General features: G+C 46.2%; 1 protein-coding gene across 2 annotated transcripts; it reads right to left on the bottom strand.

The window, feature by feature from the left end:
• Positions 1-15034: 15034 nt before the first annotated feature.
• VPS26C (VPS26 endosomal protein sorting factor C) lies at positions 15035-66212 on the bottom strand. Of its 2 annotated transcripts, none has more exons than XM_040483930.1 (8): positions 66008-66212; positions 40670-40813; positions 39337-39486; positions 31927-32007; positions 28470-28544; positions 23515-23665; positions 23122-23274; positions 15035-17079 (listed from the first exon to the last, which is right to left on the bottom strand). In XM_040483930.1, exons 1-8 carry the CDS (start codon positions 66062-66064, stop codon positions 16991-16993), a joined length of 900 nt encoding a protein of 299 aa, XP_040339864.1. In that variant the 5' UTR covers positions 66065-66212; the 3' UTR covers positions 15035-16990. The 2 variants fall into 2 exon arrangements, with proteins under 2 accessions (XP_040339864.1, XP_040339865.1); XM_040483931.1 differs by lacking the exon at positions 15035-17079 and adding an exon at positions 19867-20592 and having other exon boundaries at positions 66008-66207.
• Positions 66213-71872: the final 5660 nt, after the last annotated feature.

Here is a 71872-nt window from a genome sequence, read left to right as displayed (position 1 = left end):
GCAAGGGAGGGGCAGAGAGAGAGGGAGACACAGAATCTGAAGCAGGCTCCAGGCTCTGGGCTGTCAGCATAGAGCCTGACACGGGTCTCAAACCCACAAACTGTGAGATCATGACCTGAGGCGAGGTCAGACACTCAACCAACTGAGCCACCCAGGCGCTCCTTATTATTTTTTTTTCATTAGTATTGACAGCTTATGAATTTTACTCCTCTTTTTGAGAAACCAACTTTTGGCTTTAACTTTTTCTATTGTTTATTGCTCTCCTTTTTCTAGCTTCTTAGATTATTGGTTTTAAATATACTGTCTTTTCTATTATATATATATAAAATTATAAATTTCCTTCTAAAGAGTGCTTTAGCTGCATCTTACAAATTGTGATGTGTTGTGTTTCCCTTTGCATTCAGTTCAGAATATCTTCTAAATTCCCTGATGATGCTTCATTTGATCCATTGGTTATTTAGTAGTGTGTTTAATTTCCAATATCTGAAGTTTTTCTAAATATCTCACTTTGATAGAATCTAATTATATTGAATTATTGTGATCTAATATAATTTAGTTCTGAGAATATGTTTTATGTCATTTGATCTTTTAAAATGTATTGAGATTTGTTTTATTGGCACAGTTGATAAATTACCTTGGTGAATGCTCTGGTTTCTCTTCAAATCGCATAAATCTTTCGCCTTTTACTAAATTACCTTGGTGAACATACTATCCTTAAACATACTAGATGTGTTACCAGAGGGGGATTTGAAATATTGTCCAAATGGAATTTAGTAGCAAACTTGGGGTGACCAAGGAGTTCAGGGCTGCTGAAGTGTTTAGTATGAGGCCAGAGCTGTGTGAGGAAGGTGGGGGCACAGAGAGGCCCGGAGAGAGTAGCTGAGAGCTTCATCCTGTAGGGAGAACAGTCCACATTCCCTGTCCAAGGTAGATATTTTAGAGATACGTGAGGATGTGTTTGGCTGTCTCAATGACTGGGAGGTAGCTGGGGAGGGCCAAGGATGTGGGACTTTTCAAAGACCCACCAGACTCAGTCTACATATTAGTGCTGCTGTCCCATAATGCAAGTCACATATCCTTTCTCTTCCTTCCTCCCTCCCTGCCTCCTTTCCTTCCTTCCTTCCATTCCTTCTTTGCTTTTTTGTTCTTTACTTTCTTTACTGTTCTTTTCTCTTTCTTTCTTTCTTTCTTCTTTTATTTCTTTCACTTTAGAGAGAGTGCATGAGCAGGGGAGGAGCAGAGAGAGACAGGAAGAGAGAGAATCCCAAGCTGCTTCACAGAGCCCTGTGCGGGACTCGATCTCACAATGGTGAGATCATGATCTGGGCTAAAATCAAGAGTCAGTTGCTTAACTGAGCCACCCAGGTGCCCCTAAGCCACATATCACATTTTAAATGTTCTAATAGCTACATTTAAAAAGTAAAAAGAAGCAAGTAAAATTAATTTTGGTACTACATCTTATATTTTTTTATTTAAAAATTTTACATTATTTATCCAAAATATTATTTTAACATATAATCAATATAAACATTAATATGGAGATATATTACATTCTTTTTGAAATTATTCTTAGTCTTCAATATCCAAAGTAATCACATTTCAAATTTTTTTAGTGTTTTATTTATTTTTGAGAAAGAGAGAGCAAGTGAGGGAGAGACCGAGAGAGAGGGAGACAGAAGGTCTGAGGTGGGCTATGCACTGAGAGCAGCAAGCCCAATGTGGGGCTCAAATTCATAAACTGCAACATCATGACCTGAGCCGGAGTTGGATGCTCAACCCACTGAGCTGCACAGTGCCCCAGGGTAATTACATTTCAAATGCTCAGTAGCCACACATAGCTAGAGGCTTGTGGCTACTGAACTGGACAGCACAGATTGAGACCCTAACTTTATGCATGAATACCAAGTATCCTTTGAATTTTAATGTACTTGAATTTTCTAGGAATGCAATTACTGTGCAAATAGAGGTTTGAGGGTTTGACTGTACTTTTTTTTTTTTCCAGAATTTTACCAAAAGTTGTTTACTGTTTTGGAAAGTGATATCCTCCATCAACACTCCCATTTTGCGTTTGAGTCCCCAACACAGCACATACCCAAATCAGCTACATTTGTAGCTGTCATATTCATGGGGATTCTGCGCCTACAGGCATTAGGTACTTCAGTATCCTGTCTTGATATCTTCTAGTTTCTCTGTGCCAAAGCGATTAATTGAAGTATGTATTATTTTACGATACATTTATTTCTTTGTATTATAGTTGAGCATTATAGTGATTTTTAAAAATTGTGTATAGGCAGCTTATATATGTATCTATTTATCGGGTTACCATAGGAGCTATTTAAACATATTTGACCAATATTAAACTATTGCTAATTATGAAAATATTGGTTGTGAATAAAAAATACTAATTATAAGGGCACCTGGGTGGCTCAGTCGGTTAAGCATCTGACTTTTGGTTTCTGCTCAGGTCATGATCTCATGGTTCGTGGGTTGTGGGTTCAAGCCCCGCATGGGGCTCTGTGCTGACAGTGTGGAGCCTGCTTGGGATTCTTTCTCTGCTTCTCCCCTGCTTGCTCTCTCTTTCAAAATAAATAAGTACACTTAAAAAATACTAATTATAAAAAGGAATATTGGGACCCTGTAGCAGAGAAGGGTCCCTGATTTAGGTTTTAAATCTCTCCCCCTCTGAAAGCAGAATAGAAACTAAAACTGGTTTCAATTGTAGGGTTAGAGAAAAGGGACGGATTATTTGCTTGATTCACTTTTTTATATGAAAGACACACCAAAACTCTCCGATTACAGAAACCTTGATGATGCCGTTAGATTGTTTTACAAGGTAAAGCTTGTCTCAGAAAATGACCTCCCACCATGTAAGAATGAGTTCTTAAATGCCAGTTTTCCATACTAAATATTTGCTTTAAGATATTAGCTCTTCCTTTTGTCCTCACAGATTGAAACCTGTTTCTTGGTCTTAATTTAATTACATCCATCAAATCTTACCAGTCTCCCCTGTGGACACTTTCCCTCTAGATCTCTTACAATTCGGTGGAGCAGTTAGTGGTTCCTCTGAGGGTCCAGAGAATCATACCACGGGAACCACTTAGTCTCTTGCTATACGTGCTGCCTCGGAAAGGATACTGGAAGCTTTTGCGTTTTTCTCAATGGCAGTAATGATAAAAGAAGAGGACTCATGAGTATAAATGTAGTAACTACTAGGACAAAATGGTAATTTATTTTTAGGATTACAAACACAAATTCAGAAATTCCTAGGCCCGTCCCCTCTGTGATTTCATGGGCTGTGAACACAGGGGCAGCCGCTTGCCCAGTGTGATCAATACCCGGGAAATTCATCGTTGATGAAGTTGCTCGATTAGTCCCTGCCTCCTCAGGCCACTTTTTGAGGCCACTATTTACCCAGCACTTTTAACGGGCCAGGCTCTGTGCCAAGTGTTTGAATCCTTCATGGTAGGAGTTATTGTCCATATTTTACAGATGAAAGATTTTATCTTTCTATTTGCTATGGAGGCAGGCCTGTGGATTTACATGCAATTACTCAGTTCTGGGTTGAGCTAATTTAAGTTCTAACCTCCTCTGCTTTTCAAAACAATGGCCAATTCAATCCTACTAACCACAGGTTGGTGATCTCATCAGTTTTCTCCCCAGGCCCTGCTTTTCATTCTCCTTATTCAGCAAACATTTGTTGCATACCTGCTCTATGCAAGGCCTGGGAAACTTACAGAAGCTGTTGGGTTTCTGAAGTGTGAGGCACAGGGGCAGGGCAGGGCAATCTCCTTCCCCTCACAAAGGGTGAAATTACAGAGCTTTAGAAAATGCCATCCTCAATGAGCTTGGCCATGGCTCTCCAACTGGCTGCATGGAGAGTCACCATTTGTGGGGGGCCTGGGCTTTCTCCTTAGTAGCTGGAGTAAGTAGTCATTGTGGCCTATTTCCAACACGCAGTCAAGGTGGAAGACGCGGGTACCTGGGGGTAACGTATTATCGATGTTGGCCAATTGGACAACTGAATTAATCATATGCCAGTCAGGCCTGGAAAGAGCTTCCTGGGAAGTGCCCTGGTTACCTCCCACCCTGCAGTCAGGGCCCTAATTGGGGAGTAGCCGTGGCTGAGGATATCACCTCCAACACTCCCCAGTAGGTAACCTAGGGCAAATTACACCGATCTCTCCATGCTTCAGTTTCCACTCTATTAAGTTGGAGACAGAAGAGTATTGTCAGTGCACCTAGAATGGTGGCTGGCACATAGTAAGTGCTAGATAAGTGTGAGCTATTACTGTTACAACAAGTCAAACACCAGTCTGCCTCTCCTACCTTCAAAGACTTTCAAGCCAAGCAGAAGAAACAGCTCTCCTTTCTCATCTTCTCTGCTAGCCTGAGAGCTTCACGTGGACACAGGTTCTGCTGCCTGGTGTGGGCCGGACCAGTGGTCACAGATCTGGGGGTGATGGCCAGAGCCTCGACACTGGAGGGCTACGCTGGAGTCCTCCTGGGGGGTCCGGGTTGAAGAGTCTCTTCATCGCGGGTCTCACTCATTTTTCCAGCTCTTTGTTTTTTTAAGTGCTCTCTGAGCCTTTACTCCATTTTCTCGTGTTTCAGGTTTATACACATCCCAAGAAGAACTGTGTATGTTGGCAAAGATTTAATGCCTTGTGTAATGTGAAAATTATCATAGCATACTTTCTTTACCTTAAAAAAATTTTTTTTAACATTTATTTATTTTGGAGAGAGAGAGAGAGCGGTGGAGGGGCAGAGAGAGAGGGAGACAGAGAAAGCAGACTCCAGGATCTGAGCTGTCAGCACAGAGCCCGACGCGGGGCTGGAACTCAAAAACAGTAAGATCATGACCTGAGCCAAAGTCGGACGCTTAACCAACTGAACTACCCAGGCGCCTAGATTAATTTTTTTTAATGTTTATTTTTGACATAGAGAGAGACACAGCATGAGCAGGGAAGGGGCAGAGAGAGAGGGAGACACAGAATCCGAAACAGGCTCCAGGCTCTGAGCCATCAGTACAGAGCCCGGAGTGGGGCTTGAACTCACAGACTATGAGATCATGACCTGAGCCGAAGTCGGACGTTCAACCGACTGAGCCACCCAGGCGCCCCTAGTTTTTTTCTTAATCTGTGTCACATATGTATTAGCATTTGTGTGTATACATACGCACATTTGTATACCAATTTACAGTCCCATGAGCAGTGCATGAGAACACATCACCAATTTTAAATTGTGTTTAAGAATAGAAAAAATACGTGGATGAGGTAAACATTCAAATGGTACACAAAGTAAAAAAACTAAAAATAAATAAGAATCTGTCCTTCTCTCCCTCTACCCCCAATCCTCTGTCCAAAGGAATCCACTTCCAAAAGTTCACTGTGGCTACTTCCGTACCCATTTCATATACGATAATATGTATCCTTTTCAAAATTAGACAAATGGGATGATTCTATACCTATTATCATTATACCTTGCTTTTCTCACTTTATACTACATGATTTTTCCATGCAAATCTACCTTACCCAATTTAACAACTTCCTAGCATTATGTCAATATTGATGTAACAAAATCTATTTAACTGTTTCAATTTTCATCACATTTGGAAAATTTTCAGTCATTATTCAAGCAAATACTTTCCTGCTCCCACTTAAACACTTTTTTCCAGGACTTCAGTGATGATAGACCACCTGACATCAACCCACAGCTCGGGAGGATCCCTCTCCCTTTCCTTCCCCTCTCTTTGTTTCTTCCTTTTCCTTTTCTTTTCTCCCTGATCCAATTGGCCTAATTCAGTGATCCCGGAATCAGGCAGCATCCTTTCTAGTAAACAGGTAAATGCTCCCATTTGATTATTTTTTATGTCTTCAGTTTCCTTTCTGTTTAAAAACTTTTTTTTTTTTTTTTTAGTTTATTTATTTTTGAAGGATAGAGAGACAGAGGGTGGGAGGGGAGGGGCAGAGAGAGAGGGAGACTCAGAATCCGAAGCAGGCTCCAGGCTCCCAGCTGTCAGCACAGAGCCCGACGTGGGGCTCAAACTCACAAGCCATGAGATCATGACCTGAGCAGAAGTCACATGCTTAACCAACTGAGCCACCTAGATGCCCCTTCAATTTCTTTTCTCATCATGTTATGTTTTTCACAAATCCTTAAGCATATTTTTAATAGCTGTTTTAAGTTGCTTATCTGCTAATTTGACCTTCTCTGCTAATTTTGGATCTATGCTTTTGACTGAGTTTTCTCCGGTTTATGGATCACATTCTTCTGCCTCTTGGAGTGTCTAGTAATTTTGATTGGATACTAGATATTGTGTATTATACCAACTGAGGGTCTGGAGTCTGTCTTCTCTTAAAGAGTGTTGAGTTCATTTTGGCTGATGGTTAAACTCTTGAAGATCAACTTGACCCCATTAAGACTTGTGTTTAAGCTTTGGTGGGATGGGTTTAGAGTAGCCCTGCTAATTATGCATGACCCTTCTGGAATATTCCCTCTGGCTGGTTGGAATTCACATGCCTCCCAGCACTGTCAGCTCTGAAAACAGTTTGGCTTACAGACACCTGGCATTTCCTTGACTTTTGGAGATTCACCTTACATATATATTGATGAGGGAACACAGGGCAAGGGGCAACATATAAGCTAGCACATCCCCCTCCCCCAGGTGGGATGTGTGTGACATTCCTCAGGCTCTCCTGGCTGCCCAAGAACAAAGGAAAGGAAAGAAAACAAATGGTTAACTGATAGAGATCACAGTCATACAGGACGTGAGTCTCCATCAGTTTACAAATATCTTAGTAAATTATAAGAAAAAGGCAATCTTATCAATAGATTATCAATCTATTGATATCAATCTTACCAATCTCCAGAAACCTACAGACTCAGTTTCCTGGAGCCCCTAATATCAACCCCCTTCACAGTAATGTGGGGAACAAAGGCAAGAAGGAAATGTCAGGTAAAATTAAAGTTCTTTATAACCTGCAGGCTATCGACAAATACTTGGGGAAATACAGAGTATACATTTCTCCAGGAACCCCTACTGTCCTAATGTTAGTGCCTTACTAGAGGAAGAACAACCTTAGTTTGTCAATAGCAAGGCCTCAGGTAACTTAGGAGTCCTCTTTAGCACATGAAAGTCCTTCTGGAGGCCTCCCTCTTGCCTTTACCTCTCCCAACTCCATAGTATATAAACCAGTCACTCTTCATGACCCCAGTGCAGCCCTTTCTGCCCACAGGTCTTGCCCCGTGCTTTAATAAATTCACCTTCTTGCACCAAAGATGTCTTGAGAATTCTTTCTTGGCCATCGGCTCCAACCCCCACCCCCATTCCAAAACCCCATCATATGTGACTAAGTTTTCAGCCACAGGTTCAAGGGGACTCCTTTCAGATTTCTGGAGCTTTTTCTCTATGTATCTTTCTCCTCTCCAGTGTTCTGAAACTTAAATTCCAGCCATTCCAGTCTACCCAAACTCTGATCTCCGATTCCCCAACTCTGCAATGACATGTCCTCCTCAGTACCCCCTCCATGTGCTACGGCCCACATGCAAAGCCTCGGCATTCTTAGGACTCTTGTGTGTGCTTCCCTCTTTCCAGGGATGTCAGTCCTGCACTGACTAGCCTAATGTTTAAACACAGGTGTTTCCTATATTTTAGCTAGTCTGCTATTTGTTTATGAAAAAAAGGCAAGTCTGGTACCAGCTTCCCCTTCATGAGTAGAAGCTGAATTTCCTAAACACTGTTTTAAAAATGTGCATCTTAAACCCCATGAGAACATACAGGTTGATCTGTAAACGAAGATCTGGGATATATTTAACCTTAGTGTGTAAAACACTTTAATTTCTTCATGTCTGTTACACTTTTGCAAAACGGAGATAATAAATCATGGAAGCTGTATCACAAAAACTAGAGGCTGATGGTGAACAAAGAGCAAGAGAAAAGGGTGATTTCATTTACAGTTTAGGTGAAAATCACGCACACATAATTCACGAATGAACACTATTTACATTTTTTAAATTTAAAATCTGAAAAAAAATGTTTATTATATCAAGCAATTGATTTTAGCCAAGAGGTTAAATAATACATTGCAGGTATTTAACGATTATTTATGATTTTGCAATACTGCTTAGCAAAAAGGCACACCACAGAAAATTTAGTTATGATGGAGCAGAGCCAGGTTTTAGGTTTATTTAGTGTTTCTTGCTAGTTTCAACCTGATTCATTGACAACAAGTTCTTTGTTTATCTCCCTGAGTCATAACTATTTTGTATCCTTAGTTTCTACTGTGAGGAAAGAACAGAAATTTGTAACGTAGAGCCTGAACACGCAGAGGATTATTAGGCCATGTGATTGGCATTACCATTTTTCTTTCAATGAAGATTCATGTATCTGATTTCATACGTTTCTGAATCAAAGAAAGGGCTTACATAATCTTGTTCCCACGTCTCCCTTAATAAAGAGAACTTAGGAACCTTTAACTTTCATAGACACCATGCTTCTTACCCTGTTCACTGGGTATCCCAGAAAAATGGCTAATAAATCGTATTGCCTAATACATGTTTGCATAAATGAAGAAATTAGTGAGGCTGACCCTTTTTTTTTTTTCATGAGTTCATTGGCTACATGTTTTTCCTCTGGTGAATTGTCTATTCATATCTTGACCCATTTTTCTTTTGGGGCGTTCATACTTTTCTTACTGATCTGTAAGACTATTCTTATATGTTAATGATATTCATACCTTGCAAGTCATTATGTCATAGTTTTCCTAATTTGTCTTTCCTCTTTTAACTTCCAGAAAATTTTTATGTATTGAAGGTTTTTACCGTCAATATTCTTCTTGATGACATTTGTCCTTGCTGTCATATTTTAAAGGTTTCACCACATTAAAGTTATATATTATCTATATCTTCTTCTTTTTTATTTTTTTTAAGTTTTATTTCAATTCCAGTTAGTTAACATACAGTGTAATCGTTTCAGGTGTAGAATTCAGTGATTCATCAACTTACTATATCTTCTCTGGTATTGTTATGTCATTATTTACTTTTACATTGTTATACCTTTGAAATTTACTTCCTTTTGAGGTGGTTACTGGAAAAACAAATTTTAATATTTATTTATTTTTGAGAGAGACAGAGCTTGAGTGGGGGAGGGGCAGAGAGAGACGGAGACACAGAATTTGAAGCAGCTCCAGGCTCCGAGCTGTCAGCACAGAGCCCGACGCGGGGCTCGAACTCACAAACCGCATGACCTGAGCCGAAGTCAGACGCTCAACCAACTGAGCCACCCAGGCGCCCCAGCAATACAATTTTTAACACAACTTATAATATTCTCAATTCTTCTGCAACTGTTGAATGACGTTTTTAACTTCGTATTCCTTGTTTGTCTCAATACTAAGTTCTTATTTATACACCTGGGTCCAACTGTGGCTTTTATATTTGGTAAACTGCCCTGTCTCTTTTGGCACAGCTACCATACTGTTTTAATTTTGGGGTTTTTTTTTTTCATACTACCTAATAATCTGGTTCGGTATTACCTTTCATTTTTTCCTTTATTTTTGAAATGTTATTGAATATTCTAAATACAAAGAACAAACTGAGGGTTGATGGGGGATATGGGAAAGGGGCAAGTGTGTGATGGGCATTGAGGGGGGCACTTGTTGGGATGAGCATTGGGTGTTGAATGTAAGCCAATTTGACAATAAATTATATTAAGAAAATTAAAAAAAATAACATACTTATTCTTCCATATGAACTTTAGATCCAAAGAAAATATTACATTAAGATTTATATTAGAATCGGGGCGCCTGGGTGGCGCAGTCGGTTAAGCGTCCGGCTTCAGCCAGGTCACGATCTCGCGGTCTGTGAGTTCGAGCCCCGCGTCAGGCTCTGGGCTGATGGCTCGGAGCCTGGAGCCTGTTTCCGATTCTGTGTCTCCCTCTCTCTCTGCCCCTCCCCCGTTCATCCTCTGTCTCTCTCTGTCCCAAAAATAAATAAAAACGTTGAAAAAAAAATAAAAAAAAAAGATTTATATTAGAATAAAGTTAAATATTAAAAATTTAAAAATTTTTATTTTTATTTATTTTTGAGAGAGAGACAGAGAGAGAGAGAGAGAGCATGAGCCAGGGAGGGGCAGAGAGAGAGAGAGGGAGAGAATCTCAAGCAGGCTCCATGCTATCAGCACAGAGACCAATGCAAGGCTTGAAGCCATGAACGTACGTTTATTACGAAATGTCCAAAAGTCGGACATTTAAGCTTGGGTGGTTTAGTCAGTTGAGCGGCTGACTTCAGCTCAGGTCATGACCTCATGGTTTGCGGGTTCAAGCCCTACATCAGGCTCTGTGCTGACAATTCAGAGCCTGGAGCCTGCTTCAGATTCTGTGTCTCCCTCTCTCTCTGCCCCTCCCCCTAATTGCACTCTGTCTCTCTCTCTCTCTCTCAAAAAAATAAACATTAAAAAAAAAAGTTGGACGCTTAACCAACTGAGCCCCCAGGCATCCCTAAATATTAAAAAATTTCAATTAATTTGATAACTGATATCTTTACAATTGAGCTTTTCTATATGCAATACATACATTTATCTTGATTTTAAGAAGTATTCCTAGGGGCACTTACTCTCATCACTTGTATTCAACATTGTACTGGGGGACCTAGCCAGGGCAATTAGGTAAGAAATAGAAATAAAAGACGACGTTGGAAAGAAAAAAGTAAAACTAACTCTATTTGTAGATGACATGATCTAGTATATAGAAAATCCTAAGGAATCTACCCCCCCAGAAAACCTATTAGTAATTAATTAACCTTTATTAGTAATTAACCTATTAGTGATTAATGTCAGCAAGAATCCTGGATACAAAACAATATATAAAAATCAACTGTATTTTGGGGCACCAGGGCGGCTCAGTCAGTTGAGTGTCTGACTTGATTTCAGCTCAGGTCATGATCCCAGGGTCGTGGGATCGACCCCCAACGTCGGGCTCCTTGCTGAGCATGGAGCCTGCTTAAGATTCTCTCTCTTTCTCCCTCTGTCCCTCTCCCCTGCTCTCTCTCTCTTAAATAAAAAATAAATTAAATTAAAGTCACAGGACTCATACTTTACAATTTCAAGACTTACTACAAAGCTACAGTAACCAAGACAGTATGGTACTGACATAAGAATAGACACATTGATTAATGGAATGGGGAATCCAGGGTCCAGAAACCCATATGTGTATAATCAATTGATTTTTTTACCAGGGTGCCAAGACAATTCAATGGGGAGAAATAGTGTTGTTTTTTTGTTTTTTTTTTTACAAATGGTGCTGGGACAACTGGATATCCACATAGAGAAGAATGAGGTTAGATCTCTACTTCACAACATACAAGAAATTAACTCAAATTGATCAGAGACATAAATCTGATATCTAAAACTATAAAACTCTTTGAAAAAAAGCCACAGGAGTAAATCCTCACGGCCTTTGGATTAGGCAGTAGGTCCCTGGATATGACAACAAAAGCTCAAGCAAGAGAAGAAAAAATGAATGAACTGGACTAATCAAATTTTAAAACTTTCGTGCTTAAATTATGTATCAGGATGGCAAGAAGACAACCCACAGAATGGGGGAAAATACTTGCAAATCATATATCTGAACAGGGGTTTGTAAACAGAATGTAGAAAGAACTCTCACAACTTAGTAATAAAAAGACAAAGAATCCAATTAAATACAAGGCAGAAGATCTGAATAGACATTTCTCCAAAGATGACACACAAACGGCCAGTAAGCACATGCAAAGATGCTCAATATCATTAGTCCTCAGAGAAATCAAAATCAAAATCACGATGAGATACCACTTCACACCTGCTGGGATGGCTGCAATAAAACGATGGGCCATAACAAGCGGTGATGAGGACGTGGAGAAATGGGGACCCTGGGGCCCTACGGGAGGGAATGTAAGATGGTCCAGCTGCTGTGGAAAACAGTCTGGCAGTTCCTTAAGAGATCAAAGAGTCCTATGACCCTCAACTTCTATTCCTACATGGAGAGTTAAGAGGAGTAAAAACACATGTCCACAAAGGGCTTATATGCATATAAGTGTTCAGAGCAGTATTTTTCTTAATTGCCAAAAAAGTGGAAACAGTTCAAATGCCTGTAGCTGAGAATACACACAATATCGTACAGCTATACAACAGAATGTTATGTGGCAATAAAAAGTAACAAGCTATAGGGGCGCCTGGGTGGCTCGGTCGGTTAGGTGTCTGACTCTTGATTTTGGCTCAGGTCATGATCTCACGGTTCGTGGGTTTGAGCCCCGCATCGGGCTTTATGCTGACAGCCTCTGCAGAGCCTGCTTGTGATTCTCTCCCTGTCTCCCTACCACTCCTCCCCCACTCTCTCTCTCTCTCTCTCATTCAAAATAAATAAAAAAATAATGATCTACTGATCCACGTTGCAATGTGGATGAACCTCAAATACACGACACAAAGTCAAAGAAGTCAGTCACAAAAGGCCACATAATGTATGATTCTATTTATATGAAATGTCCAGAAGAGGCAAAGTATGGAGACAGTAAATTACTGGTTTCTCAGGGCTGAAGGCAGGAAGTGACTGACTGCTAATAGGTTCAGGGTTTCCATTTGGGGTGAAGAAATGTTCTAAGTTTAGATGGTGGTGGTGGTTCCACAATTCTGTGAGAACACTAAAAAACAATGAAATTATACACTGTAAATGGGTCAATTTTATGGTTTCTAAATTATATCTCAATAAAGATGTTAATAAAAAGAATACATATCCTTTGGATCTGACATGATCTATATGATTCTCTCCTTTTGTACATGTTGGAATAACATATACAAAATAAAATACAAAATAAAACATTAAAGAATATATACCCTAAGGCATCCATTAAGATGGTTTCCTTTAACTGATTAATGTGATAAATCATGTCAACAGATTCCTTAGTGTTGAACTGCCTTTTCCTATTGTAAACATACACACATATCCCTTCCTGGTCATGATACATTGGCTTCTTTTTTTAAAGTTTATTAATTTTGAGAGAGAGAGAGAGAAGGGGGGTAGGCAGAGAGAGAGAGAGAGAGGGAGAGAGAGAATCCCAAGTAGGCTTTACACTGTCAGTGCCCAGCAGGGCTCAAACTCAAATCTCAAGATCATGACCTGAGCCAAAATCAAGAGTTGTGTTTAGTTTGTCCTATTGAAACTCTACTAAGCAAAAAAAGAGGTTAGAGTGGTAGAGAGCAAAAGCATAAGAGACTCTTAAAAACTGAGAACTGAGGGTTGATGGGGGTGGGAGGGAGGGGAGGGTGGGTGATGGGTATTGAGGAGGGCACCTGTTGGGATGAGCACTGGGTGTTGTATGGAAACCAATATGACAATAAATTCCATATATTGGAAAAAAAAAAAAAGAAACTCTGCTAAGCAAATCAGTCTTTTCAAGTACCAACTCCTGGACTTAGTTATAAACTTTCCAGTGTTTTTGCTTTCATATCAATCAATTCCTGCTTTCATCATCACTTTTTTTTTTTTTTTTGGGGGGGGGCACAGGGGAAAAGGGGGAAAGGGGGGGGGGGAGAGAGAGAGACAGAAAGAGAATTCCCACGAAGGACAGAGAAGGAGAGGGAGGAAGAGGGAGAGAGGGAGAAGCAGGGTTCCCCTGAAGCAGGGTTCAAGATCAACCAGTGCGGGGCTCAAACTCCTAAACCGTGAGATCATGACCTGAGCTGAAGTCCGATGCTTAATTGACTGAGCCACCCAGGTGCCCCTTATTGTCATTCTTATTTTGTTCTTGCTTTTCTAGACTCAGGAGTGCCTAACTCATTAGTTTTTATTCTCTCCATTGTAATAATAAAAACACTTAAGGGGAGCCTGGATGGCTCAATCAGTTAAGCATCCGATTCTTGATTTCAGAGTTTGTGAGATCAAGTCCCATATTGGGCTCTGCGCTGACATCATGGAGGCTGCTTGGAATTCTCTCTCTCCTCTCTCTGCTCCTCCCCTGCGCATGTGAGTGCTCTTTCTCTCAAAATAAACAACCTTAAAGAAAAAAGACTATGAATTATCCTTTGACTGCAGCACTAGTCACTGTGCAAAGCTCTTTGCCATATAGTATATTCATTTTCATTAAATTAAAAAAATTTTTTTAAATATTTTTATTTATTTTTGAGAGAGAGACACACAGAATCCAAAGCAGGCTCCAGGCTCCGAGCTGTCAGCACAGAGCCCGATGCGGGGCTCGAACCCACGAACCACGAGATCATGACCCGAGATGAAGTCAGATGCTTAACTGAGCCACCCAGGCGCCCCCCCAAAATTTTTTAAATGCTTATCTATTTTTGAGACAGAGAGAGAGCACAAACAGGGGAAAGGCAGAGAGGGAAATACAGAATTTGAAGCAGGCTCCAGACTCTGAGCTGTCAGCACAGAGCCCAACTCAGGGCTCAGACCCATGAACCATGAGATTGTGACCTAAGCAGAAGTCAGATGCTTAACCTACTGAGCCACCCAAGCGCCCCTCATTTTCATTAAATTTTAAAAGGTCTGCAAATAAAGTTCTGATTTTCTTTTTGAAGACTGTTATAAAATTTACAAATGGTTATACTGAATTTTTCTTTTGGTATTAATTTCTAATTTTATTGCAATATGGTAGACTGTGTGGCTTGGGCAATTTCTACTTATTAACATTTTATTGAAATTTTCTTTCTTTTTTGGAAGAATGTATACCTGATTTTTGCAAATTTTCCATGCATTAAAAAAATATTTATTTTCTGTAAGATATAAAGGAAGATGGTGGTAAACACTTCAGGGAATCAATACTCATCTCTTGAATTTACCTGTTTTTTGTGTTTTGTGTTTTAATACATTTGGTGTTGAAAACTATTTTAAAACTAAAACGAGGGGTGCCTCGATGGCTCAGTTGGTTAAGTGTCCAACTTCAGCTCAGGTCATGAACTCGCGGTTCATGGGTTCGAGCCCCACATTGGGCTCTGTATTGACAGTTCAGAGCCTGGAGCCCGCTTCGGATTCTGTGTCTCTCCCTCCCCCTCTCTCTCTGTCCCTCCCCCACTGACACTCTGTCTCTTTCTCTCAAAAATAAACATTAAAAAAATTAAAACATAAACATTTAAAAAATTAAAATGAATACTTGATTTTAGTTTTCTGCTCTTTTCCACAACCTTTCGTCAACTAAGTCTGTACGTACCCTTTTCTTGGTGCATCAAGCAGCAATATGTCTGGGCTGCTGGCCCAGCCTCCCTCAGGGGGCCTGATCAGTGGCTGCTGGTCTAAAACAGGAAAGCCGGTCCCATCCCATCACATAAGACCCAGAAGTGATGGTTCTGAAGCCCTAGTCCTTTGTCCCCCAGATGGGTGACCCCTGAGAAAGGAAGTGACAACATCCCATCTCACGGAGCACTTGTTTAACAAACCCTACCTCAGGGAACCCCAGCCTCCTGCCCCTCCTGGACGTTGCCAAGGGAACCAAACAGAGGCATCGCTGGAGTGACAGTTGATGCCAATCACAGGCAATCCAATATTTTGGTTTTTCCGCCCCCTTGGTCTTGGTCAAGGGGATGCTCCCAAAATCTGACAACAGTCTTGCAGACACAGGTGCAAATGATGTCTTGTACTTTTCTAAGTACTTAAAACCTCCAGAGTATGCTTCTTGTATGTTAATGCAAGGTTTCAGAGGGCCTGGCTGGGTTTGGATGTGAAAAACCCCGCAGCACTTGGAATCCTGCCTAACCTGGCGGGGGTCGAGGTGGCCCCATTCTACCAGCGACATTCTCAGGAAAGCAGAATTGTGTGTCACGACTCCTCACTGAGCTATCACTCCGGTTTGCCTTTACTCCCTCCATCACTTCACTGCATTTTGTGTAAGTGTAGATGGGTCAGCTTTGAGTCTGTAAACTAGGTACCCTTAGGTTTCTTAGTAAAGTCACGTTCTTTGACTATTCCAGCCACTCTTGACGGTCTCGAGTATAAATAGGTTTTGGTGGTCAGAGTGAAGACACTGACCCAGGAGACTTACTCTCACCTCCACCTCTTGGACCCACACGCATGCACTTTTTTTCTGCCCGAGTGTCTAGTTTTGCCCACCTTGGCGTTCCAGAATTGTTCATGCCCAAAAGTGGCCTTCTCTTCTCGGAGCATTTTCCCAAGCAGTTGCCCTGCCTTGTGACTTTTCAGCTCTACGCTGGTCCCAACATCCGTTAGCTTGGATGAGCCTGACCATGGACAGAGGTTTCTCCACATAAAACTTTCTTCTGCCTCTTTGACAACCAGTGGCAATTACAAAGAGTGGCTTTGACAGCAGGGGTGCATGAAGAACAGGTGGCCCCCCATGAACAAGATCACGTGCGTCTTTGGCGATGGCTATTCTAATTCTCTCTTGGTGTGGGAAGTCGGGGCCGTGGGGGCGGATGATCGGGCCAGGAAACCTACAGAGCGATGTGGCTCGGGCAGCTCACAGCTTCTCTGGGCCTCAGCTTGCTTAGCTGCGAAGTGGGGATAACAGAACCCCCTCAACAAGGCCACTGTGAGGTCATTACTACAAGACACTACAGTGGGCTGAATTGGTCGAGAACATTCCCTGACATTTTCACTTTCCAGAAAGGAAATCAGGACGAGTGTACGATTTGTCTTGGACTTGTGGGTCTTCTGTCACTCACCTCACTCCTTAACGGCATTCAGCGGCAAACGATTTCCTGTCTCCTGATTTCATCTTCCTTTGATTCACCTCATCAAAACGGAGGCCATCACTGAGAACAAAGGCAGCAGAGCCCTGAGCTCCCCTCGGCCGACACGGTGACGCAGCCAACGTGGGACAGGAAACAGGAGGAAAAGGGCAGAGAAGCATGTCGCTGACGTGGCACAGTGAGGCCCGCACCGAGCGAGGTGAGGGTGGCCTGGGGTTTGGCGCAGGTAAAACTGGACCTCGTTAAACAGAGCTCCCCCGGGGGGCGGGGAGGCGCGGGCAGTGCCTTCCGTCAATTCTGATCCCTCCATCAGCCACGCGGAGAGTAACCATTCCCTCCTCCGAGGATCACCATTCGGCTGAATGATACGTGCACAGCACTGTGGAAGGGGCCAGATCCTAAACGACAACAAACGCTCACGTATCTCCTACTCCCATTAGACCCAGAGCCACCGCTGGTCTCTCTTTTTTTTTTTTTTAATTTTTTAAGTTTATTGATTTATTTTGAGAGAGAGGGGCAGAGTGAGAGGGAGAGAGAGAATCTCAAGTAGGCTCCTCACCGTCAGCACAGAGCCCGACTCGGGACCCGAACCCACAAACTGTGAGATCCTGACCTGAGCCAAAATTGAGCCAGTCGCTCAACCGACTGAGCCACCCAGGTGCCCCCACGGCTGGTATCTCAACATCCAGTGACTCAGAATCGCCAGGGTTGAGCACCCCCCACCCCCACCCCGAGCAGGCAGCTCAAGGCGCACCCTCTGGAGGGAAAGGAGGAGCCTCGCTGGAGGCAGCACCTCCTGACAAGGTTCAAGGACGGGTCGGGGCCGGCTCAAGACCCTCGAGCCCACCCTCGCAAGCCCGCTGCAGCTCTCCCCCCAAAGCAGAGGATACAAGGATGCCGTGCAGCTGTCTTCCCTGAATTCACTCTTGGTGCTAAGCTGGCCCTTCTCTCCAGGGAAACCAGCAACTTAGTCCTTTTAATCGACTGACCAGTAACTGTGAAAACCAGCCCTGGGTCCTTCCACTCGGGTCAGGGAGGTTTTCCTGGGTGGGGCCGGGCATGGCCACCTGATGGGTGGCGATGGCAGCTTCCAGGGGTACTGGGCTTCCTCCCATCCTGGCACTTGGCCGGCCGACCCAAGCAGGGTTCTGGACCCCTGAGAGCCTCGAAGCCATCTCGCAGCTCGGAGGGTCACGAAGATGTTTGTTGCACACGCGTGGGTACCTCCGGCCCTACCAGGCCCAGGCCCCAGTGTGGGGCTCCTGCCCTTCCCGCCACCCGCTCTGGGGTGGGGTTGGGCTGCCAAGCCTCCCGGCAATCTGGGGGTCTGGAGAGGTGTCCCTTCCTTCCTCCTGTGGTCACACAGGGTGGGGAGGTGAGCTGTTCTTACACGTTCGGGGACGGGTGTCCCACTTCTCCACCATCCCTGAGGGCGCTGAGCTCCGGCTAGGCTGGGCTGGGCGGCAGGCTGCTCCTGGGCCCACGGCCTCCTCATCACACAACCACACCGAGCAGCAAAGGAGTTGGAAGTCAGTCCTTACTCAGGTGGCCTTGGGTTCATGGAAGCACATTATTTCGGAAAAAAATTCTGAAAGGGATCGTGGGATCCCAGAGTGTAGCCATCTGCCACAGCCCGCATCTCTGCCTGCACGTGGAGGTAATCTTCTCCCCCAAAGTTTTTTAAATACTTTTTTAAACGTTTATTTACTTTTGAGAGAGAGAGAGAACATGCGCAGGTGCACACAAGTGGGGGAGGGGCAGGGGCGGGGACAGAGGATCTGAAGCAGATGGAGCCACCCCGGCGCCACCCCCCACCCACCCACCCCCCAAGCTTTAAGAGGAGAATTCAGACCCAGACTGGGAATTACGAGATTCCAATGGTGGGGGCAGACAGGGCACCAGGGTGTTCTTCCCCACCAGCTACCAGAGCAGGTAGGCTCAGGACATCGACTAGACGAATTCAGGCACAAACGCTATGGCTTTTTCACACCTGACTTCTGATCTACCTCTTGCCTTTACGCCGGAAGTTACAACATGGCGGAGAACCGGAGCCAGGCCCCTCGCCTGCCGATCTCTGACGGCCCAAGTGCGTTCCGGCCTCGAGGGGCGTTTCCAAATTAATACAGGTAGGCACTCACGGTTCAGACTCTTTCCTTCCCCTCCCCCTCCTCTGCTCTTGCCCTAACGGGCGAATTTGGCAGCCCCGGGCACCTGACAGCGGATACCCCGGCCCCAGCCAGCCAGGACAGTAGCCGGGTGGTTGCGGCTGTCCGAGATATCTACACATCTGTGTTTCCCTTAAAAAGCCACGGGAGGTGTCTGGCCAGGAAGGGGAAGGAGATGGCCAGCCTGAGGCCCTTGCCTGGGCCGCTCGGGATCCAATGAGATGAAAATCAAAGCGGCCAGGCTGCTGGCAGGTCTTGAGTTAATAGCCCCTAAGAAGGGCAGTCGTCATATTTATATCCATAAAACGGTCAACTAAATAAATTCTATAGCAACATACATCCCAAACCTTTTCTCAAAATTCTTAGTTAGCTTTTTTCTTTTTTCACTAAAAATGACTTCTGCCTTTGAAGTTTCCCAGAAAGTATGGCCTCTTTGTCTTCTGATACTCTAAACACATCATCAAAGACAATTATTAATGTCACGTGAGCATAAAGGGCGATTTATAAACCGGAAATGCGTTCTCTGGGAGCCAGCTTCGGAATGACTCCGTGGATAAGCGCTGTCAGTTTCGCTGGCGAAGCCCCAAGATAAGGCGGTGCCTGACTCAGGCGTGTGCGTCCTGGGCCTCACCCGTCGCGGGACGCAGTCGCGGAAGAGAGCGGCGTGGCCGGGGGGGTGGTGGTCAGCCGGCCGCCTTGCTCAGGCCTGACCGGGCGGAGGGACCGCCAGGGAGTCCAGGGAACGTGCGAAGCACACGGCTTATTTCTGAGGCCTGTTCGTTGCGGACCAACAGAAACAATGGCTGGATCAGACGGAAGAAACGCGTCGCAACAGGCTCACGTTCCGCGAGCCGCGTGGCTTTACCGAACGCACCTCCGTCACAGGCTTGGGGGCAGGCCAAGTTCATCACGTCCGGGGCATTTTCCCAGCACCACCCACCGCAGAGGGGTCTTCGCCTACTGCCCCGGGCACAGGTCTCCTGCCATTCGGAACCCACCCAGCAACAACAGGTGCAGACAGACGTTTTTTCCTCCCGTGCCAGGAAGGGACGCTTTATTCCAGTTCCCTCAAAACTTGGAAGTTGTTATGAAAAATGTTACAAAAGGACTACAGAACTGAGTCGGGAAAAAATGCTACACCGTTCTAGGGGATGCCGCCTTGCGGCCCCGCGCGGATGATCCGCAGACCCCGTCCCCGCAGCCCCGCGCGGGCGGAATCCACAAACGTCGTAAGCCGGAAGCTTGCCCGTGACCGTCCGGCGAAGCTGCTTTGCTGCCGGGGAGTCTTCGGTGCGGAGGGTTTCCTCGGCCTCAGGGATCCGACTGTCCGGCCAAGCACAAACGGCTGTTTGTAGTTTTACTGCCTCTACAAGGGGGCAGTTAAGTCAGGAGTCCCAGGAAGTTTTGCTTTCTGCCAAGCGATCTGGCCAAAAACAACGGAGTCCTGTTGAGTCTTAAAGAAGAGGTCTGACGAGAGGCGAGCACTGGAAGCAGAAGCTTCGACGGCGACTGTGGTCGGGGGTCAGCTCCGTTTCTGACACAGATTCATCGAGAAAGGAAGCACAAGCTGCGGGCTTCGGCTCCCATGGGTCGGGGGGCCCCCCCCCCCCGCAGCCGCATTTCCGCCCCGCAGCTCCCGCCGTCCACACTGCCCACTCCTGGGCTACATCCTGCACAGCTTCAGCGGAAAGTTCTCGGTGATGAGGTGATCGGGGTGGAGAAGCACAACGATGTTAACCTCAAATTCTGAGAAAAGAAAGAACGGGCGTCTCACTCACCTGCCCCCGCAGCAGAGGCCACACGCCCACCGCCCGGCTCTGAAGGTGAGGGGCGCACAGGCAGCCCTGGGGGCTTCTGTGCCCGCGACCCGCGACGGTCACCCTCAGCTTCCAGGGGAACCGGGGAGGACTCTCTCTAGGGGAATTTGTCTTCTCTCCTTGGAACAGGAAGAGGTCAGCTTTTCAACCACACTTTCCTCATCCTCTGTCCTTACCAGAGAGAATCTTCTAGAATCCTTTCTGCTCATTCAGAGTCTTGCTTTTTTTTTTTTTTCCTTCCAACAGTTCTTCATGGAAGAACCGACTGGGAACTGGCCAGCTGTGTGGGTCCCTGTCTCCCGCCCCAAATGAGAGACTGCGGTTTCACTGTTGTTCTTTGCGGGAGGGGTTAATTCACCCCAGACACCGGTTCAAAGAACGGTCTCTCGTTGATGACGGCAAAAGCGGTGTGTGAGCGGGGAGCTCCGTGCCAAGAGGCCAGGGCCAAGCACCAAGGCAGCTCGGCTGGGGAAGGGGCTCTGCAGTCACCTCACCCAAGGCCCTCGTGGCTGGAGTCCTGAGGATAGTGTCCCCGAGGGTGTCTGTCTGCCTTCCTGGGGGGGGAGGGGGTGGCCCTGGCAGGAGCTGTGGGCCAGCAGTGCCCCCGTCTCTCTCCTCATGGTGACGATCGCCACGGCACTCGAAAGGCCTGATGGGACTCTGGTGGCCGTCGTCTTCCCCCGCCCCCCTGCCGTCCTCCCTGGAGGGGGCACGGCATGGCTGGACGCTCGGCAGGCTGGGAAGGCCCAGGTCAGGGAGCTGGTGCTGGCTTTCCTTACTGCAGAGAACACGGGGCAGAACAGCCATTACCCCCAGGCTCCGGGGCCCTGAGCTGGTCCCCGCGGGAGGACCCGGGCCCGGGGCACTGGGTCACGTGTGGTCAGCACCAGCAAAGCTGAAGGGGGCGCACGCAGGTACCGCTGGACACTTAGGACGTACGGCTCGCTCCCACCCCCCAGCCAGACGCCCGGAGCCTCACCTCAGCCGGGCCCATGGATGGCAACTCCAGGGCCCACGGGAGCTGCGGGGCCCAGCCATCGGGCCCTCCCTCTGCTGCGTTCGCTCCCGACCAGCCGTGTCCGGCGGCCTGTGAGCCCCACCAAGTCCCTACCGGTGTCCGGGAGCCTGTCAGCCCCAAACCACACGAAATTCACGATCAGGTCTGAAGAGCATTACTGCTGTCCCGGCTGAAGGACTGAGGGCGTGATTTATATGGAAGAATCGCAGGCTCGCATGACATGTTATACGGACACTTTCTAAATCTGATAGAAATAGCATGCAAAAAGTTAGGTGCTTAAAACACAGCACAGAAGAACAAAAATGTTTAGAGCTCTTGAAGTTTATGTAGAAAAACCAAGTGAGAAAGCAACAGATAAGCTCCTCCTTCTGGCTTAAAATCAAAGTACGCTGAAGTAAAACATGGCCTTTAGGACGCCGTGGGCAGCGTGCCGGGGGCCTGACGCTGGTCGCCAGGGGGGCACCTGCGGGGGGAAGCGGGCAGCGGAGGGCTTTCGCTCTGCACTCCAGCCCCTGGCGCCCTGCCCTCTCTGCTGTGGGCACACACCAGCTATTCGATAATCATACACATTTTGTGAGGAAAGTCACAGCGGCGGGGCGCCTGGGTGGTTCAGTCTGTTGGGCGTCCAACTTGGGCTCAGGTCATGATCTCACGGTTGGGGAGTTCAAGCCCCACTCCGGGCTCTGTACTGATGGCTCAGAGCCTGGAGCCTGCTTTGGACTCTGTGTCTCCCTCTCTCTCTGCCGCTGCCCTGCTCATGCTCAGTCTCTTTCTCTCTCTCTCTCTCACTAATGAGTAAACGTTAAAAAAACATTTTTTTTTTTTAATTAAAAAAAAAAAGTCACAGCAGCTTAGCTCGGGTCAGGTCTGACCCCACGCTGTCTTCAGCAGACGTCGCCGTCCTTGTACGTGTCTGGCAAACAGCGGAGTCTGGCGCCCTCTGCTCCTGCCACGGATGTCCTGACCCCACGACGTGCTTGTTATGAGGTCACATGGCAGGTAAAAGCACTCAAGGGGCTTCACAAATATTCGTCATGGAAAATGACCAAGACACCGCCAGCTGGTGGAAGACAGCAGTCTTCACGGTGATCACACTGATGGTCACTTCCGAGTCTCCCCCAAATGCCGGCCTATCAGAGGAGCCTGCCTGACCTCCTCACGCACACGGCGGGCTTGCTCCCCGGTGTGCTAGTTTCCTTCTCGAACCCACGGTCCCTGCCCTACAGCGACAGGGCCACGCTGTCTCCCCGTGGAGGGCCGGCGCCGCTCACGTGTACGGTCAGGGCTGGCACGGCAGCCTCTCGGGGGAGCTCCTGCTGAGTGGCCGGAGGACTGGGTGCTCTGGGCCGAGCCCGCCCCAAGCAGACCCGTGTGGGTCTGGGCGCCCCGCCTTCGCGGGAGAACCCCGGCAGGCCCGGGGCAGGGAGCCAGTGCGCTTACCCACTTTGAAGTTGGTGGTCTCCAACGTAGGGCAGGTGAACAGCCGGGGGAAGACCATGTATATGGGGACAGACAGGCTCCGGCAAACATCTCCGTCGGCGATCTGAATATTCTGAATCTCCGTGGCATCTCGGGCATATCCTTCGGCACACCCTGGGGGAGGCGGGCCGCCGAGCGGTCAGGACACAGCGGGTGTCCAAACGGGCCGAGCGAGAGACCCCGGGGACTCCGTGAGCACCTGTGTCACCCCGCTCACCCAGCGCTGCCGTCTGCCCCACGCGACTCGAGCCGCCTCCCTCCGCGTGGCGCCTTCTCACACGGACACGTCCCGGAAGCGGGAGGTGCGCCCTTCCGCCCGCTGCCCCCTCGGCACGCCGGCCGCAGGGCCCTTACCGCACGTCTCCACGCGGACCAGCTGCAGCTCTATGCTCTTGATGGCGGCCTCCGAGCTCTCGACCAGCAGCTCGCCCGTCAGCGGCTGCGTGATGACACAGCTGGTTGAGCTGAGATGGCCCCTGATGAGAAACTTGGGGAGCAGGGCTCTCTACGACAACAGAAGCAAGACGTCAGGAACGAAGGTGCCAAGGGAGATCACTCCACAGTCAGTCAATCGGTGCAGATAAAAACCGAACACAAAGCTGGGTGATTTTCGTAAAACCCATGGTCGAGTCAGCTAACAGACTGAATTACTCAACAGCTGCCCGCAGACAACAGGCGTCCACACGGTCCGCACAGAATGCCGGCTCTCTCGGAGCTGTCCCGATCACCTAGATCAGATCTGGAAAGCTCCTTCTTGCCAAGCAACACGACCTAAAAACGCCCGAGGAAGTTGCCAAGAGCGTGTAAGGGCCACGGGCAACCGGTCACACATACACCCAAAAGGTTTTAAAAAAAAATAATCAACTTAAAAATGCCCCCAATTATTGGGGTCTGGGTGGCTCAGTCGGTTAAGCGTTGGACTTCGGCGTAGGCCACGATCTCAGGGTTCGTGGGTTTGAGCCCCGTTGTCGGGCTCTGTGCTGACAGCTGGGAGCCTGGAGCCTGCCTCAGATTGTCTCCCTCGCTCTCTGCCCCTCCCCTGCTCATGCTGTCTCTCCCTAAAATAAACATTAAAAAAAAATGCTATGCTCCCAATTATGCAATTTTGAAAAGCGAAGGCATTTATTTCAAGGACATTTAAAAAATTTTTTACATTTAGTTTTATTTTTTATTTATTTACTGTTTTTTTAAGTAGGCTTCATTCCCAGTGCAGAGCCCAATGCGGGGCCTGAACTCATGACCATGAGATCAAGACCTGAGCTGAGATCAAGAGCCAGACACTCAAACAACTAAGCCACCCAGGCACCCCTCAAGGGCATTTAAAGAAAACAATTGACATCAATGCTTGACTAAACCTTCTGGATGCTTCCTCTGTAGACCTAAGAACCTGGTTACAGGTGGATGATGATTTCTTGTGGGAAGTGAATATAAACAGAGGTAGCTGTTCTAGAAGCCTTCACCTCGCTGGTCCCAGTTACTAAAGTGGAGTTTGGAGCACTGCTGTCTCACAGAAACAAAATGCAGCCAAAATGGGAACCACCTATGTAATTTAAAATTTCCTAGTAGCTATATTTTAAGGAGTAAAAGGAAACAGCTAAAACCAACCAAAAGGTCCAAACTCTCCCTTCCACATATAATCAATATTAAAAATTACATTTAGGGGCACCTGGGTGGCTTGGTCGGTTAAGTGTCTGACTTTGGCTCAGGTCATGATCTCACGGTCTGTGAGTTCGAGCCCTGTGTCGAGCTCTGTGCTGACAGCTCAGAGCCTGGAGCCTGTTTCAGATTCTGTGTCTCCCTCTCTCTCTCTGACCCTCCCCTGTTCATGCTCTGTCTCTCTCTGTCTCAAAAATAAATAAACGTTAAAAAAAAAAAAATTTTTTTTTTTAATTACATTTATATTCTCTTTCTTTTTGAAATCCAGTCAGGACCTGACACCCAGAGCTCATCTAAGTTCAGACTAGCCACACCTCAGGGGCCAGCAGTGTCCGTGACTGGTCTCCCCTGTCGGGCAGCGCCGGAACTGGGGTGCAGGGACCTGCTGGCCCCAAGGGCAGAGAGCTCTAAAAAAAGACTTGATTCAAGACAAAGTTCTAAAAATAACTACAGAGAGGCTATTTGTTCCAAAAACTAAAAAGCAGCAGCAGTCTGCATTAAAATTCTTTCAGGCAACTGGCAAAAAAGAAAAGCTCTCAACGCCCAGCTAAAGATTCTGACTAATAATTCACTTTACCCCTCCTCCCGGGGACATGATGTTGGCATAAACAAACAAACAAAAAAACAAGCTACACAGAGAAAGACCAGCCCGGTGAAGTGTTTCTGTGAATAAAAGCGCACGGACAGTGAAGCTCCCGGCTCAGGGAACCACGTCCTGCGGTTAGAAGACAGAGCTCTGCACACGCGTGCTCCCAGCAGGCCCTGGGCAGCCCTGAGGTCAGAGGTGGGGCCCACCCGGGGAAGGGGCAGTCGGGGCGGGGCAGTCACAGGGATGGCGGAACTGGCCATGGGCGGCCTTTGGGGTCAGCGTGTCCCCCTCGAGGGGGACTTCCCACCCAGGACGCTCCCAGAGCAGGCTGGGCGAGCGTCCCCATTTACGGCCACAATGCAGGACGACAAGGCTCTGACCCCAGAAGACAAGCCACCTGCACACCTTCAAAGAGAGCCCACAGGGCCGAATGCCCCTCCCCTGCAGCAGAGCTCCTCAGGTAGAGTGTGCGTGTGTAACCACAAGGACAGATTATCATTTGGGCTGAGGACAGAGAGTCTGGTTAACAAGGCCACACACGTTTGATCCTCGTTTATATAAACATAAGCTGACACCCAAAAACCAATAGACCCTTGAGGAAAATAAAAGCAAGAAAAAGAGGCCGACGTCAGCAAACAGGATCACCAGGAAGAGAGATGAAGGGCCGTGTGTCTGCAGGAAGAGGCGCTATCTTGCGAGAGGAACTGCTTGGAGATGAATCACACTGCTGTTGAAGCAAACGTTTCTTTTATTATTATTATTATTATTATTATTATTTTTATTATTATTTTTAACGTTTATTTATTTTTGAGACAGAGAGCGACAGAGCATGAACAGGGGAGGGTCAGAGAGAGAGGGAGACACAGAATCCGAAGCAGGCTCCAGGCTCTGAGCTGTCAGCAGAGAGCCTGATACAGGGCTTGAACTCACAGACCGTGAGATCATGACCTGAGCTGAAGTAGGACGCTCAACCGACTGAGCCACCCAGGCGCCCTAAGCAAACGTTTCAATAGCTGGGCTCCATACCAACCAAAGAGCAAATCAGTGAGCTGGAAGACCGAGCCGAGGACTCTGCTGGGACACGTCTAAGAGACACTGAGAGATGGTCACAGAGCTGAAGGAAAGACAGCAGGCACACTGACTAAGGAAACATCAAAATCCGGGCAAGGGCTTAGAGGTTCCACAATGCTAAGGATGGGGAGATACTGGAAGTTTTCAGGGCTGGGTAAGGAAGAGGGAGGAGACACAGATGAGCTCGCACAAATTTGGGGATCAGGTCATCATCAGCATCACGAGGCACCAGAACACCACGCAGCTACTTCCCAAGTTCTAAGGGCAAATGAAATTAGAGCCAGAGTCTTCGACCTGGACAAACTAGGATTCCAGTGTCTAGTGTCTGTTAGACACTCAAGGATGTAAGTTCACTCCTTGCCCTTTCTGAAAGAATGACTCTAGGATGTACTCCAGCAACACAGAAAATAAACTGAAGACACACGAGAATGGGAGAGGAAGCAACAGGCAGCGATGACCACGGTGACACCTCCAGTGAAGCAGTGACAGTTAAATCCTGCCTGTGATAGTTCAGGCAACTATGAGAAATGGCTTCTAAGCCAACAGAGGCTTAATTAACACTGAGAAAAATGAAACAGACAAACCTGACCTTAGATTTCAGACCATTTCAACAAACAAGGGTGTGGTAGGAGGAAAATGCGAAAATGTTATAAACCTTCCGGCAGAAGGTTCTTGTTCTCCGTGTTGTTACTGAAACGCATGATTGTCTCTGCATGTTTGAACATTTGGGGATAACTGTTAGGAAAACAGAAACAGGATGTTAGAGAAAAAAGGAGCAAGTAACAGTACGCTAACAGAAAAAAAAACCCTTGCGACCTTAATCAATTAGACCAAGGCCAGGCAAAAAGAGAAACATTAAGGTACACATTAAGGTACCATTAAGGTACACGCAGGACACGATGGAAGGAACAAAACAAACTCGTTCAAAGGATCTGGCTGGGTGCTCTTTACAAGACGCTCTTGGATCTACTCAGCCCCCCTCCCCTCTCCCATTCTGTCACCTGGTTCTGTATTGTTTAGATTCCTAAGAAACACAAACCAGTTAAGAGCATGAGCGCCAACTGGGACACTACTGGGTAGTTCTCGGGCTGAACAGCCGAGGCCGGGGAGGGACCAGGGCAGTGAGATCCGGGCCGCGGCCGCAGCCTCAGCCCGTCACTACCACCTGCACTCCCTGCACGTGTCCAGTCACGTTCAAATCCCTGTGAGAGTACAAGCCAACCGGACCATGGGGGTCCTGTCCCCTCCAGATGGTAAAGGGACTTTCTGAGAGGCACCTGAGGACGCACCCCTGCCTCCTCAGGGAGGCCAATAACCGCTCCTGTGCCCCAGGCCTCCCAGACTTGCCTTTAACCCAGATGACAGGGTCCGGACAGCAGAATGCAGGACGACAGCAGGGAAGAAGAGCCAGGCCCTCGGACAAGAGAGCAGGTGGCCAGCTAAGAAGTGAGGGGTGCAGGGGTGGTCGGGACTCGGGGAAAAGGGGCTCTGACTGCAGCACAATAGAACCGGGAGGAGAGGGGGGGACCATGGTGGGCATACAGGCTTCCGGAGCAGCCTCTGAAAAGCATTCTTCTTCGAAGTAGTTACCGAGTTTAAAAAGAAATCAAACCAGGGGCGCCTGAGTGGCTCAGTCAGTTAAGTGGCCGACTTCAGCTCAGGTCATGATCTCACAGTCTGTGAGTTCGAGCCCCTAGTCGGGCTCTGTGCTGACAGCTTGGAGCCTGGAGCCCTGCTTTGGATTCTGTCTTTCTCTGCCCTTCCCCCCACTCACATTCACGCACGCACACACACACACTCTCTAATACAAATAAACATTAAAAAAAAAAGAAGTCAAACGAAAAATCCAGGCTATTTTGGGTACAGAGATAATCAGAACGTTACTCTTGCTGATGACCTCATACCCAAAGAAGGAACCCTTGGTCAACGGTCTGTCTGCGGGGTCCAGTCACCAAGAAAACATCTCTGGCTTTCAAGTGGGAAGTGCACGTACCTCTCGGACGTTCTGCAAGGTTTCGGGAGTGATAGTGAAGTCCACAGGGCTCGGGGTCAGCTTCCCCTTCTGAGGCTAAAACAAGAGGTAAAACCAACATCAGCTGCTTGAAGGCCCAGGGTTCCACGGGTCCAACTTCCCTTTCTGTTTTTAAACAGATGAAAGGCAGCAGAATGGATCGGGGGGCGGGAGGGGGGGCGGTGGAGCTGGCAGTGCGAGGCAGCTCACCTGGGTTCTACAAACACAGCTCTGCCGAAAGACAGTGTTGTGCTCTTTGTCACATTTCTTCATCCCCTGTGACTCAGTTTCCTCATCTGTAAAATGAGGGACCACTTTCTTAACCTATCAGGTCCCTTTCAGGTCCGGGAATTAAAAATCAGACCTAAGAACCAAGGGTAGTATTATTGGAAGGTATTCACGTTAAAGCTCTTAGAATAAGAACTGATACCAAGTACCTCTGATGTGCTACTGACTGAGCGCGACGAGCCTACGGGGTGCTGTTATGGTCACTGGCCCCACTTCACAAACAAGGACAGTGAGGCACAGAGAACTCAGATGGTCTCAAGTGGCAGAACCGAGATTCAAACCCGGGTGGTCTGGCTCCAAGGCCGGCACCGTGAGCCACCCAGCCGTCCAAATGTCCACCGGGAGGATCACTCCCATTAAATAATCCTAAATGTTGCCATCGTCAGCCAAGCACGGTCACCTCCACATCACACAGCTGCGGAACCCATCGGCACCGCCAAGCTTCATGAGGGCCTGCCTGGCGGATTCTGCTCCGGCGCTGGGATCCAAAGGCCACTGACACCCAGATGCCAGGAGCCAAAACGCCAAGTTTACTCATTTACCAAAGGCGTATTCTACGCAATATTCTTATTAATAGGTTCATGAACATAGTCTTTAGTGGATATATTCTTCCTCACGGCATTTAAAGGAGTATTTAACTTGTCGACTAGAGATCACAGCATAGTTTTATCCTTCTCATGAAATCGTTCGTAAAAAAGAACAGGATTATTTTTGTAGTTTTTTTTAAGATTTTATTTTTAAGATTTTTAAGCCCAAACATGGGGCTCGAACTCACAACCCTGAGATCAAGAGCTGCACGTTCCAGCAACTGTGCAAGCCAGGCACCCCAAAAACAGGGTTCTTTTTTTATTATTAGTTTTTTAATGTTTATTTATTTTTGAGAGAGACAGAGAGGTAGAGCATGAACAAGGGAGGGGCAGAGAGAGAGGGAGACACAGAACCCGAAGCAGGCTCCAGGGTCTGAGCTGTCAGCACAGAGCCCGACGTGGGGCTCGAACCCACGAGCAGTGAGATCATGACCTGAGCCAAAGTCGGACGCTTAACCAACTGAGCCACAAGGCGCCCCCAAAAACACGGTCCTTGAAGGCTGGGTGTTGGTAAGCTGCCGGGAGCAGGGAGGAAGCCCCACACGGCCCTGCCACTGGTGCCCGCCCTGAGCTGACCTCTGACAGGGCCCTGCAGTCACGAGCAGGCTGGGGGTCAGGGGTCAGGGAAGACCTGGCCTGGAGTGTGGCTCTGGGCAGGGAGCTGAATTTGGGTTTATTCTCCTTCACAAAGCTGGAGGTTCTTTTTGTTAAAGACATAAAAAGGGTATATGTCTCTTTTATGGAATAATCCACATTAAAGAAAAAAAAATTTTTTTGCTTCCATGTGAAGACCTTTGATACAAAAAAGGAAAATACCTAAATCACATGACTTCCAAAAAAAGAATAATATATTTTTAATATTTTATATAATATATTATCACTAAAAAATACTTAAACAATGATTATTAAAAATTTAATAAGGGGTTAATGATAAATGTTAGACGTCCTAAAAAAAAATTACAAAAATGATGGAAATAAAGGACATCAGTGATTTTGCCAATCTTCTGCACGAGAGATTTAAGTCTTACATTTTTATGTAACCACTACTAAAAGACATCCATGGACATTTCATAACAGTACAAAAGAAATACAATTGCAAATTTTCCACAAAAGCAACGTGCCTCCCCGCGGAACTCTGTAGAAGCCCCCATTTACTAAGGCACGTGGCAGGGACCATGGGAAACATGTGGGGTCCCCAGGACGCGGCGCCTTGCGCAATTACCTACGAAGGGAAGAGAGTCAGGGAAAGCTAGTGGCTTCTGCGTCTGTCCGGTTTGGTGCCATCTTGACACGGCCCGCAGCCCCACAGAACCCGTTCGCTCACGGAGCACACGCACGGGCCTTACCCGGCCCGGTGAGGCCCTCAGAAGCGGTGTTCCCGGGTCAGCCCGGGGACGGCCCAGGCAGACGTGCGCCGACACGTCCAGACCCCGTTCACCTGGGCGCCTCCAGGAACCCCAGTTTGGCCACCTCCGTCTCCAAACTGCTCAGGATCAAATGAAAGGCAGATGCGCTGCAATCTGAGTCTAGGCGGCCATTGGCCTAGAGAAAGCAGGAGCCGGCCCTGACCTGGAGGTGTGAGCACACAGCCCAGGGAAGGAAGGACGACACGGCCTGCAGAGAGGCCGGGGAGACAAGGGAATCCAATGCTGTGGACATCCGTCACACGTGTCACACCGAGGGCAGACAGGGCCAGTCACCGTGAGGCTCTGCACGATGACCAAGGAACAGCACAGATGGGCTGCGGACTCTACCTTGAATTCACCCGGAAGCGCCAACAGCCACAGGGGAGAGGGATCCAGTTCCCTCGGTCGGCACGTGAAAGGGAATTTTAAAGAAGATGTTGTAAAAAATTTTTTAAAATGAATAAATAAAATAAAGAATATGTTGTCACTGCAAAATAGTAACAGAAGGTGCTGGGAGAGGGGCGCCTGGGTGGCTCAGTCAGTTAAATGTCTGCCATTGGCTCAGGTTGTGATCTCATGGTTTGTGGGTTCGAGCCCCGTGTTGGCCTCTGTGCTGACAGCTCAGAGCCCAGAGCCTGCTTCGGATTCTGTGTCTCCCTCTCTCTCTCTGCCCCTCCCCCACTCATGGTCTATGTCTCTCAAAAATGAATAAAACATTTTAAAAAATGTATTAAAAAAAAAAAAAAAGGAAGTGTTGGGAGAAGCGACCCACCCTGACCCCGAAGGTCCCTGTGTGCTCTCGCTGGGCGTGCCAACAAGGTAAGGTCCTGACCATCCCTTGTCTGAGGCGGGCCACTGCTCTGGGTTGTGTGGCCATCATGACCTTGAGAAAGGAAGACATGCGTCCCTCGGAAACAGGCCTGCTGCTTGCTATGACAGAGGTGGGCCCCTGCCCGCTGTTTCTCAGCGGAGGCACGGCCCCCTGCAGGGTTCTGATCCTGCCGGAAGACACCAGGGTCCCTGTCTCCAACCCAGGAGTCTCTTCCCCAGCAGCCACGACACAGCACCAGGCTAACTTCTTGGCCTACAAACGGGGGAAAAGACCAGACCCTACGGGAGAGTCCCATCATGACGCGCAGAGCCCCAAACACAGCTTACAGCGGAGTGAACGATGAATTCGCAGGTCTTCGTCACGTCCTTGGCCAACAGAGACCGCCTCATGTCACAGCGCAGGGTATACTGGAGGGTGAAATTGGACGAGAAAATGCCGTTTTAGTGTGGTCTGCTTCCACCTTGGAACTTTATCCAAAGACCCAAGAAAGCCAACTTTCAGGGAAACGTGGTCCAACTACTGTGTTATATGAACCTAATATACATAACTGGGGGAGCCAGTGCTCAAAGTAAAGGCATTTCTATAAAAAGACCAAAAGCAAAGACACTTTTGGGTGATGCCGCGGCCGCCCCGTAGTTGACCCGCTGGTGCAAAGGCACAGAGTCTCACCTATAAGAGGCAGAGAGCGGAAAGAATGTGCACCTGGAAGCAAAAGCCGCTTTAAATCCAGCTGTCTGTCTTAGCGTGTGAACCCTGACAAATAAGACAACCCGTCTGAGCTTTAAAGAGGAGTCATCTCTTTAAAATGGGGATATTAGTGCCTGCCTGCAGCAAGGGCCAAATGAGAAAATGTGTGACACGCACTTAGTACAGGGTCTGGCACATAGCAGCTCTTAGTAAAGTGGCAGCTACTTGTCCCAAGGATTAGAAAACACACAGGAAGGACAAGCAGCCCCAGGACAGCGTCTGGCATTTCACGAACCGCCCCTGAGAAGCGAGCTGCCTGTGGCACCGTGTGCACAGCACGGCGCCGGGTGACGGAGCAAGATGGGAGTCGGACCCTGCACCCAGGAGTTCCGGCTTTAGCGAAGAGAGGACTCTGCGGTGACAGTGCTCAAGGTCTAAGACTCCAGGGCTCCTCAAAACTAGCTCTCCACATTTCAATTAACTGTTTTAAGGTCTATTTATCTTTATTTTTTATTTATTTATTTTTTTTAATGTTTATTTATTTTTGAGACAGAGAGAGACAGAGCATGAACAGGGGAGGGTCAAAGAGAGAGGGAGACACAGAATCTGAAACAGGCTCCGGGCTCCGAGCTGTCAGCACAGAGCCCAATGCGGGGCTCAAACCCACGGACCACGAGATCATGACCTGGGCTGAAGTCGGACGCTCAACCAACTGAGCCACCCAGGCACCCCAGGTCTATTTATTTTTGAGAGAGACAGAGAGACAGAGTGCGAGCAGGGAAGGAGCAGAGAGAGAGAGAGAGAGAGGGAGACACGGAATCCGAAGCAGGCTGCAGGCTCCAGGCTCCGAGCCGCCAGCAGAGCCCGATGCGGGGCTCGAACCCACAAACCGTGAGATCATGACCTGAGCCGAAGCCGGACGCTTAACCGACTGAGCCACCCAGGCACCCCTAGCTCTCCATATTTTAACCTTAAGAAGTAATAAAGAAGGGGAAATCTTTTAAAATGTTTATTTTGGAAAAGCCGACCATATGCAAAAGTAAAGAGAAGAGTATAAAGACGCCCCACGTATCCAGGAGCCAGCTTCCACAGGGGTCGATGCGTGGCCGATCTTAACTGTTCTCCCTCTCAGCCGTTCCCCATCTGCCAATACACAGACATACCCTGAGTGCAAGGTGACGGGGACGGGTAAGGCAGGTGGCATCACGCTAGCTTTTAACCCGTGTTCAGTTTCTCTGCTGTGCCTGGGCTGTTTTTCTGAACCAGCCACTGCTCGTGTACCTCCTGCAAGACAGGCCCGGTTCTACCCAAGGGAGAGCGGGCCCCTCCGTGGGGCCGGTCCCTGAGCTAAGAGCTCTGACCTGGGACTGTTTCTTCACATGGTTCTTGTCTGTGGGTTGACACACTGGTAACAAATCTATAGCATGATCACTGTCTTCATGCTAATCTAAAAAAAAAATCACATAAACCCCATTGAAGAAAGTCAGCTACTGTTTTAATCATCCAGGAAAAACTTTAGAATTATGTTCAAAATATTTTATATAACTGGGACTACATGCATGGTTGAATCAAGAAGCTACATTATTATGAACGACCTGTCCACATTATACAAGGAGTTGCTATATATTTAAGGTGTTACTGGGATATTAAAACATTTTTAAAAATTTGTTTGTTTATTTCGGGAGAGAGAGAACATGAGCAGGGGAAGGGCAGAGAGAGGGAAAGAATCCCAAGCAGGCTCCACACTGTCAGTGCAGAGCCTGACACAGAGCTCAAACTCAAGAACTGTAAGATCATGGCCCGAGCGGAGACCAAGAGTTGGACGCTTAACCGGCTGAGCCACCCAGGCGCCCCTAAAACATTTTTCTAAAGAAACATCCCTTGTCTACAAAGATCTTTAGATATAGATATATAGATACAGATATAGATATAGATCTTTGTAGACAAGGGATGTATATATACGTGTGTACACACACACACACACACACACACACACACACTCTCTCTCTCTCTCTCTCTCTCTTTTGAGATTTCAATCTGGTCTCCCCAGCCAGACAAGCTCAGTGAGGCCTGGTACTGTTAGATCTGTATACATGTGTGTGCACACAACGTGTGTGTATGTGTGTAGTCTGTGTGTATGCACACACGTGTTTTGTCTTTCTCCTACACAGCCCACACGCTGTCTAGCATGGGCGACATTTTGTTCGGACCTGCCTGGTCTCTTGCATTCTTTTCCCAGTGGGAACTTCCCCTTCCTCATTTTTAGTCTCAGGGTTTTGGCAGAGCTGACCTCCCGTCAGCCTCCTGGAAGTGACCGGTAAGCCAGGCCTGCTACGGGGAAACAACTCTTTCTGCTGGGGTGCCGATCCAGTAGATCATACGCCAGCCACACGCTAGCAGCCAGCTCTGCCGCGGCCAGGGAAGAACCCAGCTGAGAATGAGGCCTGCACGGAAGACAACGGAGCCGGAGACCCAACTGGCCTCCCGCACTTCTGGCTCTGTGATCTGATACCTTTCTTAGGCGAAGTCAGCCTGAACTGGATTTCCATCACTCGCAAAGGAGTGAGAACAAGTGGCATCAACTTCTGGCCACGGAATGTTTTTAAGTATGGAGGCAATAATTCGTAACATGGGGCAGATGCTAACAAGCGAGGGTGGGGAGAAAGGCGGAGAAGAGGAACATGCTGATTTTTGTTCCAGGAATTATGTTAATTCGTTTACATGCACCATCTCAGTTAATTCTAACAACTCCAATAGAACTGTTAGGATAATGCAAGGACGGCTACCAATACCTCATTTATATTCAATCATTCAACAAATACGGACTTGGACCATTCCGTGTGCCAGGCACTGAGCTAACTAAGCACTTCATGCCAAGACCTCATTAATCCCCTAGGAGGAGGTCATGAAGGCTGTTCGGGGTCACAGAGGTGGGATATGAATTTACACCTGCCGGCTGCCAAAACCCATGCTCTGAATCTTTACACAACACATAACTCAAGCCCAGATCTGTCTGCTGCGAAGCCCTCCGTCTTTTTGCTTTATCGCGCTCTTGCCCAATCGTGAAGAAACGGTCCAGGTGGTAGGAGTTTCCGCAGGCCAGAGGGGGTCAGGACGGTCAGACTGAGCAGGGCTCCAGAAGGAGGTCAAGACTGGATCTTCTATGATCGTCAGTAAACACAGAGCCAACAGGAAGAGGAAAGAAGACAGCCAACAGATTTGAAGCAGACTCCCAGAAAGGATATTCTGAACTTGACAAAGAATAACTGGCATCTGGACAAACTAATTTTGAATTGCGATTCAGACATGTTAGCACCGCTCTATGCTGTGTTATTATAGGACAAAACGTTGTTAGCATGGCCACATGAGTGGAACAGACATAATAAAACTTGCCTACGATTTACATACCTTTTAAAAGAAAAGGCGCACCAAGGACAACTAGGGAAAGCGGGCAGATTCTCGTATGCATGATCTAATCATGAAGGTGAGAACAGGCCTGAGAAGAAGACGGGCCAACACCGCTGAGCCTCCGTCTAAGGAGTCACAAGGAAACCCAGACCCTGCAAGCTGGGAATTTAATACTGGCTGCATCTTAAACCCTTTATTCTGTCTTATGGTTTTTACTGTTTTTACAATATGTTACTACAACACAATTCAAATTATAAGTATAAAATGTCTTTGTGCCCACGTCACTTGAGAAAGAGGATGTTACTAGGTTTAATAACACTTTCTATCTAGTTTAACACCACCTTCTATTCAAAGTAAACCGCCCATGAATCTGCAGAGTAAGCGTGGTAAGCGATGGTGCAAAGGCCAGCCCTGTGACCTCAAGTGGTTACCGTGGACTCTGGGAGGCACTTGCTCTGCTAATAAAACAAGAAGGCTAGCAAAAGACCCATCTAGAAACCCAATGACTGAATCAACCGATCAATGAAAAGCAGATTTAAAAAACCCATAATCCTAGTTTCGCTCAAGAAGTATATTTTCAAGGGGCACCTGGCTGGCTCAGTCAGTGGAGCGTGTGATTCTTGGTCTCAGGGTTTTGAGTTTGAGCCCCACTGTGGGCTCTGCACTGCTTGGGATTCTTTCTTTCTCTCTGCCCCTTCCCCACGCACTCTCTCATGCTCTCTCTCTCTCAAAAATAAATAAACATTTTTAAAAAATAAATTAAATTGGGGTGCCTAGGTGGCTCAGTAGGTTGAGCGTCCGTCCGACTTTGGCCCAGGTCATGATCTCGCGGTTCACGAGTTCAAGCCCTGCATCAGGCTCTGTGCTGACAGCTCAGAGCCAGGAGCCTGCTTCGGATTCTGGGTCTCCCTCTCTCTCTGCCCCTCCCCCGCTTATGTTCTGTCTCTCTCTCTCTCTCAAAAATAAACATTACAAAAATGTTTTTTAATGAATTAAATAAAATCTTTTTTTTTAAAGTGTATTTCCTCAAAAGAAGCAATGACAAATTTGAATATGAATTGGGAATGAGATGGTATTTGAGAATTCCTGTTAATTTTGATAGGTGTGAAAATGTCAACTGTGATTCTGTAGGAGAATGTCCCTATTTTCCAGAGATGGACATTGAAGTGCCTCTAGATGAAGTGTCGAGATTCTGTAACTAACTTTGAAATGATTCAGGAAGGATACATACAGATGAAACAAAGGTGGCAAAATTCTAATGAATGTTGAATCTAGGTGATACGCTCTTATAAATCTAAGGTTAGGATAAGAAGAAATCCCCTCATCTTTAGAAATCTGTGAGATATCTGGGGAGGTAGAGAATTCCAGGTTGTAGCATTCTGAAGTTAACCCTCAATGGGTAAGATCTCAGGGCCAAAATAAAGGTTGGGTTGGGAGAGTATACACCTTACTAAAAGAATTCACCACACGTTAGCCCTCTAACGGCATTTTAAAGAATTTCCAACTTACATACAGCTATGCAGGACCTAAGGACACAAGTTTTTATGTACAGTTGACTCTTACGAACAATGGGGAGTTAGGGGCGCCAGTCCAAAAACCCAGGTGTAACTTGTGACTTCCCAAAACCATCACTACTGAGAGCCTACTGTTGACCAAAAGCCTGAGTGATAACATTAACAGTGGATTAACACGTATTTTGTTAGGTTATATGTATCATATACTATATTCTTACAATAAAGTAAGCTAGAGAAAAGAAAATGTTATTAGGAAAATCAAGGAAGAGAAAACACATTTATAGCACTGGACTGTATGTACTGACAAAAATATCCGCAAGTAAGTGGACCCGCACGGTTCAAACCCATGCCGTTCAAGGGTCAACTGTAGATCCACATGCCCTTCCTGGCAACATCTGGAAAAGAATGAAATTTCCCATATGATTTTTTTAAGGTTTTATTATTATTATTTTTTTAATGTTCTAGTTATTTCTGAGAGACAGAGCGCAAGCAGGGGAGGGGCAGAGAGAGAAGGAGACACAGGATCCGAAGCAGGCTCTGGGCTCTGAGCTGTTAGCACAGAGCTCGACACTGGGGCTCAAACCCACGAACCGTGAGATCGTGACCTGAGCCGAAGATGGATGCTTAACCCACTGAGCCACCCAGGCACCCTGAAAGATTTTATTTTTTTAAGTAATCTCCTCACCCAACGTAGGGCTTGAATCCACAACCCCGAGATCAAGAGTCACATGTTCCACCAACTAAGCCAGCCAGGCGGCCCTCCAATTTGATTTCAAACAATTAATCTTTTAACAAAAACAAAGAACATAGGAGGAAGTAACAAGAAGTATGCCACTGAAACTTGAACACTATTCTATTCGGTTTCTAATGAACATATGCTTATGTTATTAAATAAACAGTATTAAAGAGCTACCATGTCAGGAAAGTGCAGTGATGCTGATTCTGGAAAGAGAAGAAATATGATTTCCAAATAAACGTTTGAGATGGTCTCAGTCTTGCTAAAAAGGCATTTTGCATTTATGGTCTTATACGGTGAAAGTGCTCCCAGCCTAGAAAGCTGGCCAGAGGACTCACGTCTATGCAGGCAGGTTCCTTCCAATCTAGACGCTTCCCCACTGTTACAAGTACTTCCTACAGGCCTGTCCAAAGCCTTCAGTATACAGACTGCCTGAAACAGGTGCACCAATAACAAAGGACTAGATACAGTTTTTCTTTGTAGAAAGATACTCCGTGCAGCACAGTACGGCCAGGCTGCACGTGGTTCTTGTCTGCCCATCTTTTAAGCACTTCATGGAACTCACACGTAGACAGACCTTTAGTTAAAACTCTCAGGAGTGTTTTGAGGAACCGCATTTTTAAAGTGTTACATTTGAGGCAGGGGAATGGGGACTTACCAAGACCAAATTATCGGCTAAAACTCAATAAATCAAAAAACTTCCCAACTTGCTGCCCTCTTGCACGTACGTAAGACAAGATGGTTTTGTCTCATCCAGCAAGGGGAACCCTGCAGAGCTGGTATCACAAAAGTACCTTTCTTTCCACTGAATAAAGGAAAGGCTCTCTCGCTCGCTCGCTCGCTCTGAGTCATGACTCCAAACTGTGCCTGACACAATAGTGGCTGTGAAAGGCATCCTGAGCTAGCGGAGGTAGACAGGAAGTCATAAATTCACTTCCCCTCATTTACAAGGTTTGTTCACTAAAGAATACAAGCCTATGTTAGAGTAGTAGCCTTTGGATACCTAACAAAGAGATATTTATACGTAGAAAATAGACAATTAGTGCGGGTGCCAGAGAGACGTGAGGGCATATCTATCACCAAACAATAAAAGCACCCCTCGCACGGTGTCCATGCGGCCTGAGTGGGGGCCAAAAGAAACAACGGAGTTTTTTCAAAGAAGCCGTGTAGCACGGGTCCTCTGGGATTTCTATCAAAACTAACGGCCGCACACAAACTGTGTTCTGCAAAGCAAAATGAGAAATCAAAATAGAATACACACAGGAGGTCTCGGCAACAACTGCAACATCAACTTCTTGGGTCTGTCTGTTAACTTTCAGTGAAAGAGACACGGAGCCGTTTTGCAGAGGAACAGCCGTGAAGGTGGCCCCACAGCGTTAGGAAGCGCTCACCTGAATGTTGACAAACACGCCGTGGTAAGTCTCATACAGAACTTTGTTGCCCTTCACGTGCAGGGGAAATTCAAAAGGAATTTCTGTTTTGCCGCTGGGAAATTTTCCTGGCTTCACCATTTCGATGGTGCTATTGATAATCTGGATAGGCTGTAAAGAAAAAAAAAGCAACTCCATCTATCAACACGCACTTCTAGATGTACTTCCAAATTACTGTGTCCGTTAATGATCTCCTGAGAGCCGCGAGCCACGAGCCCTTGGGTGCCCCCCCTCCCGGTGTCCTGGGCCGCACAGCTCTGTGTCTGCAGGTGAGCACACAGTTGGCTCAAGTCTCTGGCACAATAATGGTTCATTCACGGTACCGGATGCTTCGATGTTTGGGGCACATCTGAAGTGGTATTTCCTCTCCTCTCCCCAAAAAGCTCAGTCAACTATCCTATCAACCCTCCTGACTGGCACTCTGACCTTCAGAATGAAGAAGCAGGTGCAGCAGTCAGGATGAGTGGCCAGGAGGGCTGCCACCTGAACCGGGGCTTCTCACGCCTCGGACACCAGTCACCAGCCTCCCGGGAGCCTGCCCACCGCCCGCCCACCGTGTGCGGAGGGAGCGGGCCCGCCCGGCCTCAGCCCTGCGTGCCTCTGCATCACACTGGGAACCTGCCTGAAGGCAGCCATCACACCGTAGTTAATGTGTTCCAAGCCTTGGGTTGGCATCACTCAGAAGATCTCCGACTTCTGAAGGGAGTCTCGAAGTGCTGCTGGAGGAAAGCAGGGAGACTGCGGAAGAGGGTGGGAAGGCCGGAATCTGAACGCGGGCAACAAGAGCCCTTCTCTCCTCTCACCTCCTTCCCTCTCAACACTGAGAGTTAACATGTCCTTCAGGAAACGGAAACTATAAGTACGGAAAAAGAGCTGATATTCCGGAACACAGGCCTCTACCCAAAATGACAAAAAGGAAAGAATGGCCACTGCCCTACCTGCGTCTTATCTGAATATCAAGTAACGGTTTTGTTTCGGGAAGGTGAGTGCCAGAGCCAAAGGCACAACGTCTCAGAAGGGCTCTGGTCTCTTGAAAGGCTGAATTTAGACCACTTATAGCTTTCCTCGTCCTATCTTCTAGGAATAAAAACAGACTTTCAATCGCAGGAGATATTCAGAATCAAAATATCGGAGTATTTTTTTCAGTTTGATTAGTAAGTATTAAAAGTATGACTATCACTGTACCTTACAAAACAACGACAGGTAACAACAATAAAGCCACAAAGCAAGCAAAAAACCCCACAATTATGGGGATAACGGACTAAAAAAAGATGTGCAACCTGAGCATTCTTACCTTAACAGAATTATAGAAAGCTTCGAACACACCCACGCTCTTGGCGCTGAGCTGGAGGTTCACACTTCCTTCCACTGTCAGAGACACTCCCTGGTGCTGGATTGAATCCTTGCCAGATATGACCACCACGCCCGAGAGGACTTCCTAGGAAAGCAGAGACAGCCACCAAATTAACATTCCTTTGCATTCACCTTATTAGCCAAAACAGGTCTCCTTAAGGATTTGTTCAAAGATGCAGACATTCACTGAGCACTTATTACAGACCAGAGGCCTGGATGCTGGGATGGAGAAGGCACAGCCTCGGGTGGGGGCGCCGGACGGCCACGGACAACTACATGGACGATTAGCTGGGTGCACACTGCTGGGGAGCATGAGGGGGGGAGCGGGCGAGGGATCTCATGCGATCGCCCCCTTCCAGACACATCCGCACTCCCAGCTGGGGGAATCCCAACAAATGTCTGATTTCAAAAGGGCAAAGACAAGGGCCTGAGGCAAATGGCAGATTCACAATCATGTTACACATGAGCACGTATAATGACTTCTTCAGAAAGAATACGATCAAGTAAGACCCTTTTCTTTGGGTTCTTTCCCGATTATGTTAAAACGACTACACATTTTCAAATGCGTAATTTAACACAACTCCTTGTTAAATGGCGCTCTCTCTGCCCAGGAAGCCTCACTGAGGGGGGGTCTCGAGCCTGTCCACACAACACGTGAGTGCAACCCAGCCTTTCACTACAGGTCTTCCCCAGTCTCTCCACGTCCAGGTTCACTCTGTGGACATTCGAGCCCAGAATTCTCTGGATCATAAATCATTTGAGAACGATTTCACAACAGATCGTGTATTCATTTGCCTGAAGATAATTACTGAGCAACAGAATATGGACATTATACTCTCGGCTGGATGGCAGTTTCTTCCTGTTGCCACTGAACTCGACAGTCTCAATTTGCTATGGGGGTTTTGGGTGGAAAAGGAAGTTGAGATTAAATAGCGTCCACCCGAGCGGAAAGAGAATCCACAATAAATTCAAACAATGTGTTTCTGAAATGACCTTCAGAAACAGCATGCGTCTGTCAAGCGGTAATATGATGGCAGAAAACTGGGGGCAACAACACAAAAAAAGGAAAGCAGCAAAATTAAAACGGGCCCACAGATCAAAGCATTAAAAACCATCTGTCCTATTTTTTTTTTTTATTAAAATTTTTTTTTCAACGTTTTTATTTATTTTTGGGACAGAGAGAGACAGAGCATGAACGGGGGAGGGGCAGAGAGAGAGGGAGACACAGAATCGGAAACAGGCTCCAGGCTCCGAGCCGTCAGCCCAGAGCCCGACGCGGGGCTCGAACTCACGGACCGCGAGATCGTGACCTGGCTGAAGTCGGACGCTTAACCGACTGCGCCACCCAGGCGCCCCAAAAACCATCTGTCCTATTGATGTTGAAACCTCTCCATCTCCTCTAGTCATCCAGTGAAAACCCTTTGACCAAGTTCTCATGGTATATGGAACTTGGGGAGCAGGGAATACTCTATGTCCCTTAAATATGCTAAGTATTTTGGTTTTGTTTCCTACTCCCCCATAAAAAGTACGTAGGCAAATTTAAATGAAAACTCCTCTGAAATAATTTAACTTTTAAATTTAATTAAAATTGGGGCGCCTAGGTGGCTCAGTCGGTTAAGCGTCCGACTTCAGCTCAGGTCACGATCTCATGGTCCATGAGTTCGAGCCCCGCGTCGGGCTCTGGGCTGATGGCTCACAGCCTGGAGCCTGCTTCCGATTCTGTCTCTCTCTCTCTCTCTGACCCTCCCCCGTTCATGCTCTGTCTCTCTCTGTCTCAAAAATAAATAAACGTTAAAAAAAATCTTATTAAATTTAATTAAAATTAATTCTACTAGTTCTTGTACAACCCATATTAAACAGAAATCTAATATTTAGAAGTTTAAATTCACTAGTATATTTTTAAAAATCTACTTGACTAGTGTATCCAAGAAATAAAATGAGCCAAAACAATTGCATGAACTTTATCACCTAATGCAACACAGTCATGCCTGGGACAGGTCTGCTCCTATCTAATCACAACATTTTCAGTTAATCTCACAGGAGCAGGGTCTGTCTGGGCTGACCACTGGTTGGCATATTATAATCAGTAGCACCTTTCCTTCCCTAATCCCTATGGCATAAGAAGGAAAAAGAAGCAAAGTACCTTGGAAGTAAGCAGAGTAAATAATTTATGACCCAAGGGACTCTTTTGTCATTCGCTGATTTAATTCAGAAAGAACACAGTAGAGAGAATACAAAATTAATATAATAGTAGATAAGTTAGGAGTTCCTATGATATACAGGTCTGTTCAATCCCTGCCAATAAAAGAAGGATATAGAATTTGTCCAAGTGTAGGGGTGCCTGGGTGGCTCAGTTGGTTAAGCATCGGGTTCCTGACTTCGGCTCAGGTCATGATCTCACGGTTAGTAGGTTTGAGCCCCCTGTCAAGCTCCATGCTGACCGCAAGGAGCCTGCTTGAGATTCTCTCCTCTCTCTCCCCCTCCCTGACCTCATCTCTCAGCCCTCCCCCTCAATCACTTCACTCCAATCCTCCCTCACTGGCCCCCCTGCTAGTCCTTTAGGTGCCTGCAAATTCCAACTTCAGGGCATTTGCACATGTCCTTCCCCCCCGCCACCCCCCAACCTGGATGTTCCTCCTGCACATACCCACGCGGCTTGTGACAAAAATCCTCTCCTTGACCAAACTCTACTCAGCTTCTCTTGAGCTCTTTTTCAACGAGGCCTCAACTTCTGGACTCCCGCGTTCACCTCTGCAATGTCTGACTGTAGCAAGAATTCTGCTAATTGCTTTAGCCACCCCCCATATCTGATCACCCTTGCTCAGGTTCCTCACCCGGGGCCCTCGGCCCAACACATGAGACCTCGTCAACCTGGCCTGCCTTCAGCAAGAGTCCCATTAGATTGGTTTAGCCAGAATCCCCACTTGGACTCAGTCCCCGTGTCTCTTCCTCCCCACCCCCACTCCTTACCTACACGGTGCTCAGAATTGAGCCTGTTGTCTCCCCTGCGCCCACCACAGAAGACCTCCTTGAAAAAGCTTGCCCGCCCATCTTTAACAAGTGTCACGGATCGCTTTTCTTCAACACTCACTCGCTCATCTCTATGAAGCCATCATGCAAATGGCCCCATTTAGTGAGGCCCTCGCAGACCGTGCCGTCCAAAACCGCCCTCTCCCCAACAGTCAGCCCCACCTCAACTCCACTCTGGGGCACATGTCACCTCCTAAAATACACACAAGTACATCAAAAGATGCTCAATGTCACTCGCCATCAGGGAGGTACAAATCAGAACCACAATGAGATACCACCTCGTGCCCATCAGAATGGCTAACATTGACAACTCAGGAAACAACAGATGTTGGAGAGGATGTGGAGAAAGGGGAACCCTCTTGCACTGCTGGTGGGACTGCAAACTGGTGCAGCCACTTTGGAAAACAGTGTGCAGGTTCCTCAAAAAATTAAAAATAGAATGACCCTATGACCCAGCAATTACACTACTAGGAATGTATCCAAAGGAGACAAAAATGCTGTTTCAAAGGGGGCACCTGCACTCCCATGTTCACAGCAGGGCTCTCAACAATAGCCAACTTATGGAAAAAGCCCAAATGTCCATCAACGGATGAATGGATAAAGAAGATGTGGTGTATATATGTATATGCACACACTTACAATGGAATACTGCTCTGAGGTCAAAAAGAATGAAATCTTCCCATTTGCAATAATGCAGATGGAACTAGAGGGTATGACGCTAAGATAAGTCAATCAGGCAGAGAAACACAAATATCGTAGGATTTCACTCATATGTGGAATTTAAGAAACACAACAGATGAACATAGGGGAAGGGAAGGAAAAATAAGATAAAAACAGAGAGGGAGGCAAATCATAAGAGACTCTTAAACACAGAGAACAAACAGGGGTTGCTAGACGGGAGGTGGGTGGGGGGTGGGCTAAAGGGAGCATGAGTTAAACGGGCGACAGGCATTAAGGAAGGCACCTGTTGGGACGAGCACAGGGTGTCGTATGTAAGCAATGAATCACTGGGTTCTACTCCTGAACCAGTACTACACTGTATGTTAACTAACTTGAATTTAAATCAAAAATCAATCAATTAATCAATAAAATACACATAAGTAATTCTCTCTTATTTATTATCTGTACTCCTGGAACATAAACTCCACAAGGGCAGAGTGATTGCAACCACAAGCCCTCGATCCATATTCATTATTCAATATTCATAAATGACCATTCACCAGGAAAAACAGTATCATCAAGCAGATGAACACTGTGAAGATGCATTTCACCATGAACTTTTTAAACTGCTTCTATAAAGGATGGGGCACAAAACAGAGCTGTAAGAGCTCAGGGAAAATGACATGATGAGGCCACAGAAAGAGATAAAGGTAGAAGAAAAACTCAGAAAAGAAGTGGAAGGAAAAAACCAAAAACACCACAGAAAAGGGGGTGAAGCTGAAAAGGGCAAAAAGTACATGCAGGGCAGAAATAAGAAAATTCAAATTAAATAAAAATTTAAGAATTAAAAAGAATCACAAAAATAATGACAAATAGGACAGACTGTGAGGAACATCCAACAGGTGCATAACGAAGTTCCCAAATGAGAAAACTGAAAGAATGGAACAGAACACACAGTCACTGATCAATTTTAAAATACTGAGAGGGAAAATGAATCAGGAATGGTCAGAAAAAGGACAAAGTACAGTAAAATTATTCTAAACCGAAAAAGAAAATCCTTTAGGAGTCAGGCAGAAAGATTAAGTCACTCACAAGAGGGGAGGAAACAGACTCTCCACAGCAAGACACAAAACGAAGGTACAGCAAAATGCCTGACACAGTGCTCAAAGAACAAAGTGATCCTAGAATTTTATACCCACTTCAACAGTCACTCCAGTAGAAAAGAGTTTTAAATGTGCAGAAACAAATAAACCCCAGGGAACAGTGTATGAAAATCCTCCTTGAGGAATTTACTACACTGCAAATTACATGCACCTGTGGGATGGCTAGAAAAACCGTGTCAAAAAAACCCCACTTGTGGGGCACTTGGTTGGCTCAGTGGAGCGTGTGACTCTTGGTCTTGGGGTTGCAGGTTTGAGCCCCACACTGGGTGCAGAGATTCCTTAAAAATAAAATCTTTAAAAAAACAAAACAAACATGTGAAGATTCAATCCATTCAACTCTAACGACGAGATACGCGATGATGACGGTAGAAGAATGCAAAATACCTGACAGTGTAGAAGTGACTTAAGTGACACTAGTTGGGGAAGGAAAGGAGAGACAATGCAGCAGGTGGCATAATGTCCACGGTTTTCCTGACTCTCACAGCTGGGACTTACAAATACTCCAATAAAGCCATGCTCTCCAGTATGGTATCCACTAGCCACGTGTAGCTATTTAAATTCAAATTTATAGGGGCGCCTGGGTGGCGCAGTCGGTTAAGCGTCCGACTTCAGCCAGGTCACGATCTCGCGGTCCATGAGTTCGAGCCCCGCGTCGGGCTCTGGGCTGATGGCTCGGAGCCTGGAGCCTGTTTCCGATTCTGTGTCTCCCTCTCTCTCTGCCCCTCCCCCGTTCGTGCTCTGTCTCTCTCTGTCCCAAAAATAAATAAACGTTGAAAAAAAAATTTTTTAAAATAAATTCAAATTTATATAGGTTAATAACAAATAAAATTTAAAGTTCAGCCCCACAGTCGTCCTAGCCACACGTTCAAGTGCTTAAAAGCCACTTTATGGCCAGTTGCTGTCATAACGTACAGGACACGCACGTCGCCGGGGAGAGGTCTATTAGACAGTGAGGATCTAAAGTTAACACATCAAACCATACAGTACAAACTTAACAAAGGTAGACGCCAGTAGAGTTAATATTTGTAAATAACTAGGACCAGTTGGTAGAAGAGAAAGGAAGAAGGAAAGAGGGGATACAGTCATCTCATCACCGTTCACAAGAGGGAATTATAAATAACGTCTAAAACATAGCAGATGTGGGGCACAATAAAAAGCTGTAAGGGTAACAACTATAACAAATAAAACTCCAAAGTATTAGAAAATCAACACAAAGCAAAGAAAATAAGAGAGGAAGAAGTTTTAAAAGGTACTTAACCATCCCTTCGAGTGACAACAAAGCAGCAGTGACAGAACTAATGCCAAACATATGTCGCGTTAATGGGCTAAATTAACGTCTATTAAAAACAGACCCACAGATTATATCTTAAAGCAAAACCAATTTTATGGTGTATGACAGAGAAGCACCTAAAAGAAGAAGAAAGGATAAGCAAAGGACTGTGAGGCAAAAGCGAAGAAATAAATCACGGGCTGTAATCTTCACATCAGACAAGGGTGAGTTCAGAGAAGGAAGGGCTGAAGCGGAAGGGCGCTGTACCAGCCAAGGCAGTGCCACTCACAGCGACGACCTGCGGCAGTGCTCACTGCAGATCAAATAACACAGCATCGAAGCGCAGTGCAAGAACCACAGGGGAAACAAGGACAAACTGAGGGAAACACGTTAGTTGTGGGAGGTGTTCATTTACCCCCTTGGCTCATGACGGATAGAAGGACAAAGAGAAGAAAGGCTGTAAAGGACCTACGTTACGTGTCAATGAGGTACGACTGACCGATACGTGTGGAACTCTACCCCCTGGAAACTGACATACACACTTAATATCCGTGGTTCCTTCACAAAAATTGACCAAGCTGGCCCATAAGTAAGTTCAACCGTTGTTTTTTTTAGGGGGGGAAAAAACCAAATGACTATCAAGAAAAAAAAAAGCACAAATTTCCAAAATGAGAGGAAGTATCAGAGATACAGAGGTTATTCAAAGAATAATAGGAGAACACATTATTCAACTGCATGTAAGTAAATCTGAAAAGTTGATAAAGTCAATTATCATTCTAGAAAGTACAATTAACCTAAACAAAGGAGCCATGAAACCGAATCAGTCACCTTAGAAAAAGTACAGAAAGGTATAAATAAACCCCTGCTCAAAGCGCCAGGCCCAGAGAAATTCATAGACCACTCCCAAAATATATGAAAAGCAGAAATTTCCAATATTAAACTACTCCCAAACAGATAAAAGGTATATGAAATATTAGCAAATATAATCCAGGAGCAACTTAAAGGAATATCACATCATAATCAAGTGGGATTTAGTCCAGGAATGAATGGATAGCTCGATTATTGAGAAAAATTATTAATACAGCGCATTAATACCTCTCTAGAGAAAAATACAGTCGTCTGCATAGATGCACAAAAGTCACTTGCTAAAATCTAATACCCGTCCTCGATAAAATTCTTAGTAACATTAGAAGGATACTTCCTTAACATGACAAAATATATCTACTTTTCCCAAAAGCCAGCCTCAGCCTTGATGGGAAATGAGATACACTGCCTTTAAATCAAGAATAAAACAAAGATGAGGGCACCTGGGCGGCTCAGTCGGTTAAGCGACCAACTTCGGCTCAGGTCATGATCTCATGGGTTCGTGAGTTCAAGCCCCACGTCAGGCTCTGTGCAGACAGCTCGGAGCTTGGAGCCTGCTTCAGATTCTGTGTCTCCCTCTCTCTCTGACCCTCCCCCGCTCATACTCTGTCTCTCTCTCTCTAAAAAATTTAAAAAATTTAAAAAAAGAATAAAACAAAGATGAACACTGTCACCACTATTATTGTACTACAATTACTAGTTAACATAATGAAACTAGACAAATAGTATGAAAATTGCAAAGTAGAAAGTAAAATGGTCATTATCTGCAGATAATATGATTGCATGCCTAAAAGAACCCAAGAGAATTCACTGAAAATTATCAACATGAAGAAAATTTCAGGAAGACAGTTGGGTAGAAAATTAATGCAGAGAAATTAATAAGGCATCCTGTATAAAACAACTACCAATGAGAAGACATGGCTGGAAGTAAAGACTTTATTTCCAAAAGCAACAAAAAGTTAAAATATTATATGGGAAGCTTTTTTTTAAAATTTTTTTTTCTTTCAATGTTTTTTATTTATTTTTGGGACAGAGAGAGACAGAGCACAAACGGGGGAGGGGCAGAGAGAGAGGGAGACACAGAATCGGAAACAGGCTCCAGGCTCCGAGCCATCAGTCCAGAGCCTGACGCGGGGCTCGAACTCACGGACCGCGAGATCGTGACCTGGCTGAAGTCGGACGCTTAACCGACTGCGCCACCCAGGCGCCCCTAAGCTTTTTTTTTTTTTTAATGTTTATTTATTTTTGAGAGAGTCAGAGACAGAGAGTGAGTGGGGGAAGGGCAAAGAGGGCGAGACACAGAACTCGAACTCATGAACTGGGAGATAATGACCTGGGCCGAAGTCAGATGCTTAATTGAGCCGTCCAGTTGGGCCACCCAGGTGCCCCCAAAAGTTAAAACGTTATAAATTAACTTAACAGGAAATGTCCAAAACACAGATAAGACAAAAACTTAAAACAGCTGAGGGCACAAAATAAATGAAAAGCCATACCATACTTATGAACACCAAGTTTTAAAACCCTAAGTGTGTCTACTTTCCCAAAGTTAAGTCTATAAAGGCAACAGAATCCTAAAGAAAATAATTCTCTTTTGGGGGGGTTTGGTGGGGTGAGACAGACCAGAGAAGCTGATTCAAAAATTCTTTTTTTTTTTTTAAAGCTTATTTATTTAGTTTGAGAGAGAGAGAGAGAGAGAGAGAGAGAGAGAGAGAGAGAATGTGCATGCAAGTGGGAGTGAGGCAGAGAGAGGGAGAGAGAATCCCAAGCAGGCTACATGCCAAAGGCACAGAGCCTGACACAGGACTCCATCCCATGAACCATGATCATGACCTGAGCCAAAACCAAGAGTCAGAAGCCCAACCAACTGAGCCACCCAGGTGCTGCTGATTTGAAGATTCTTATGGAATAGTCAATAAATGTTGAAAAGAAGGAGACTAGCCCCATGAGATGTCACATCGCCACAATTATTCACAACGTGAGGTGCAGGGCATGTACAGGCTGAAAGGTCAACAGAAGGAAATAGACGAGTCCAGAAATAGACACAGATAGTAGGGGAATTTAACAGATAATAAAGGTAAGCGTTTTAAATCCAGAGGAAAAGATGGAAAACTCACTAAATGATACTGGAAAACTGGCCTCAGACCTGGAAAAAAAATTAAGCTGGAGCCATACTGTAAACCTTTGTTCACAGAAAAGTTCACAACACATCAAAGACTTAAATGTAAAAACAGAAACAACCAAAATGTTGGAAGAAACCATCCAGGATGACTTTTATCATATCAAAGTGGGGAAGGCCTTTCTAAGAATGACTCAAAATTCTGAATAAATATGACTACAGATACAACCTAAAGTTTGTTTCATAAAAGTGATTATGAGCAAATCATTTACATAAATGATAAACCTGGGAAATAATGCAACTCCATGTAAAAGGCAAGGGGCTGATGATTTCTCTAATACTTTAAGAACTCCTAAAAAATAAATGGAAAAGATAAACAACTTAACAGAAAAATTAAAATATGGGCAAACAATGGGACACCTGGGTGGCCCAGTCGGTTAAGTGTCTGACTTTGGGTCAGATCAGGATCTCGCAGTTTGTGGGTTCAAACCCTGCATCGGGCTCTGGAGCCTGCTTCAGATTCTATGTCTCCCTCTCTCTCTGCCCCTCCCCCACTCGCACTCTGTCTCTCATTCTCTCTCTCAAAAATAAACAAACATCAAAAAATATTTTAAATATGGGCAAATGATAGGAACAAAGAGTTCACAGAAAAAGAAGGCTATCTATTCCACACCCATGAAAATACGCTCAATCTCAACAGTAATAGGAGAAATAATAAAACTATCCTAAGTGCCATTTTCCACCATTTTCCATCAGATTACTAAAGATCAAAATATTTTATTGTGTTGTGTTAAGGGAGGCAGCAATGGGTACTCTCAGATGTTGGGGTGGGTGGAGTCTGGAGTACCATGACCTCATAAGGAACATCTGGCAATACCAAAGACATTTCACTAACACCCGGGCTGGCAATTCCTAGCTAGGAATTTTCCTGAAATATACCAGCACAGGTGAAATGACTCAGGAACACGGTTACTCACTACAACACTGTTTGTAATAACAAGAGGCTGTGAACAACCTAAATTCCAACAATAGGAAAATGGTGGTTTTCCCCTTAACAATACCTTGGAAATCGTTCACATTAGTATATACATGGTTATTATTTTTTTTTAAGGATGCATATTGCACCATTGTGAAAAAAAAAAGGGGGGGGAGAGAAAGGCCATATGTATGATTTACTTATACATGCATAGAATCTCTTTGGTAGGAATCACAAGAAATAGATAGCTTTTGGTTGCCCCATGGAGAGGACCTTGATGGATGGTGAGGGGTAGATGCGTCCATCCTGGAACTCATGAATTTTCAACCATGTGAATTGATTAACTATTAACGTAATAAATCAATTTTAAAGTAAGATCAATCCTAGAATGGGTGGCCTCTGCACGTAAATGTACAAAGACTCTAAGTTCTTTAAATTCTGATAACCTGCTCGCCTTGGGAAAAGATCTGAAGACTGTATGCTAGAAAGTCACAGCTGGATTATCTCTTGCTTTGGACTTGAACACAACTGCCAGAGAGGCAAAGGCCTCTTACTTGATGCCTCAGCCATTCTCTCTCCAGTATCTTTCCGTTCTGATGGTCCCAGAGGAGCCGGCACTGTTCCCAAGAGACCTCTGTGTATCCAAACAAGTCCCTCCTTCCTAATGCTGCAGCACTACTCAGAACCACCCTGGGATTCTCACACCACATTTGGTCTAGAGATCTTGCACATCGATAATGGGCTGTCCTTTCATTTACCAACGAGAGAATCAAATGCACAGCAAAATCGTAAGGTAAATCGGCGAGCCAGGTGGGAAAACGCAAGTTAGACAATTAATCGTGAAGACAATTGCTGAAACACTACTCTTTCTTAGTAGCACTCAAAGACCCACTCTGTTGGGAAAACAGAAATCAGAAACATTAGGGAGATTTCAATTTGTGAGGTACCCCCATTTCCACTATTCTGTATCACAACTGTTTTCCACCTTGTCTGAAAAGCAGAAGAATCACCAGATAGGTCACCACATAGTCAGTAATGGCCAGTATCATGTGGTGTTTACTGTAGTTCTAGAAAGGAGAATTTAAGAGACTGTATCGTCTCCGATCTGTCATTAAAACCTATAATGCTACTTAACCCCATTTATAGGTGAAATGAAAGATTATGTCCACACAAAAATCTGTACGCAAATGTTTCTAGTAGCTTTATTCCAATCACCCAAATGTCCTTCAACAGGTGGATGGCTGAACAAACAGTGGTACATCTATACCTGGGAAGACACCTCAGCAATAAAAAGGAACAAACTATTGATACAACAATTTGAATGAATCTCAAAGGCATTATGCTACACGATAAGGCCAGATTCAAAAGGCTACATATCGTGTAATCAAAATTAGGCCACTTACAAGATATTCTGGAACAGGGCAACCATAGGGGACTGAAACGGACCAGAGTTTGCCAGTGGCTGGGGTGGGGGTGGGGTGAGGGGGGAGAAGAGGTTGACTACAGAGGACACAGGGAGTTTCAGGGAGTGACAGAACTGTTCCAGGTCTTTTTTTTTTTTTTTTTTTTTTTTTTGAGAGAGAGAAAGAGAGCACATGCATGTAACCCAGGAGAGAGGCAGAGAGAGAGAGGGAGAGAGAATCCCAAGCAGGCTTCACATGGTCAGCACAGAGCCTGATGTGGGGCTTGATCCCACGAACCATGAGATCATGACCTGAGCTGAAATCAAGAGTTGGACACTCAACCAACTGAGCCACCCAGGTGTCCTTGCTCCAGATCTTGACTGTGGTGGCGGTTACCGTCTCAAAAGAACTCTTCGCTGAAGAGTGATCTATTGTATGTGATAACCTCAATTAAGAAACCCACAGAGATCATTAAGTAGAGACGGAAATATAGCCATACTACTTTCTCTCGTTTTTTTTTTTTTAATATATGAAATTTATTGTCAAATCGGTTTCCATACAACACCCAGTGGTCATCCCAAAAGATGCCCTCTTCAATACATGCTACTTTCTCGACAACAGAGTCACAGTCTGAAAGTGATTAGTATTTAAAGATTTTTTTTAATATTTATTTATTGAGAGAGAACATGAGCAGGGGAGGGGCAGAGAGAGAAGGAGAGAGAGAATCCCAAGCAGACCCTGCAGTGTCAGCACAGAGCCGAATGCAGGGCTCGAACTCACAAACCACGAGACCATGACCTGAGCCAAAATCAAGAGTCAGACGCTTAACCAGCTGAGCCACCAAGGCACCCCTGAAAGTGATTTATATTTAAGTAAAAATCGATGAAAATCAATCGGTTCACTGACAACAGAACGGTAACAAAATACTAAGATACTAACTTGTTTGGCTTACATTCACATACGTATTGCCAAAATAGCAGAAATAATATCATTATGTATTGAACAAACATTTTTGGTATGCCTTCTAGGAGTCAGACACTGTTCCAGGTACCAGGGACAGGGCAGGGGACAAAAGAGACAAAGTCCCTCTCTCAAGGCTTGCATTTTAGTACCGCATTCTGATGCTGTACCGCTACGGTGAAAGACAGCAGGTTTCTTCCGTACTTCTAGGTATAGACGCACAGGTGTAGATACTAAGTAAAATGCGCTGACAAACTCATGGCAGTTGTCCGAGGGAGACATCTCTGAAATTTCCAGTTCCCAAACTTTCTTGAGTCTGGAAAAGAAACCTGAGCCACTGAGTAAAAGTTCTGGAAGGGGCAAAATAAGATTGCCGACACTAGTCACAAAAAGTGAAACCTTCTCGAGTCTTCAGGACCGGAGTGTCACCTTAGAATCCCGGCGAGCTGTGTGGTTTCAGGGGTTGGATACTACGTATTAGCAAAGTGATGACTTAATAGAGATGACTGGGTTTCAGATTTCAAGAACAGTACAACTCACGGAAACTTGGGAACACTGACATTTGTCTGCAACTACTGGCATAAGGGAACATAAAGACTCCAGACTACAAACCAAGAGCTTCAGAGAGCTCCCGTCACAGAAGGCTGGGAGCTGGCCTGATGATACGCCAAAGTAATGACCGAGGAATACAGCGAGCTGGCCAAAGAAAACGCTTTGAACAGCCAGCCCGCTTACATAATGAACTCCAACAAGCCACCAAACTGAATCCCAGGCAGAGGGAACTGTCATAGGAATGAGAACAGTACATCAACAACGTACACATCAACAGTGTATCATCAACAGTGTAGCATGAGTCCAAGGCAGAGCCCGGGCCCGGGAGCAGAGGGCGAGAGGTGAGGGGAGCAGGGCCCACAGGCGGGAGCGGGGCCAGAGAGCCCAGGGCCGACCGATCGCGCTTCCCAACGCAGCAGCAGCCTCTGCTCCAGGCGGCCCAGTGGCTCCCGGGCACCCTGCCCAAAGAGACTGTCTGCCACAGCGGGAGGCTGCGAGTGTCACATGCTAATTCTCGGGCGCTTACGGGGCAGTGAAGGAGGGGGACAGGGAATGTTACTTCTCATCTGATACTCCTTCCTCTTCCTTACATTTTCTTAGCGAGGGAAAACATAGATTTTTTTAAATTTACAAAATAGAACTTTTTTTGAAAGATCTGAAACGCATGGCCAAATTACCACCAGATCTTTTTTCAATAAAAAAAAAAAAAGTGGCTTTTTTTTTCCTGATTATTATTGAAGGGAGGAATTTCTGTCCTTCTATCCCTTACTTTTCCACTGATGGGACTTCTGTTCCTTTCCTAAAGATGATGACTCGGGTTTTAGAGTAATGGTCTTAAACGATCTTTTCTGAGAAGCAGAGGAAGGGCCGATTTTTGGCTGACATCGTGCCAGGTGTGTGACAGAAAACCACAAGCATAGAGAAGCACGTCAGCATAAAGGGCGGGGTGCTGGGGATGAACGGAGCCCAGCCATCATTAGAAAGCCTGTGTGCCAATGTCACACACCGTGAGAACCTGCCCGACAGCCAGGAGGACAGCTGGTGGGAGCCCACGGTTTCTCAGAGGCAAGCCCTTTCAGAGCATCAGCATCCGGGGTCAGGAGAGCATGACCAGGTTCAGGTTCCCAGCAAGAATCAAAGGCTCTACTGACAATCTCACACCGCTCTTCCCACGGCAAGCTTAATCACCCACCGGTAAGGAGAACAATGGTGAAGGTGGCCAGGCCCCACCGGCTTCTGCTGGGACTACTGGCCCAAGAACCCCAGGTGAGCGGGTTGTCAAGGAGGAAACTGGCAGAAGACTCACCAGCAAGGGTGGGTCTGGAATCTCGTGTAGAGTAGGAGGCTACCTCTTTTAATTATTATTATTCTTTAAATACTCCAGTGAATGAAAGCAAAATGCTTTAAGCCTGGTTGCACCCACTGCATTATATGTGAAAGTTAATAGAGCTTTCAAGTTCTGGCATAAGACAAAATAAAATGGGATGATACAAAACTTCAACTTTGTTGGCTGTGGCCAGTCATTACATCATACAACCAGTACTTTTCAAGCTGCGAAACGCTGAGCCCCAGGCCTATGCAGACGCCTCAGCAGCCACTTTGGGATCTGAGGATGAGTCAGGGAAGCCAGGGGAAACCTCCTCAAAGGGAAAAGCTCTGATTTTATATGCTTATAAAACATATACTTACAAAAATTAGTATGTTAGAGTTCTATATAAGATTTCATTTAACATAAGAGGTTCAAGGCTTAAATTTGGGTGGGGGGGGAATCTTCATTCTAAACGATATTGTTCATTTTCTTGAGCTGTTTACAAGGAAACACTCCCTTTAGTTTTTGGGGATGAAAGGGGATATATATCTTCCATCACCTCAAGAAAGGCACCGTTGCTCTGAGCCTGAATTTTCTTCTACCTACGAATAAGAAAGTAGATTTTGTTCTCTTCAATAAGGACAACAGAAGACCAACGCAGTCTTTTTAAGAGCTGCTCACCATAAAACTGTCCGGAAAGTGTTGCGTGCAGGTAGGGGACACTAATTGAAACTGAAAGGAATTCTTCACTTCACAAAAGTCTCTTACAAAAATTGGATCTTTACCTGTCTGTGGAAAGCATCTGGAAGGACCCAGAACCCCACAGCCGGAGAGGAACAATGCCCAACACACCAGAGCCCAGCACCCTGGATCTCCTGCCACACGTGGGAATCACAGTGGCTCACAAACAGGCACCGCGTGACCTACGTCTCCTTCAACCATCCATCTAGACAGGGCCAAGTTCATTTCTGAGCTTCAGAACAGTCCTTTTCTTGCTGGCATGAGACCCTCAGTTGCTAATTTGTTAATAATGCTCTTCGGAAACTTCCAAGGCTTTGTGCGCTCAAGGGGAGGGGAAACAGGTCAGCCCACCCAGCCAGTGGCTCACAAGGGACTGTTTTCTGAATGAAAGAGCTGAAGCCCAGAAAACTAACAGGGGGTGGGGGTGAGGCCATTGATTTGTCTACTAAAAGAATTGCATTTTTGTGTAACAGCTACTTGATTTAGGGGGGAAAAAAAACCCAAATGAGATGAAGAGATATTCAGAGCTGCGGGGATACAAACTCCCGCGGTGTGGCTGAAATGAAAGTGGGAAGCAAACGGAAAACAGACTTCAACTCACAGCTTTTCTAGAACATGCCTGTGCTCGGAGGGCAGAGGACAAGCAGGCTGGGCAGAGGTCCAAGAAGAGTGATGGAAGTAGGAGGACAGCCAGGGCCAGGGAGTCGGTCCAGCTCAAAGCTGAGGTGGTGAGCGGCCCATGGTTCACAGGTGCAAGAGGACCGAGAGCGGGGAGTTAAGGGAGACATAGCAGGGACCGTCCATCCGTAGGGTTAGCTGAACCTGAAGTCTGGAGAAGAGCCCAGCAGGGCTCTGCTGACTCGGGTTGGGGCAGTAGTGGGACGGAGTCAAGAGGGGGGACGAGACGGGGAGAGAGGTGGCATCTCTGCCCATGCTACTGGCTCTCCAGCTGGGGGACCATCACCGCAGGAAGCAGGCAAGGCAAAGATGCAGGTCTGAGCCCACGGGGAGGGTGCGGCTGGTTCCACCAGCAAATCCAAGATGATGCAAGGCCAGGAGGTCCGAACTGGGGACCAGCATCCAGAGGAAGGCAGAGGAAACCCAACCACCCTGCTGGAGTCAGGGCGGCCTGGCCCTACGTGCTGACACTCGTCCGGCTGCTGCCGAGTCTAGAAACCGGCACACCCAGAGCGGTCAAGCAGGCTTTCCTAATGCTCAGGTCAGTACAAAACCCGCTGTCACAAACACCAACTAGAGAACTACATGAATCATTTTACTGCACCCAGTTTTCAAACAGGCTTGGATAATTCTTAAAATGCCTCTTATGCATTACATAAGGGTTAGGTTACGATTCAGGAGACAGGCCTTTGGAGGAGCATTCGATTATTCTAGAGGAGACCCACTCAACGTTTAGACGACAGAGATTCCTAAAAGGTTCAGACCTCCCCCACATGTCTTAGGATTACTCACCCCTCCTGGCTCAAAGATCTACATGTTTGTACCCTAAGTACCTGCATCAGCATTCACCAGAACTGATCATTCGTGCATCAAGAATCATGCAGTACAAAGTACAACAGTAAGGGGCTCTTTCTCCATTCCATTCCAGTCCTGCAATTTTTCCTCAGAATAACGAACTGTTACATACAGGATTTTCCCTCTTTAATTTTGTAACAAGAAAGTACATGCAAGCCGAGTGAGACAAGATGGAAACCTAGCGGTTCTCACGCTACAGTAATCAGCGCACTGGGCACAAATCCCTCGTCACTGTGACCTGGCTATGCCGGAGAGCAAAGCTCTTATTTATGTTTTGCACAAGCACGTTATTTAACAGCATCACTTTCACGAGTACATGTGCCGGGATTTTAGAACATAAAACATTCTGAATTTATAAAAACAAATGAACCGTATTTACGTTACCAAAAGATTTACTGCAAGTTTCTTTCAACCAATAAGCTTCCCCGGTGCACTGAAAACAATAATTTACGGTGCAACGGAGTCAAACTTTTTGATCAAGAACACATCTACTGCACCGTGTGAGGAGTATACAGGGAGACCAACACTCCACTCAGCTTTCAGTGCCCAAAACTGCCAGGCTCCCTATCGGGGCTGCTAGGTCACTGGCCCTCCTTCCTCCAAGTCCACGGTGAAGAGACATCTGACAATATGAGAAGCATCTGATACAACACTTACTTGTACACCACTTGGAAAGTGCACTAACACAGCGATTCCGTGTGAACAGACACTATCGAAAAACCTCGCGATACCAACACTTACCATTTGAGCCCCTACTAAGGGTCAGAGCCTACAGTAAATGTCTTAAAACATTATGTCATTTAATTTTGCAATAACACTTTTGAGTAGGTATCAGCTTCCCCCTCCAGCTGAGAAAAATTAAGGCCTTAAAAATTAAGACAAGGCATACAGAAGCCCGATTTCAAATATTTCCTCTTATCAGTGTAGGTCACTGAATTCTGAGCCTCAGTCTTCTCAGGCATAAAATGGGGGCATTCTTCAGTGTTGGTGGGGATTAAAGTCGGAAAGGGCCATATTAGTATATGTTATTATAAAGCAATTTTAGTTAAGTGCTCTCATGGGATATCAGAATGTTCACTGGAAATATGGAATTAGGGAATTCTTTTTAAGTCATATTACTGATTATCTTGTATCAGATATACATGGGGCTTGGGAAACACTAGTCAAATTTCTGAACTCAATGAGAAGGATTCTCAGAGTGGAACGGCAATGCTGCTTTAAGCTCTGAGGAAGGTCTACTCACTCTGCGCTATGTAAATTGTGATGAAGGCACAGATCAAATTTTGGACCACTTTCTATTATTTTCTGTTTCTGAATTGCAGAGAAGAGAATCACGTTGATAGGAATTTGGAAGTCTCCACTCCCATATTTATTTGAATCATTCTTTTAAGAATGATCGTCATAGGGGTGCCTGGGTGGCTCAGTTGGTTGATCGTCTGACTCGTAAACTCGGCTCAGGTCACGATCTCACGTTCGTGAGATTGAGCCCTGCATTGGGCTCTGTACTGACAGTGTGGCGCCTACTTGGGATTCTCTCTCTCCTTCTCTCTCTGCCCTCTCCCCCGGCTCACGCTCACATGCATGCTCTCTCTCAAAATAAATAAGTAAACATTAAAAAAAACCATAAGAACGATAGTCCTAAAGCAGATACAAATAATGGAGAGTGTTCGCACATAGCTCTGGGGCTATGCCAAAATAACAATCTTACCAACATCTGTCTAGAATTTATGCCTAGAGTATTATTTGTAATTACAAAGGAAAATCTATAGTATACCTATGAAACCATAGCTTTCCATTTCTGATCGATGCATTTAGAAAACTATTAGCTTTATGAATTTAGTTTAAAGGCTTCAACTATCATTTAATAAAGTCTTAGAGTGCCTATGAGTAGGCAGGTACTGACGGCCCTAGGTATATAAATGTCAACAAAACAGTATTGTAGTCAGGCAGATTCAAAGAACAAGTTAACTGCAACAAGTTTAACTGGTGCAATGATACAGGTACCTATAAAAGGTGTTGCTAATGCATTACAGGTTACTACTGAGTTACAGAAAACATGGCATGATACTAAGTCTTTTCCTGACCACCGGACCAACACCTCTGCTCCACCATGATCTCACATTCCAGTTCAAGGTACTCTTCTCATAAGGCATTTTCTAAAATTCAAATTTGCAATTTAAGGACTATTCTAAGTCGGGGCGCCTGGGTGGCTCAGTCGGTTGAGCATCCGACTTCGGCTCAGGTCATGATCTGGCAGTTCGTGAGTTCAAGCCCCGTGTCAGGCTCTGTGCTGACAGCTTTGAGCCTGGAGCCTGTTTCCAATTCTGTGTCTCCCCCTCTCTCTGCCCCTCCCCTGCTCGTGCTCTGTCCCTCTCTGTCCCTTAAAAAATAAAAAATACAATGTTAAAAAAAAAAAAAGAATTATTCTAAGTCTATGAGTGAGAATTGTTTTTACAACAGAATTGAAAACACACACTTCTAAACAATTCATCTGTCAGAGGAAAAACCATGGTGGAAATTGGAAGATATTGTAGTAACATCTTATTATGAAGTATGAGATGCCACAAATCACACCTCACACGACACGGTGGTAGAGTGATTTGGCGGTCTTGCCATGTCTGCAGAGTGTGAGGCTGCTGTGCCACGCAGTCTTGGTGGGGTCCTTTGGAGCCGTGTCTTAGGGCGGCGCGTAGGCAGAGCAGACTTGTGGCTGCAACTAAAGCAGTCCTTAGAGGGAAATGTCTGCATTTTTAAAAGGAGGCTCTAATTTGATATGCTAAACAGTCAAGTTAGGAACATAAAAGACAACAACGGGAAAAAGGCAGAATAAATTCAAGAAAAAGAGAGGAAATATTTGGAAAGATGATAAAGTGAAATCCCCTTTAAAAACTGCTGTCGGGGCACCTGGGTGGCTCAGTCGGTGGACCGTCCAACTCTTAGTTTTGGTTCAGGTCATGGTACCAGGGTGGTGGGATCGAGCCCTGTGTGGGGCTCTGTGCTGAGTGTGGAGCTTGCTTAAGATTCTCTCCCTCTCTCTCTCTCTCTTTTCTCACTCTCTCCCTCTCCCCTGCTCGTGCACTCTCTCTAAAAAAAAAAAAAAAAATTACTGCCAAATGGGATTATAGAAGTCACTGGAAAAGCCTACAAAAAAAGTCCAAAACGTTTTTACTGGACTCAGACTGCTTTGCAAATGTCTGCGGGTTCTTGTTCACTTTGCCGCACTGTCTATTCCTCCTGGTGGGAATGAACAGGCCCGGTGGGGAGGGAGACCCCAGACCAGTGCTTAAATTTCAAAGCTAGGTGCAAACATCACCGCCAGTGAGTTCCAGAGGGCCCTACTACTGCCCGCCTGAAATGCGGATGCCCAACTTTGTGCTCATCTGCCACAGACGCTCCTATCTCACCTTTCGTTTATATAGTTACCCATCTCTCTCTCTGACCGCCAAGCCTCATGAGACCAAAGACACGGGGTGAATAAATTTGTTTAGATTAAGTAACAACTAAAAAAGGAGGAGATTGATGGGGATGTGGTGATATGAACAGGTATCCAAGACAAAGAGACACTGTTAAGCAGAAAGAACAAGTTGTGTGTGCGTGTGTGTGTGTGTGTGTGTGTCTGTGTGTGAGTGCATGCACATGTACACCTATTACTCATAGGCAATGCCTGGACTAGTACATGAACTGCTAGGGGATACCTCCAGGGTACAGAAAAGCAGGGGGAGAGGAGGAAGAACTTGCTTTTCACTCAGCAGCCTTCTATAAAATGTTAAGTGGGCAACATGGCATGAATTACATTTTTATTTTTTAAATGATTCAACTGTGACTTTTTAAAGTCTATCATTTTGTCAATAATAGGAAAAAACTTTTTTTTTTTTCTAGGAAAAAACCCGACTGCCAATTTTAAACCCAAGGTAACTCAGGTTCTCTGGTATCCGCAGAATCAAAGCCATTTTCAAATGCTTTTATGATAAGTAAAATACTGAAAAGCACAGTAACAGAATCAGTACATTCTTCTGAGTAGAAGTCATAGTTTTTGTTTTTTAAATTTTTTTAACAAACCAGTGGTTTCCATGGTTTAAGGGTAGGGGAGAGGTTCTGATTTATTTTTTTTTATGTTTTATTTTAAGTTTATCTATTTATTTTGAGAAAGAGAGAGAGTGCACGTGCACATGGGGGAGGGGCAGAGAGGGAGAGAGATCCCAAGTAGGCTCCACACGATCAGCACAGAGCCCGAAGCAGGGCTCAAACCCACCAACTGTGAGATCACGACCTGAGCCAAAATCAAGAGTCAGATGCTTAACAGACTGAGCCACCAAGGCGCCCCTATTTTTTTATTTTAAAGTTTATTTACTTATTTTAAGAGAGAGAGAGAAGGAGGAAAAGAGCTAAAAGGGGGGCAGGCAGAGAGGGAGAGAGAGTCCCAAACTCGATCTAACAAAGAGCTGAAATCAAGAGTCAGATGCTTAACCAACTGAGCTACCCAGGCGCCCCAGAAGTCATAGTTTTTTAAATGGAAATATTATAATACTATTTATAGCACTCTTAGGAAATTAATAACAACTATTTCTACATTATAAATTCAACCATGTTGCACAAAAACAGTCACTCTTAGGGAGGCGGGATAGTAAGATTGTTGGATGGACGAAGCTAGCTGGCCTGAGCTGGAATCCAGGCTGTCACGAGTAGGGTAACCTTGGGCAAGTTTCTCAACCTGCTTAGGCCTCAGTTTCCTCATCAGTAAAACGGAGTGATACGGCCTAACAAACCTATACCAGTGCTTACCAAGTACGTCTGAGTGGAACAGAAGACCGCTTTATGTGGTTACACAGGCAAACATGTTTTGCATGAATGACAATCACTTACGACCTAAGGATCGGGCTAATGTAGGTGGTAGCCACGTCAAACAATGACAGTTACAGGTACTGTGCTCTGGTGACCCACTGAGGAGTCAAATCTTGAGTAACGGAATCTTTACCAACGCTGTTGAGATGTGCAGGGAAAATCGAAAACTTGTATGTGATTAGTTCCCCTTGCGGCCAGTGAGAGTGGGAAAAAGAGGCCACCCCTCACACAACCAGGACCCAAACTATGCTTGAAACACGCACTGTCCACAGGCCCTGAGAGCATCAAGCAACTGGCCAGCAAGGGTCCTGCCGGCTGGAGCCTAGGAAGCCGCCATCGCAGTGTTGGCCTACTCCACCTATCCTGAATCACAGATCACAGAGTCTGACATCTGAGTCACAGGCACATATGTCCAGATACATACTTTTGTTGGTTGATTAGACTGCCCAGTGTAGTAACATTTTTTCTTCCTTTGGCTTCTAAAAACATAGACAGCAACCATCTGTTTAGAAGTTACCTCGATTTTTCTCTTCTACTCACCATGTACGGTCTCCCAATGCAAGATTAAGAAACACTGCCGTAGGGGAGCACCCGAGTGGCTCAGTCGGTTAAGTGTCCGACTTTGGCTCGGGGCGTCATCCCACGGTTCGTGGGTTTGAGCCCTGTGTCATCTGTGCTGATCGTGTGGAGCCTGCTTGGGATTCTCTCTCTTTCTCTGCCCTCCCCCACATGCTCATGCACGTTCACACTCTCAAAACAAATAAAAGTGAAAAAACCTGTTAATTAAGTTAAAACAAATGCTAATTAAATTAAAATGTTAATTAATGGGGCACCTGGGTGGCTCAGTCGGTTGAGCAGCCGACTTCGGCTCAGGTCATGATCTCACGGTCTGTGAGTTCGAGTCCCATGTCGGGCTCTGTGCTGACAACTCAGAGCCTGGAGCCTGTTTCGGATTCTGTGTCTCCCTCTCTCTGACCCTCCCCCATTCATGCTCTGTCTCTCTCTGTCTCAAAAATAAATAAATGTTAAAAAAAAATTTTTTTTAAATAAATAAATAAAATGTTAATTAAATTAAAACCGCCATAAGCCAGCAACTACAGGTTCTATTCCCCATTAACGGCACTAAGGGATGTGCACTAGTAGCTGTGCAAAGCTGACACCACCTTCGACTCCGCCACCCACGAGGCCTGGTCCTACATGTGGAAGACTTCCAGCTGGGGCAACTTCACCACTTCATTTCTTGCAGCTTTTCTAGATGCACCTTCGATTACTCGTGCCATTATTTAAAAGCCACAGAAAACATCTCAGCTGGCCCAACATCTCTGAATAGAATGTACTGACTTTTTAATGAAATGAAAATGATTGAGGCAAAATGTATATAGTCTCCTACCACTGCCTGCCCCCAATTCTTATTCTGAATTTCCAAGCCACAGAAAAGTTCCAAGAATACAAAATAGTAGGGAAACTGGAACACTCACACACAGTAGAGCAGTCCCAGTGCTTTGGAAAACAGTTTGGTGGGTCTTCAAAACGTTAAACATAAAATTACTGTATCACCCAGCAATTCCACACCTCCGTGTATATGCAAGAGAAATGAAAACGTATGTTCACACAAAAACTTGTACAGGAATGTTCATAGTAGCATTCTTCATAAAAGCCAAAGTGAAAACAACCTAAATGTCCATCAACAGATGAATGGGTAAATAAAACATGGTCTATCCATGCAATGGAATATTAGTCCGCCATAAAAAGGACAAGGAACTGATTGACATACGCTACATGTATGAACGCTGAAAACATGCTAAGTGAATTAAGCCAGTCATGAAAGGCTACATGTTGTTTGATTCATTTATATGAAGTTTCCACAATAGGCAAATCCATGGAGACAGAAAGCAGATCTGTGATTGCCAGGGGCTGAGATGTAGAGGGGATGAGGAGTATCGGCTAATGGGTGGAGGGTTTCTTTTTGGGTGGATCAAAATGTTGTAAAATTACATGGCGGTGCTTATTCACCCAACCCCGTGAATATGTTACAACCACCGAATTCTACACCTTAAATGGGTAAGTTTTACGGTATTTGAATTACATCTCAATAAAATTGTTATTAAAAAATTACAAGGGGTGCCTGGGTGGCTCAGTCGGTTGAGCATCTGACTTCAGCTCAGGTCATGATCTCGCAGTCCGTGAGTTCAAGCCCCGCGTCGGGCTCTGTGCTGACTGCTCAGAGCCTGGAGCCTGTTTCAGATTCTGTGTCTCCCTCTCTCTCTGACCCTCCCCTGTTCATGCTCTGTCTCTGTGTCAAAAATAAATAAATGTTAAAAAAAAAGATTAAAAAAAAAAAGAATACAAGGTAGACTCGATCAGAGTCCTCCATTATTAACACTTTGCCCCACTTGCTCTCTCTCTTCTCCTCACATCCACACACACACAATATGTGGGTGGACTATTTAAAATCTAGTTATTTCCACACTTTACTCCTAAAGACTTCAGTATGTGGAGCATTCTCCTACATAGCCAAAATACAAATATCCCAGTCGGGAAATTTAACACCCATACAAAATTATTTTTCGTACAGTCTATATCCAAATTTATTTATCAGGAATTGCACACTGTATTTAGTTGTCGTATCTTTGTAGGCTCTTTTAATCTAGAAAAATTGCTTTTCATGACATTCACATTTTTTAAGAATCCAGGCCAATTATTTCAGAGTGTTCTTCAATTTGGAAATGCCTGATTGTTTCCTTACGAACTGATCTAAGTTGAACCCTTTTGGTAGGAGTATCACATCGAAGGGCTTTTGCTTTTCAGTGCCATCAGGCCAGACCCTTTATTATCATGCCAGAACTAAACCTCAGTGTCACTAGTGGTGGCAGTGAGGTGATGCTCACTGTTGGTTGTCGTTGGAGTCCTGATAACCTGATTCCTCCATTATAAAGGTAGCTTTTTCCCTTTGACATTAACAATCTGGGGGGGGGACCATTTGAGTCTGTGTAAATATCAGGTTTCCCCAGCTGTGTTGCACTCAAAAGGTTTAGCCTCTGTTCATGATCTTTGCTTGGTCTTCGATCCTTTTTGAGACTGCTCTGCATTAATGTGACCAACTGCTACTCGCAAGTTTATTCCACAGTGCAAGCCAGCTGGGATTTTAACACCGGCTGCACATTACAATCAATGGTATCTCTGGGAGTGGGACCCTGGGTATCATACTTTAAAATTCCCAAGGTGATTGATTCTACTGCAGAGTAGGGTTGAGCTACAAGAACCTTGCATCACCCTCGTTTTGCAAATAAGGCAACTGAGGACTGAGGAGATTAAGTGGAGAATGGCAGGCACAAAACTTGTCAGTGCCATAATTAAGATTTTTATTTTTTTGTACTTGCATTTTAATATGCTATTCCTTCTGTAGATCATTCAAACAATAAAACCGGAGAAATGAGTCACTTCTGTACGGTGTTAGAGCTGACCGGGGCCCGAAGTGCGTATTTCTGCTTTCAAAGCGAATTCTGCCTTTCGTTCAGTAAGACCCCTGCAGTCACAGCGGGAGCGAAGGAACGGGGCAGGTGGTCACCGAGCTCCTCGGCCCTCACTGGACAGCTCAAGCTCCGGAACCAAGGCCGAGCCGGATGTTCACGAGGCCAGACGGTAAACGCTGCAGCCCAGGCGCCGGCCCCTCCGGCCCGCAAGCCCCGCCGACGCGATGACGACTCCGGCCGGGGTGCCCTCCTTAGGGCTGCGGGCCGCGCGCGGAACACACCTGGCGTGGACGCACCTGGAGGGGCGCTCTGCCCCGCCCAGGCACACCCAGAAGTGCGCGGGGCCCCGCAGACGACGGGACCTGCAGGCCCGCCCACCCTACTTACCCCGGCGTGATAAACCTTGTTCGCTCTCTTAATCTTAATATCCAGGCAGGTCCCCATTTCGAGTACTCCGCGGCGGGCAGCACTTCCTGCCGCGCGTGACCCGAGCGGAAGGCGAGTCGCCCCGCCCCTCCGACCCGGGCCCGCCCCTTTTCCCTTGCCGCTAGCTGTCTTTTCTGGAGACGTCGCGCCTTTCTCGGGATCGACTCCCCCGCCTTCCTTTTTCCGGTGCAGGGGCGGGCCTTAGCGCGGGCCGAGGGGCTGTCACTCTTCACCCCGCCCCTGCTGGGCGTGAGGGGCGGGACCAGGCCGGCCCCACCCTTTCCGTAAGGACTGTCCTAACACCGGAAATACCCTCCAAAACGGCTCTCTCCCGGCGTGCCCCGCGGTGGGGGGGTGGTGCCGAGGTCGCGTAGCGCGGGCCCTGCCTTTGCGGGGTAAGTGAAGCTCCCGTCAGGCTGTGCGGCCCAGGGGCGCTGCGCTACGTTGGCCTTAAGGTGGTGATAACTGAGGACTGAGTTCCCTCCCTAGTCTCCTGCCTCTCGCCGTCTCTAGTCCTACTCCACTCTCTCCCGAGGGTTCTGAAGACTGGCGTCTTCGCCTTTGCGGCACTGCCTCCCCTGCCCGCGGCCCCGCGCTCCCGGCCCGCAAGGCGCCGATTGGCAGGCGGCCCGCCTGGCCCGCCCCTGCCTCTGGGCCGGGGGCCAAGGTCTCGGGGAGCACCAGGTGACCTCGCCCCGCTCTGAGTCCCCGGAGGCCGGCTGGGCGGGGCCGCGGGGGCTTGTGGGTACTCCCCCGGCGCGCGCCCTGGAACCGGGGGCTGAATATTCATGTCGGTGCGCAGGATGCGGGGAGGCGCGGCCCGCAGGCCCTGAGTGCCGGCAGCGCGCGCTGATGGGAACCTCGGAGCCGAAGCGGACCTGCTCAGTCTCTTTTTCATTCCCGGACGGAGCCGACTGAAGCAGGCACAAGACATATTGGTTTTGGGGGGAGTGGCCTCCAGGCAGGGCAGCAATAAAGTGGTAGGAAACGTTTTGCCGTGACGAATAAAATTCCTCGTAGATGTTTTAAACGAGGGCTTTGCCAATAAGCAGGCAGGTAACATTTCGTTATTTTGGTAATGCGGTGAAGAAGTGCTTTTTGTTCTTAAATTCTTTAGTTCTGATGTTTGTTTTTCAATGTGCATTAGTTACAGGATGACGTTAGAAATCTTCCGTAAAACGATTTCGTGAATTAGTGTGACCGGTGCCTCCCTCTTGAGAATTTAAGGCATTTTTTAGGACGACACTGATGGTGCTATAGCTACAATTGCTTTTGAAGGGTGATACAAGGTGGTATTTCCCAATATTCAGGTCTCCGGTTTCAGCTCCTCTCTGCCCTCAGGGCTTCAGTCTCTCGGTCTTGGATGTCTTCCTGCAACTCAGACTCAGCAATTCTAAAACAATTCATTAGGGACTTGATAATCACAGACTAGTCTATTTGCAATTCAAGAAATGAATCCCTCTCCACTAGACTCACCCAGCATTTCCAACTGGTAAATCTCAATCTCAGTAGACAATGCAGGGAAACAGGAAAAGAAACCTCTTACAGGGATCCACATCCTAGACTTGTCTGCTTCTGCAAACCTGCTTTCTACTTAACTTTACAACCAAACATTTCTTATCCCCTGAGGTCAGCTAGGCCATGTTGTTATTCCTCTTTGTAAATTGTACACAATTTGTGTGGAATGCTGGTGCGGAGCAAAGAGCTCTGGTTCCAGCAGTTGTCAGTGTAATCAGTTTTGGGGCCCTCTCTGTGTGGTGGCTTCTAAACATGAAACGGTCCATTTTTCTCCAGTCACTGTTGTTTTGAATCTTTTCTCCATCCCTCAGCTACACCTTAGGGCATACTCCTGTCTGGTCAGTTTCAGTTCCTCAAAATCAGACCACGTCAAAGTGCCAATCTCAGGACATGAGTGGGATCCCAGATCCTTAGTTGGGAGTGGGAAGGTACGAGTCATGCTTCTGGCTCAGACACTTTTTCAGGGTCCTCTTCAAGGCCTGGATGCTTCTGTGTTGAGGCAAGCATCTTTTAACTGGCCACTGCCAAAGTTCTCTCTTAATTGATTCCTGCTTGTCTTGACAACTGGTCCTTGTTCAAAACTCCTTTCGTGGGGCACGTATGAGAAGGTCTGGTGGGCCTTCTCCCTCCCATGCATTTCCATGGAAGATCTGTCTCCAGCTCAATATTTTCTTATCACGCCCCAGCACCCAGTAGTACACCCAGCCTCTTTGTGACGGTTCAGCAAGGCGGCTCAAGACCATTTATCTCCCACGGAGTCCGCGTGACCCATGAGAAATACACATCCTTGCCACACAAAAGGGCTGGACTGGAACCTGCCCCAAGGCCTCTCCTCTCCACCCTGCTGTCTCTCTTCAATCTTCTTGCTCCCTCCTAAAATTCAGACAGGAATAAATCAAGAATGTAGGCCAGACAGGTTTGCAAGGAGTCCATGAAAAACCAGCCTCTCCTTGCAGTAGTCCCCACCAATACCAAGGGGAGATTACCTTGCAGCCTCCCCCTCTACGTCACCTCCCACCAGAAACGCTGAACTCTCTGCAAGGCCAACTGCCTCCTTTTATTCCTTCCTCTCCCTCCCCATGTCGACTGAGATGGAGAGGATTGGGGAAGTACTTGGTGGAAGCAGGACTTGACTGCAGCTCTTTATTAAGCTCTGGGGAAAATACCTGCCTCCAAGTGTAGGCATCTTTTGTTGGAAGATGGGGCACTATGCTTGTCTCAGCTGTGAGCGTATTGCCCATTCTGGGACTGTAGGAGACGGACCACTAAACATCTTTTAGTGGAGGCTGTGCTGCTCTGTTCAGACCTTTTAGGACTGAGGAACGTGTTTCTGAGCTGCTGGGAGTATTGCTCTCAAAAGTTGTCAGCTAAACTCACTCTTTAAAGCTTGCCCTTAGCTGAGGAAAACTGCATTGCCCAAAGTCATGGTCATTTGGGTGGGGGAGGGAATTTGGGGGGGACAGCCCACCTGTAATGAGTAGTCAATTTAGAACGTAAAGACTTCTTCCCTTCACCCCAGTTTGGAACGACTCTGAAGGACAAGTCAGCTCCCAAGATCCCTATATTAGTTATCTATTGCGTGATAAATTACCTCCAACAATTAGCAGTTTAACACAACAAACATTTTTGAACTCGTAGTGTCTGTGAGTCAGGAACTCAGGAGCTGGGTAGGAACTTCACTGGGTAGTTTTGGCTCAAGGTGTCAGGGGGTTGCAGCCAAGTCAACAGTCCTCTGAAGGCTGGACTGGACTGGAAGATACACTTCCAAGATGGCGCCCTTACATGGCTATGGGCTGAAGGCCTCAGTTCCTCACCACGTGGGACTCTCCACAGGCTGCTTGAGAGCCCTCACAGCATGGCAGCCAGCTTCTCCCATACCAGGCAGTCCCACAGGGCGAGCAGACGGAGCTCTGCAGTGCCTTCTATGGCCTAGGCTCTGAACTCTCACATTTACGCTTCCTTTATTGGTTAGAAGAGAGTGATTCCAGCCCACACCCAAGGGAAGGGGAATTTGGCTCCTTTGGAAGGGAATATCAAAGAATCTGTGGACATATTTTAAAGCACTCTGTGCCCATTGGCTGGGGAGCCTTCCTGTGATTGCATCACAATTAAACTTTTCCCTCTGCCCAACCGAACCCTGCTTGCTTCACCCCCACCCCACCCCCAACACACCTGTTGATCTGGGGAACACTCCTTAATTTATTTCCTGCACATTAATCTCCATCTCAGGGCCTGCCCCTTGGCAACCAGCCTGCAACAATACTGTCACGCCAGCTTCCTGACTTAACTTCTTTGAGCTTCTGTAAAATGATCTCAGTGCTTCTTATAAAGTGATTCATAACGACTCACATATATATAAAGTACTTGCTGTGGATCAGGCACTGTTCTAAGCACTTGAAATATTTTAATTTGTTCCATCCTTATAAGTACAGTTAAGACTCCCTCACCTTACAAAAGGGAAAAACAGGCACAGAAGGGTTAGTGGACTCGCCCGAAGCCATGTAGCAGCTAAGTGGCAGCCACCATTTTGATCCAGAGCTCACATGTGCAATCACCAATCACCATGCTACATATGTGCACACGACAAACGTTGGGCTTAGTGCAAGGGGACAGAGGGTCTTAATGAAAAGACTGGGCAAAGAACTCCCAGTGAAATGTCAAAGTCAAGCAAGAGTTCAACTTACAGTCAAAGGTGATTTGAGAGAACTTGATGGTGAAGGCACACGCTGTAAAAGCCATAGGAGAATTGTATGGCACATGAGCTTACTGGGGCCGCCATCAGAAAGTACTGCCAATGGGCAGCTGGGAACCACAAACATTATTCTCTCTTGTTTGGTTCTGGAGACTGAGGTCTGAAAACAAGATGTGAGCAGGGTTACTTCCTTCCAGCAGGAAGGTTAGTTCCTTCCAAGGGCTGTGAGGGAAGGTTCTGCTCCAGGTGCATCTCCCTGGCTTGCAGATGGTGGTCTTCCTCTGCGACCCCTCACGCTGCGTTACTTTGTGTGTCTTCATCCTCACCTGGCATTCTCCCCACATGTGCGTCTGTCTCCAAATGCCCCCCCCACTTTTTAAAAAAATATTTTTATTTATTTTTGAGAGACAGAGACAGTGCATGAGCCAGAGAGGGACAGAGAGATGGAGACACAGAATCCAAAGCAGGCTCCAGACTCTGAGCTATCAGCACTGAGCCCGACATGGGGCTTGAACTCACAAACCGTGAGATCGTGACCTGAGCTGAAGTCAGCCGCGTAACCAACTGAGCCACCCAGGTACCCCTAAGTGTTCCCTTTTTGTGGGGTGCCTGGGTGGCTCAGTCGGTTGAGCGTCAGACTTCGGTTCAGGTCACGATCTCGCGGTCTGTGAGTTCGAGCCCCGCGTCGGGCTCTGTGCTGACGTCGGGCTCTGTGCTGACAGCTCAGAGCCTGGGGCCTACTTCCGATTCTGTGTCTCCCTCTCTCTCTGCCCCTCCCCCGTTCATGCTCTGTCTCTCTCTGTCTCAAAAATAAATAAATGTTAAAAAAAATTTTTTTTTTAAAAAGTGTTCCCTTTTTGTAAGAACACAGTCATGTTGGAGTGGAGCCCACACTAATGACCTCATTTTGATTTGATTACCTCTGTAAAGACCCTATTTCCAAATACAATCATGTTCTGAGGTTCTGGGGGTTAGGACTTCACCATATGAATTTGGTGGGAGCACAATTCAACTTGTAACATATGGCAACAATATATAGACAAAAATATTTAAAAAAATTTTTTTTAATGTTTATTTCTGAGAGGGAGAGAGACAGAGCATGAGCGGGGGAGGGTCAGAGAGAGAGGGAGACACAGAATCCGAAACAGGTTCCAGGCTCTGAGCTGTCAGCACAGAGCCCGACACGGGGCTCGAACTCATGAACCGTGAGATCATGACCCGAGCCGAAGTCGGACACTTAACCGACTGAGCTACCCAGGTGTCCCAAAAACATTTAGACATATGAAGGTAAATGTACAGTTAGTAGATACAGTTAGTAGAAGATTTTAACAAAACACAACCTGTTAGAGACTGAGTGCATAAACAATAAAGGTATAGAGGATTTTAAATAATTAAGTACAATGAAATGGAATCACAGGGGATTCACCTTTTCAAGTTATCTGTAAGCATTGATTGCATACTATACCACAAAGAAAATCTCATATTCAAATCACTAAGTATGGTCCCGATACTTAAACCAGCCAAATTTTAACTATTTCGAAATTCAAGTAAACTCTCCCAAATACATTAGGTCAAGGAGCAAATAAAAATACAGTAATCGACTAAAAATAAGGAAG

This window comes from Herpailurus yagouaroundi, unplaced genomic scaffold (genome assembly GCF_014898765.1).
Source record: "Herpailurus yagouaroundi ecotype Mexico unplaced genomic scaffold, PumYag 162, whole genome shotgun sequence".
NCBI lineage: Eukaryota > Metazoa > Chordata > Mammalia > Carnivora > Felidae > Herpailurus > Herpailurus yagouaroundi.
Note: the sequence above shows the minus strand (reverse complement) of the source record. Positions and strands in the feature narration are given on the sequence as shown.

What these genes read in the sequence shown, in the direction of transcription:
- VPS26C (XM_040483930.1), bottom strand. Translation starts at nt 66,064, where the DNA reads ATGGGGACCTGCCTGGATATTAAGATTAAGAGAGCGAACAAGGTTTAT. An exon ending in CCTTGCAGAACGTCCGAGAG is followed by an intron (nt 23,666 to 28,469) that starts GTACGTGCACTT and finishes CTGTTGTCGTAG; the next exon opens with AGAGCCCTGCTCCCCAAGTT. An exon ending in GGTCCGCGTGGAGACGTGCG is followed by an intron (nt 23,275 to 23,514) that starts GTAAGGGCCCTG and finishes CGCCTCCCCCAG; the next exon opens with GGTGTGCCGAAGGATATGCC.